The 62,971-nt window shown below is 44.0% G+C and overlaps 1 protein-coding gene across 6 annotated transcripts; it reads right to left on the bottom strand.

Moving 5' to 3' along the window:
- Positions 1-3,981: 3,981 nt before the first annotated feature.
- On the bottom strand, positions 3,982-55,266 carry LOC311028221 (protein FAM131B-like). 6 transcript variants are annotated; one of them, XM_084032615.1, is made up of 11 exons: positions 55,133-55,266; positions 31,796-31,833; positions 20,765-20,800; positions 17,969-18,074; positions 14,259-14,477; positions 13,737-13,877; positions 11,844-11,999; positions 11,597-11,772; positions 7,195-7,329; positions 5,054-5,179; positions 3,982-4,946 (listed from the first exon to the last, which is right to left on the bottom strand). In XM_084032615.1, exons 1-11 carry the CDS (start codon positions 55,158-55,160, stop codon positions 4,767-4,769), a joined length of 1,341 nt encoding a protein of 446 aa, XP_083888741.1. In that variant the 5' UTR covers positions 55,161-55,266; the 3' UTR covers positions 3,982-4,766. The 6 variants fall into 6 exon arrangements, with proteins under 6 accessions (XP_083888741.1, XP_083888742.1, XP_083888743.1 ...); XM_084032616.1 differs by having other exon boundaries at positions 17,978-18,074; XM_084032617.1 differs by lacking the exon at positions 20,765-20,800.
- Between the last annotated feature and the right edge of the window lie 7,705 nt (positions 55,267-62,971).

Here is a 62,971-nt window from a genome sequence, read left to right as displayed (position 1 = left end):
CAAGAAAGGAACTCGGTCATGGTCATGCAGAAATCTATATTTTTGATTTAGAAATAGACTGGTTACCTGTCTGTCTCTACATGTCGGCCCTGTGATAGACTGGTTACCTGTCTGTCTCTACATGTCAGCCCTGTGATAGACTGGTTACCTGTCTGTCTCTACATGTCAGCCCTGTGATAGACTGGTTACCTGTCTGTCTCTACATGTCAGCCCTGTGATAGACTGGTTACCTGTCTGTCTCTACATGTCAGCCCTGTGATAGACTGGTTACCTGTCTGTCTCTACATGTCAGCCGTGTGATAGACTGGTTACCTGTCTGTCTCTACATGTCAGCCCTGTGATAGACTGGTTACCTGTCTGTCTGTCAGCCCTGTGATAGACTGGTTACCTGTCTGTCTCTACATGTCAGCCCTGTGATATTCTAGTTACCTGTCTGTCTCTACATGTCAGCCCTGTGATAGACTGGTTACCTGTCTGTCTCTACATGTCTCCCTGTGATAGACTGGTTACCTGTCTGTCTCTACATATCAGCCCTGTGATAGTCTAGTTACCTGTCTGTCTCTACATGTCTCCCTGTGATAGACTGGTTACCTGTCTGTCTCTACATGTCTCCCTGTGATAGACTGGTTACCTGTCTGTCTCTTCATGTCAGCCCTGTGATAGACTGGTTACCTGTCTGTCTACATGTCAGCCCTGTGATAAACTGGTTACCTGTCTGTCTACATGTCAGCCCTGTGATAAACTGGTTACCTGTCTGTCTCTACATGTCAGCCCTGTGATAGACTGGTTACCTGTCTGTCTCTACGTGTCGGCCCTGTGATAGACTGGTGACCTGTCTGTCTCTACATGTCAGCCCTGTGATAGACTGGTTACCTGTCTGTCTACATGTCAGCCCTGTGATAAACTGGTTACCTGTCTGTCTACATGTCAGCCCTGTGATAAACTGGTTACCTGTATGTCTCTACATGTCAGCCCTGTGATAGACTGGTTACCTGTCTGTCTCTACATGTCAGCCCTGTGATAGACTGGTTACCTGTCTGTCTGTCTGTCAGCCCTGTGATAGACTGGTTACCTGTCTGTCTCTACATGTCAGCCCTGTGATAGAGGGTTGATGATGGATTGATTGGCTGTTGTTAAAGGGATGGTTCTGTATGTTTTGCAGTGGGGTTGTGTGAGGTACTTTATTTATTTACTTATACTTATTTGTGTATTCCCTACAGTGGGTGGCGGTGGCACATTCCCAGTTTAAAGAAACAACAAAGCAATGTGTTGCTGTGTCTGAGGCAGCAGCGAAACGCATATTCCACACCTAAAAACAGAAATATCAGTTCACATGTACTCTATATTAAGAATATTTTCAGTGCTTTACCATGCTGTCGGACGTCCCTTTTCTGAACTGGTCCAGATAACATCCTGATTAACACAATCTGATTTTAACCAGCCAGGTCCTCAAAACACGGGTTTTATTGACAATTTTAATCTGAGGGGCAGATTTCACCAAAACAAGCTGTGCTCAGGAATGCTAACCGCTCACAGAACGCAGGCAGCGGTGCCTCCGACACCGGGATGCTCTTCCTGTCAATTTTCCATCCTAACCTAAAAAGCAGCTGACCCACTTATTTAAAACTGTCACATTGTGTGTGTGTTTTGTCGCATGTTTAACGCAAACAAATGAACCGATCAAGCCAGCCGTAGACCAGCACCATTAAAATAACTGTTTTTGTCAGAAAAAAACATTTTCCAGTCCACAGAAGTACGTTGATCTGCTCCAGTGCTGCTTTCATGTTCTGTTTATCCAAACTGGAGGAGAGCCATCTGCCATCCACTGCAGGTTTTACACCGACTATGGATCCTCAAACAACCTCCACTTAAACAAATCTCCTATACTTTGTAAAATGAGATGTAATTTCTTCCAGGGAGGGATTTAAAATGATGATCATCTCATACTTTTCTATTACCTGTTTGACATGGACTCTGCAGAAGCAAAATGTTTCCCCTAGCAGTCAAAAAGCCCTTGTTTCCGAGCGTCTGGTGTCACTTTTGTTTTTCCCAATCTTCAGATGTGATCTGATTGCGCTTCGTGCGCCCGAACTCTGAATGATTTACAGCCCGACATCTCTGAGCAACAAGAGGACAAACAGAGGACAGATGATTATCGCAGCGGTCAGGCCAGGTGCATCGTGGGTCTCGATCACTGGAGCGTAAGAGTGAATTGACCTTCCCAGCAGCTGTAGGTAGAGTCCTTTTAGAAGAGATTATGTTAAAACAATGTCACAGTCACGCTTGGTTGCTTTTTTTGTTTTTGTTTCTGTAGACAAAAATACACCATGCTGTGGCTTTCAGGGTTGTTTTTTTGCAGCCACACACAACCCCTTTAATCATCCATATGATGATCAGTCACGAAAGCATGTTGCTTTCAAGGAGCATTTCTCTATTTATGGCATTTTGATGTTTTTGAAATGGCATCAACAAAAAAAACACACCACTAGCCAAAGACAAACGTGCGGCGAAATCCTCCGAAAGGATAATAGCGCAGGAACGGTAATAAACGAGGCTGTTCTGCTGATAAGAGCAGTTCAAGTGTTTTTAGTGGAATTGATGACTACAAGAGAGCTACCGCAGCCTTGAGAAGAAAACCCTCTGACCTTCAACAATGTCTGGAACAATGGCCACTGAAATATATACTTCAGGGTGTTTCAGTCCAGTACATTTACATTTCTTTGTCTGTGTTTTTACTGTATATGTGTGGATGTCAGAGAGCATTGAAGAACATTCTGCATGTTTTCTTATTCTTTTTCAGGATCGTTTCATCTTTTTGGACTGTCAGTATTCAATAGATTAAATAGGATGAATGTGGAGTTAAAGGCCCAATGAGTAGGATTTATTCTAAATCAGGGCTCCCACGTGTCCTGGCAAACCTGGAAAACGGCTGACCAATTTTCCAGTGATTAACAACGCATGAAAAATGAGAGCAAAAGTCAAATGTACAGGGACATTATTTTATCAATCTGTGGTCCTGAGGGTGAGATTGAGAATTAACTGCAGGCCATCTAGTAGAGCTCCCCAAAACGTCGCCATCTGAAAGGTTCAGGATCATATCAATGTTCAAATGGAAGCTCGTGGACAGTATTTTGAACAGGCTGCTCTCGTTTCAAACTGTTGAATAAATTGCTTGCAGCTTGTTTCGCTTACGTCCGCTGGTACGTTTACGTTATTCTATGATCAATTTGTCGTAAATGCTCAGGACGTAAGAAATGATTCATCGATGTTAAGTCAGTCGTTTAGATCAGACTTCCACAGAGAGGAACATACTTGTGTACGTTGCCATCCCTATCAGTCAAACCAGCTTGATCCTCGCTGAAAAACATCCTTTAAAAAGTCCTGGGAAACAATCTCTGGAAAAGATCGGAACCCCGAGAAAACAATGTTAATACTTGTACAGAAATCAACCCTGTTAATCATCACTTGCGATGTGCTACGAATGTGTGGAGTAGCGAGCAGGTGCCAGACAGCGAGGAAGCATCCAAGAGGAAGGAAGCGAGGGATCAACGCCAAGCAGACAAGGTTCGTTTCCAAAACCAGAGTGACTCTGGAGTTGGCTTTCGCTGGCTGGCCGGCAGCGTAACCTTTTGTTGAGCCGGGGAGGAGGTGGCTCACTTTGGATGTTTATGACTGCAGCGGTCAGACCATTGTGCCTTTTAAATCTGGGCATTCAGTACGCAGGGAAATGTGCCAAGAGGTAAAGCATGTTGGTTGTGTTTGCTCTCATAGTTCTATCTCTATGAGGGGCCAATAGGGGACCGAAGTTTGAGGGCATTTTTATCTGGCCCTTCACTTCTGAAGGGTTAAAGCTGCTGTTAGGGGTTGATTAGGTACAACATATTCAGCAATACATGACTGTAGTGATCGCAAAAGTGCAACACATGGTGGAGCAGAACAGCACCAAGAGTCTGTTTTCCAGAATATATATATTTACACACAAAGCTACATTCATACATACTATACATACAGTCTTACATTCATACAAATACATATCATTTTATTGGATTTTTTTTCTTCTTTTATTATAAAAAGCAATTTGATATATTATTACTTTGTATACTGTGTTATACTGTTAGGGCTAGGTCACTGTTTAAAAAGCATGCACTTTCTTTTGGTTGTGTTCGGATCTTGTGTTTGCAAATAACTGTGAGTGTTTGCCACGGGGGAAGTCGTGAGTACCGGACGGGTTTTTATCTGAACGAGGACTCAGACGAAGCAAAGTCAGTACTGAGTGACTCCAGCGGCGCTTGGTGACCAGGTGAAGGTTCTGGTCCTGCAGCATTTTTCAGATGTGACGTACAACTTCACCTGAACCAAACCCCTTAGAATTATTTGCAAATACTGTTTGACCTTGTTGTGTCCATGTTTGTTGTATTGCACTGATACAGATTTTTTTTTTCATCTAGGCCCTTCCTCTTCTTGTCCTACCTTTTTCTTCTTCTTGTTTCCCTCCCCCTTTGAGGATTCCACATTTCCCACGGTAACCTCAGGGGGCTTCTTGGCATTTAGTTTGTGTACATTACATCCCACGTTTTTTGTCTGAAAAAGTCTTGTATTTCCTTTGACTCAAAGTGGATAAATAGTTGGGTGGCGGTTGGGGTTTGGATAGAATAGCTTCAGTTGATTATCGACGTATTTATTTCCTGTTTTTGTCAGTTCTTTCCTGGCGCGATGATTCAGTTGGTCGCAGCAGTAACAAAGGAGCCATTCTCCGCCTCCTCGTCCTATTCTAGTGATTGGACGACACAGGGCGTGACTTCAAACGGTTTTCTCCCCGGGACCGATTCGGCAATCTGTGCTGGCAGTCCTGGGCTTGAGCCCCTGGTCGACGGGACCTCCTCCCTCAGCGGGGACGGGGTCAAAGAGCACAGCTCCGGCTCCAAGGTAAAAGTTACCTCTTCTATCTGTAAAGACGGGACACGGAGCATTTCAAAGACAGTGACTTATCTAAATGTAATCTCATCAGGTTTAGGACTCTGGGTTTGGGACTGTTCCAGTTGAAAGAACTCACTTTTGTCAGATCCTCCTCTCCCTCTTCATGCTGCTCGGTGATGCCTCCGGACTCGGGCTCTGGCTCCTCTCCAACTGTCTCCACCACTCCTCCAACCATGTCGCCAATCTGCCCGGCGCTATCCACCTGCAAACCAGTTAAGTTTACCGTTTTATTTGCTTGTTTGTTTCCGTTGCACCTCCTTTTAAACTGGAAGAGGATTCAACAGGTTACTGGCATTTTAACGTCACACAGCCTGACATCAACCCTTCAATGTTAGTCCCTGGTACCAGTCACAGGAAGGAAGAAAGAAATAGAGAAAGGAAGGAAGTTGGAAAAGCAGAATATGAGCTCCCATCTCCTGACCCCGGGTTATGACTAGAAAGGATCAGTCTTGTGTAAATCTTGTGTCAGCGAGAGGTTTGATTTGTGTGTTTATGTTCAGCAGGCAGCCTTGCAGTCACTGAGTAATCCTGCATCTCTACAGTTGTAGGGACGTTGCATTTGCAGTTCTGTGTGACATGTTCACACATGAACACAGTGTGTCTCTTACTTGAGATTAGTTTCTAGTCATGATAAGAGTCCTGAATCAAGTTTAAGGTTAATATTATTTTTTATTATCTTAAAGTTAGGAACTCATTTGTTTTGATTTCAACTGACCCTGTGGACAACATCGGTAGTGTGTCCGAGCACCAGAGTCCTTTAAGAAAACCTCTCATTCTACAGTAGTCTGTCTGACGCAGTCATGGTCCTGGTTCTCCCGAGCCTCCCTTCCCTTCAGAGCAGTGAGGCACAGCTCTGCTCCTGGCCAGAGTGTCTGCCTCGTTGGAGGCCCTGCTGGAGGCCCCATTGGAGGCCCTCCTGGAGGCCCTGCTGGAGGCCCAGTTGGAGGTCCCATTGGAGGCCCTGCTGGAGGCCCCACTGGAGGTCCCATTGGAGGCCCTGCTGGATGCCCCGCTGGATGTTCCGTTGGAGGCCCTGCTGGAGGCCCCGTTGGAGGCCCTGCTGGAGGCCCCGTTGGAGGCCCGCCTGGAGGCCCTGCTGGAGGCCCCGTTGGAGGCCCTGCTGGAGGCCCTGCTGGAGGCCCGCCTGGAGGCCCCGTTGGAGGCCCCGTGGGAGGCCCTGCTGGAGGCCTGCCTGGAGGCCCCGTTGGAGGCCCTGCTGGAGGCCCCGTTGGAGGCCCTGCTTGATGCCCCAATGGAGGCCCAGCTGGAGAAGTAGAATCTCAGCTGGAGTTTCTAGTTAACTCTCTGATTTCACCAGAATCCGACCTGGTGGCACCGATGAAAAGCATTAAGAGTAATTATTTGTATATAGAATATATAGCCAATCTTTTTTTTTCTCCCCGAGTCGCTCGGATAACAACGATGTGGCGTCATCTTTACACAAGAGAGATTCCTTCTAGCCATAGCCTGACCCTAGCTTAATTTGCCTATGCAGGAAATCAGAGAGACAAGACAGATACTTCGGTAGGTACAACACAAACAGATGCTGAATCCAAATGCCTGGAGTTGTAAACTTGCGGACTTGCAGCATGCTTCTCTGAAGACCAGGCGCATTTAAGGATGTCCTTTGTCAAAATTCCCGCTAAAGACTGTCATGCAGACTTTTTGGCAGTGCTCCATGCAGACATTCCGCCTGTCTCCTACCTTGCCGACTTCCCTGGCAGTTTGTCCCATCATTCACTGCACTACAGGTGTGTGTGCTAAATATGCCTGCTGATATAAACAAATCCGGATCCAGAAAACAAAAAACAAAATTAGCCAAGGAGTTTCAGACATGATGGAGACTGACTAAAAGGGCTGTTCCTGTGCAGAATGTTAACATCAACTTGAGAATACACTATGATTAGAACGCTGTTTTCACCTTTTTGAACACACGTGCCTGAGAAATGACATCAAAGAAGATAAATCTGGGCTTCCTACAATAACAAGAGAGTATTAAATGCACACAAATATAGCATGCTGTCATTGTTAAGATGATTGTTCTCTTGCTTATTCTGTAACAATGACTCAAAGGAGATGCTTCTCCTGTTTGCCTACGACTGTATACACAGCCACACACCCCTGTGCCCTTGCGGACTCCGTCAGAATATATTAAACCACCATCTAGTCCGCAAAGTCTGTAATCCGACCATTTGGATTCAGCAGGGGAGTGCCTACGTGGTGTGCCTCGACCTGCGCAGCTCCCCACAGGTCAGCTAGCCGAGGGTGGGTGGGTGGGCCGAGACTGTGGATGGTGCTGTTGGGAGTGGCTTGGAGGGAATGGGAGGCACTATGTAGCCTGTGCTCCATAGACTGTAGTCAGAGATAGGACAGGAAGGAAAGAGAATTAATGAGAATTTACTGAAAAATAAGCTCAATATAGTTTCAAAGGGTTGAAACCAACCAATGTCTCAACAGTGATTTTTAAACTTTTGTTTGTCTTTCAGGATAAAAATATCGCCTACCACTAAATATTTCAAATGAAATGAAAGCCCAGCGGCGACATTTTTCAGCTTTTTCAATGGACAACAATGCTCACAACCTATTTCTGCTAGGAATGTTTAAAAGTCTTGATGCGCCAAAATAAATGACAACGTATTTATATTCTTGTGTAGATGGACGCGTTGTCAGTGTTTTCCTCTCCCTTCTAGTCACTAATAATGGTCTGTATCTACGGCTAATAGCCCTTTAAATGATGAGTTGGGGAGGCTGCTGCAGGGAACGGTGGGGGAATGTCTCAGGCTCTCATGCTCAGAAAATTGAGCGACTGATTGAAAAGCTTTATTATAAAATGTAATGTAATATATTCAATAGTCTCCTTCAGAAGGGAACCCATCATAACACTCACAGGAAAGCTAACAAGCTCATTTCTATTGTGGTCTCGGATCAGTACACCTTTTCTAAGACACAGTCCCTGACCTTTCCCAAGTTATTATTTCATAAACCTCAGTCACTTAATGAGCTCTGAGATGTACCGATGCTGAAGCGGCTTGCGAAGCCGGAAAAAGTCCTCGGGTGCCACAGTTCATCATGACTCACTACATTTGCAGAAAAACCTTCCAGCAGCTTGAGAGCTGGAAGTCAGCAGCTGATACGCACCAATAAAAGCCGCACAGGATCCAGCTAGTTTCCAGGAAATGATGCCTGCCAATTAAACGTGGTGGTGTTCAACCTTTTGATTGAATTGTTTCAACCAGTCTGATCAATAAAGAAGCATGTTTAATGCTGTATACACACCTTGTGCGTATACAGCATGTTAGAGAGTCCCAGTAACCCGCTGGTCTAGAATGACTTTATATACTGAATAACAAAGGAGCATTGTGAAAGGTTGCAGATTCCAACCCAATGAATACCTCTCCGCTCACCAAGGCTGGACTGGCGTTTTCGTTTCTGCGGTGACTGGGAGGGACGACAGGCGCTCGGCTATCTACTGCTAATGTCTACAGGGTGATTTGAGGTGAGTAACTCCATGCAAAACACACATATTTATGTCGTTTTGCCACACTATTTGAGCTAAACGAGCGCCGTGGTGTCTCGTATGGACCCAACATGTGTTGCATAGGTCTTGGAATTGTTTTCAGAGGCCCAGGAAAGCAGATAAAAGTTGCCCCAATGGGTTAGCATTGGAGCGAGTCTGGAAGGCTGCCAGGCAGGTACAGATCTCGGGCTAGGCAACGTCAATTTTTGTCGGGTTTTTTGCTTCTAATAAGTCGGGATGACCCTGGGGACAACGGAAATGGGGTCAAAAATGACCGGATTTCTCCTTTAAGTCCACTGTTATACAATATTTTTTTCCTCTTGAGCACCACTTGCTGTAGTGCTGTTGTTTTTTGTTGTTGATCAAAATATTCTGCAGGGGCATTCAAATAAATAAATCGTTGATATTGGACTTATTTTCTTTCAAGTGTACATTTTTTATCTGTCCCTCAACACAGGCTATGACTACTACTAGCCTACTACTATCTGCTACTACAACCAACTACCACTGGTAGTACTAATCATTACAATCATAATACTTCAAATAATAGCAGCAACAATAATAACATTTGCACATAAAACAATGTTTAGTGGTCCAATAAAAAAAACAGACAATTTGGCCCTCGACTTGGCAACCTGGACATAATTTGGCCCTCAGTGAAAACTAATTGGGGAACCCCGGAAGGCTCACCACTGTGTTTTAGTCATTTTTGTCTTGAATGCTTAAACTCCTCAACCCCATTTAGTATGTCAACATTTTGTATTAGTATCAGCAGTTTGTAAGAAATTGATCAGTAATTAATGTCATATTTTGGTTCCCAAATGTATGCATTAAAATGAAATCTATTAAAACATTTCTCACGGGGGGGCATGCCCCCGGACCCCCTTACAAGATCGCAAAGCCCCCCCACGATAGAATCCTGTGCAGTGACGGCGCGAGACCCTCCTGTCAAAGGTTGATGCATAGCGGCTAGTTAGCGTTTGTGTCAACAGAGAGAAATGGACCGATTTGTGATAGCCAAAAAGCGAATAAGAGTGGACGATTGTGGTGGTGATTTACGGACGCAGGACAGAGTGATGACGGACTTGGAGGATGAGGATGAAAGCGAGGATGACGAAGGGGCGGTAGTAGATGAGGAGAACAGAGAAAGGAGGAGGAGTTTAGAGGACAAGAAGGGAGACAGGAGTGGAGAGTGAAGGAGAGGAGAACAGAAGGAGAGAGAAAACATATTTAGTGAGTTAAGAGACAGTTGTAAGAGTATACTGTATACACCTATACACTGTGCTACAATTCTCAGTTACACTCTTGTAAATCCACAGATGTTCTCTGTGGTGGATTTGTATTGTTTTTTGTGCTTGTTGTTTGGCACTTCATTTCATTAAAAGTAGTTAAATATGCTTGTGTTTGGTTTATGATAAACGTTTAGTAACATGCATTCGACAATATGTAGTGTATCAGCACGGCCACGGGAACAGTACATCTATATCTATTATAGTATTATTTGTTGGTGTCAGAATTCACTAGCACCTCCTATAAACAATCAGACCCCCTCATTGCCCCCCCAATAATAATTTTCTGGTGCCGCCGCTGATCCTGTGGGAAACATTGCTATTGGTACACAAAACTGGTAGATCGGCCCCTTAGTCATGATTGATTCTGGGCTGGACCAATTACAGCCGAGGGACAGTGCCCGACAGTGTACAAGCATTGTCACAAAAAAGTTTGTTTTCATTCATAGGCTTCATTGTCTTTTCATCGATACCTGGTGGGCCGGTCTCGGCTGAAAATGCCCGGGACGATTTTTGGTCCCAGTCCAGCCCCGCCGCTCACCCCTCCCTTTCCAAGCGTATCAGAGAAGTATGGTAGCATTCAGGTACAGTAAAAAAAAAACGTGAAAAGCTCTTTCCTTTCGAGAACTAGCATTTGGTTTGTTCGTTCTGGTCCATTGTAGAAACCTGCCTGGAAAAATGGTCCGACCCAGCTTACTAGCCAGCTGTGCACTAGTTAGTTAGCTACCTCGCTAATTCCTCCATGCTAAAATGCTACAATCATTACAGAACATGACCTGAACAAAGGCGTCACTCATCCAGTCTAAAGCAATACACTTTCCTAGGCGGCGACGATGAAGCTTTATATTTAACCCTCTTAGCTCTCTACGCTTCGTAACATTACTACTCCATTGCTCTTTTTAGTTATTAGCCTGCTAATCTCAACGCCACTCTGACCATCCTGCTACACTGATTGGATGGGAATGTCAATTTTATTTTTTTTTTATTTTATCGATTATACGTGAATGAAAACACAGGTGGCCATATATATATATATTAATAATGCATTAGTTGCATCATCAGTCAGTCAATTTTCTGAGCATGAGACACTTCCCTCTCTGACTCATCATTTAAAGGCGTATTAGATGTATATACGGACCATCATCAGTGACTAGAAGGTAGTCTCTGACAAAGATTCTACTTAAGTACTTGGCCTCCCCAGCTGATGATGTGTTGTGACGCAGTAGCATTGATGTCCATTACTGAAGAAGATGAGAAAGCACAGCGGTGTGTTCGGCTAAATGTTAACATGAAGTTTATTATGTCCACCTAGCATGTTAACACGCCGTTTGTGAAAAGTCACATTTCAACAATTCATTGGAGGAAGGTATCCAGTGTACCAGATTGAATGGGCATTTAACTAAATGCCACTACTGTCATTCTCATGGTGATGAAAAGTCAAGTTCATCATCTGGCTCTCAGATGACGAGAAGAAAATGTGACGATATTTCATTGGATAATCCAAACCACGGATGTCGGCCCATATAATATTTGCTGTGATTCTTAAATCTGGACTGACGGACTGATGGACATAAAAACAATAAAACATAAGTTGCGTGGCGTTTATTTTACGATGCGTTCGCTGACATCAATGAGTTGAGAGTCCATACTGGAACATTCTATGGATAGAGTCCAGTAGCAGAACTGCTAACCTCCAAGTAAACGTTAAGTTCTCACTGTAGGTATGTTTGCTCAAGTTAAATTCCCAGCTGTTGTTGCTGGTGGACCTAACGAGGAACTAGCAACATGCTGCATCAGTCTTCGTGCTACAGACCTGTTGTTGCTGTTGGTACTGCAGAAGCTGGTGCTGCTGGTACTGGTGGAGCTGTTGGAGCTGTTGGAGCTGGCTCTGCTGCTGCAGGGCGAGATGAGCGTGGTGCTGCTGAAGGTAGCCGCCTACCGTCCCCTCGAAGCCCTCGCCGGGGGTTCCCGCTGCTCCGCTGCCGCCACCTGGAACAGCCGTGAAATCACTTAGACTCAGTGTCGTGTTTAGAGGCAGAGACGTCGGGTTTCATCCTCACCGGACGCCATGATGTAGGAGCCTGCAGCAGGCGAGGCCACGCCCGAGGGCTGGCTGGTGATTGGGTCCCAGGCGTCAGAGGACGACAGGCAGTAGAGGCCTTGTGAGACGTAGGTGTGAGGCCAGACGTCCGCCGAGGAGTGGTGGAGCACCTGGTCTGTACGAGGGAAACACAGACAGGTGGAATGAGTGAGACAAATGAGGACAGGTTAACAGCAATAGGAAACAAAGAACAACAAAATAGCCGGAACAGATGGATGAATATTTCACTGTAGAGGGGTGGAAGCAGGACTGCACTGGGACATATGTCAAAGCTACAACAAACACTATCACAGAATACCACAAAATCGATTTTTATGAAACCCCTTGCTCACTTTCAGATTCAATTTAAATACTTTTCAGTCATTTTATTCCTGTTCGGTCGGCTTTCAAGGATTCAAAATTGGCGTTTATTTATTTTATTTCAGACAACAAACATACTTGCAGGCTTCAGCCTTGACACAAATGAAAACATTTGAGTATATAATTTTACTTTTAGAAAATGATGGACGTATTCCAGGATGTAAAATATACTATAACAGAGCGAAATAGAAACTTGCATGAGCAGGTTTGAGAGAAAAGCATAAGACACTATAAAGAAGAAACTGACCCAGGAGCTAAGATGCTCTTATGAGGAATACACAGGGATGACCCTGCCCTTGTTCAAAAGCAACAGTAAACAGTAAAAACTTTAATGGGAGTGTGATTAGCCAATCAGCAAGCAGCGTTCTTATCATAGAGGACGCTCAAGCAGTCTGAGAACTCTGACTGTGGAGGGGAAACATCCCCTCAGTCCAAATGCTGCTGTTTTAATCGCCTGTCTGTGTGTGTGTGTGTGTGTGTGTGTGGTTGCTGTACATGTGTTGCATGCTAGATAAAGCACAGAGCCCTTATGGTGTTGTTAATGAGGGCGGGGCTATACCTTGTGCTGACCTACAGGGTCACTCAGGGTTTGGACAGCGCTCCACTTCAAAAAGAAACTGTTTACGGTGTCCAGTTTCAGATTAATTTTGTCTTATTTTTTAACGTGAACAACCAGAGGAAAAGAAACCAAATAATTGCTTGTTTTGTTTAGATCTTTATGAAAGTTACATGGCCGTTCTTGTGAGGTCAGACAGAGTTTCCTAATCTCGAGCAAATTGCTCTCTTCCCTTCCTTTCGCTCTGTTTTTTTTCATCCTATGTGCAACTAAGCTGAACAGACATCGCACCACCTCAGGCTCCAAACCACAAATCAGGATATGACTTTGTTTCCCCAAAACTGTTTTTGTTTTACTCAACCAAGTGTAAATTGAAATCCTCACAAACTCACGTTTAGATTTCGGGTGAATTCCGTTACTCCGGCGCTCACGACTCTCCCTCAGAATGTGTCGTGATGTTTCACAAATGACAGGCTGTCATCTGAATTTGTCGTTTGGAAGTTTTTTTTGACTAAGTGCCCGGTAGCAGTGAAAGGCAGCAATGTGCAGCTGTGCGCCCGCCCTCCAAAAGTCCTTTACAGCTGGTCGGCAGAATGACTGTTTTGAGAATGACTGTTTTGAGTCTCCAATGGTGCTCTAATTTTCCCCAAACTGTGCCTCGCTGCACAATACGAATGCTAATGGTTTACTGTGTGGTCCAAAGACATGAAGTCTACAGCGAGAATGCAATATCTGTAATTATGCTGCAGCTGTGTTAATGATTTTTGGTGTATGGGCTTCAATGTGTTAAAATTCACTTTGTGTACATAATGCAGCTACATAAATAACTCAATTCCCCTCCTGAATGTTTAACCTCTCACTGTAGGTTTGCAATACCAGATCCTTGCAGTGATTCCACACTACTGTAGGTGCCATCAACTCTTTAACCCGCAGTACCTCTGCTGGTGATGCTCTCCTGGTTGACCTCACTGAGGTGAGCGACGCTGCCCTGGTTGGAGCCGGCTCCCATGCTCTCCCCGTCCATGGAGGTCCAGCCGAACAGGGTCGCCTCGGAGATCGCAAACTGCTGCATGATGCCTGAAGGGGGTAAGAGAGTGATAACAGCTGAAAGACATTCAGAGATACAGTACATAAGACAAATCCCAGCTTTGCTAACACATACAGGGAATCTGTAAATGTTGCAGACAAATATGTGTATAAATGACAAATCACAAATGATTAATTTAACTTTGGTAGATGCCAGGTAGGCCGGAACCAATTAGACAATGTTCACATATAACGGGGTTTCCAGAAGCATACAGAGCTGCCATGTTGTTCCAATGACTGGGTTGCATTTTGGGACACCCTCAAATGTATTTTTGTTTTTTTATTATTTGAAATCTCAACGATGCTTTAAACGATCGGATAAACATGATCGGGACTAGTTCTCTGCTGGTGTTATGTGTTGTATCTCTTCACCTGCAGCGAAGCGGGCCTCCTTCTCGCCATCGCTGAGGTCGCTGTAAGCGTCGTTCTCCATCCTCCTCTCCTTTTCCCTCTGCAGGTTGTTGTGTACCGTGCCCCCCATCGGCCCCGCGGTTGGTTTGCCCCAGCTCTGCCACTCGATCATGTGGGCGACGCGACCCTGGGCCATGGCAGTGGGCTTGGTCACTTTGTCCTTCATGGAGCGAGACACACCTACAACAGGTATCACACACCAGACACACACACACACACACACACACACACACACACACACACACACACACACACACAAAGAGTGTCAGAAGAACTTCTGGACTCTGTGGTTGACACCCTCGGGGGAGGGGGGGGGGGGGGGGAGTAGAATGGTGATGAGAAACTGTGTAATGTTGTAAGGGAAACTGTTTAATACATGAAACTATCCTCAATAATGCATCTGCTGGAATGGATGTGTTCGCAGAGTGACTGGGTATGAGGGCATGGCAACGACCTTGCAGCTACTTTGCATTCATAGTATATTTTTAAAAACACTCTATAAAGATTGTCAAAATTCATTTGCACTTTGAGTTCCATTCGTTTTCCTCCCTGGTAGGTTCGTTGAGCACTGAGTTTGACAATTTTTTTAAGCAAGACTAAACACATTCACATCTGCTCAGTACATCCTCTGAAAAAAGCTGGAGAGGTGGGGGTTAAATGCCTAAATGCCTCAGAAACGAACCTGCCTCTAACCTTTAAGCCACTGCAGCTTTCAAACTTCCATCACATCCTTTCAAATGAGTCACTTTTCAGATTTTAGTTGCATCATCAAAATGAGTCCGACAGTCTCATAGTCCGCCGTTTTAAATGATGATGATGCATGTGACTGATAGTGATGAGAAGAGAATGATCACACAGGGGTGAACTCAGTAAGTTCAAGAGGCAAAGAGCCACTTGTTGCTGTATGATATTTCATCTTAAAAATAAAAGCAGTTTATCAGGATCAATCAAAACTAAGTAGACTACAGAAGGTGAGCCCACTCTTCAGTTCCTCTTGAGTGTTGGAACTCAACAAATTTAACATAAAAATGAATAATTACGAGGATCGTCTGTCGACTACTTGGCATTCAAATAAAGATGACTCTTTGAGTTCAACATATCAAACAATCTGGGATTTGATGAAATAAAAGTGTAAAATATGTAGATAACGATATGACTGAAGATTCCATCACCCTAATCTTGAATAATCACATAAATTAACTGCTGAATCTGCCACGTAACCATGTCCATGCAGAACAGGTCAGAGGTCAGCTGACATCCGCTAACCAACGTGACAAATTGGACAGGGATGCCTGTGTGCTCGTTGGAGTTTGTTCATTTGAACTCGCAGTTCAAATGAACGAACAAGTGTGACGACGGAGACACCAAAAAAAAATCCACATTAATAATTAATTAATACTCATCTCTGGGTAAACAGAATAAATGAGATCCATTAGACTTTCTGTAATTAAAAAACGTGTTACACAGACTGAGGGAGCAGAGGAAAGTAATCCTTGGGTGTAAACAGAACATTGAGAAGGCTCTGCTGGCAAATCTCTGCCCAATTAAGATGCAAATACAGGATTCAAGCTGGGGACGAATACTCCGAGTCAAATGCTTGCAGAGAAGTGGATCGATTAAAAACATTTAATACAGAAAGTCAAACAGACATGAATAAACGGAACTTTAGTAGTCGCTCCCCCTGGTCCAAGGGGCAAGTTGCAGGCGTAGTGAGTTATAAATAGAAACCGTTTTACCCCCTGGGACAAAGAGAGCCAATCTCATTTGAAAATCAAACACTCCCTGCAGAGTGTAATTGCAGATGGAAATAGGAACGGAAAGATTGGTGGATGAAGGGTTGGTGTTGGGGGTCTTGTCTATTCAAAAGCCAGAAAAATATTGTTAAATTAAATGGACATAGTCATTTAAAACACTTGTCTTGTTTTGACACAGAGGTGCTAGACGTAGACACCACAAAGCACAGAGCACTACAGTTTGAAGCACAAAGCACACAAGAGGCAGCGGCCACTTGGAGTCACGACACTGCACAAAAGAGTCACAGATATACCGGCCCACACCAGCACCAGCACCGCCACGTGACAAATACACTACATTTCCCAACACACCTGTGGAGATGCCTCAGTCAGTAATTAAAGTAAGTAATCTCACTTACTTTAGTTTCTTTGAAATCAAAGATCTGATTGGATTTCCATCAATGACTCTGCGAAATGTGTCTGTCATTGACGTCTGCTGTTGATAGCAATGGAAGAGAAAGGAAAGTAGGGAGTGATATAGGAAGGGGGCACCCACAGGGGTGGCCATGTTGGTTCCAAGCTCCTCCTCCTTCCTCCTGCTCTCGGGGTGAAGTTGTCTGTTGAGGCAACGTTTGATTTACAAAATCTGCCGTTGATGGCAAAGGTGAAAAGATCATTCCTGCTTTTGCCAAGTGTGTCAGAGGATTCGCTGGCCTGTGAGGAGTTTATGTTGTGTAATAGGTTGAGTTGAGCTTAAGTGGAGCCTTTGGTAGCTGATAGCTTATGTTGACTGTTTAGAGTTTGGCCAGCGAACGAACACCTCTCTCAAACTCTTGACGAGTGCGTGAAACTGTCCTGATATACGACGAGCAACGACAGCTGCGTCTGAAACGGAACTAGTTTGACATCTATACGGGCATGGATGGTAAATGAACCCTGATAATATTAACGGTTTTTACATTCTTTATCAGGCGGCTCAGTTGGTGTTCACCAGACATCCAAAAACTGTTGTGGGCGTCTCGGTTTCCAGCCTGTTCTGTTATAAGAAACTGCATTGTCAGTTAGGTTTCGAGGGAACGATATTACGATATTATGTTTTTGGGGGGGTTGCCACAAATACACATGCACATAGGGAAGGTCGCTGTTGGTGTCCTGTGTCACGTACATAACATACTGAACTTAAGAAGTTAGATAACTAACTTATTTGAACACAAACCATGGTAATTTACTCAACCTAACCAAGTCATTTTGTTTAAATCCACAACACTATCTACATTTTTAAGACCGCAGCAGTAATCTGCTGAAATGTAACTGAAAATGTTTTGTTGTTGGGAATGTCATTTTTAAGGAGACAGGGTTGTGCTTTGCTGCTCACTATTAACCATTAACTAGGGACGGTTTCAGTCACTGATCAGTGAGTTTAAAGGTGTATAAGGGGGCAAAACTCTTCACAACGCAGATCACTTAATACTGCGAGGAAGGAATTTACCACAAAGAGAGGTAACCAGTCAAACTATATTACTGTTTTACTTTGAAATGCCATTCTGCCATGTGGGATGAAAGGTTTGATTGTTTACAGCCACACAGGCCTTAATATAGCTAAGCTAATGCTAAATGAGACTTTCACTCATAATCAGTACTAATTAGTTGAAGTTGGTTTGCATGCCCATTTACTCTGTATGCTAAAGTTGCAAAAAATGCTGATTCTGTTTGGCGACCGCCATCGAACCGAACCGCACGTTGATCATTTGGCGGCTGCACCACTGTGTGTGTGTCGCATGAAGAGAAACCAAAGAAAATGATCTTTTCCACAACATGGGAGGAGGAAGGGAACTTAACCCCCGTCACTTCTCAACAACAACTTCACCCCGGATCCTCTGCGGAGCTCGTGGAGGCAACATGGGGGCTGTTTTACCATCTAGCAGCACAGACACACACCTGACACACCTGTCAGAGAGGACTTAGCCAAGGCACCGATCCCATAGGCCTGGGGGGGCTTCCTCTTGAGGCGAGGCAGAATAGAAGTAGTGTCCTCCATGGACAACTAAAGAGAGAGAGGGAGGTGTGGTGGGAACAGAGAGGTTGGACAGGATGAAGAGAGACGGGAGGATGAAAGAGGAGGGAGGATGGTGTTGGGAAAAACGTCAAAATAAGATACATGGAATAAAAGAAAGTAATGATTGAAGATTTAGAAAACAGTTTGAGGGAGACAAAGAGAAGGGAGGTTAATCAAACACCTTGTAAACATCTTACAGTGATCATTGCTTGAAAAGAAGAGAATCATAGAAAGCAGTGGGGATTCAGAAGCAATTTAAATGGACAACAGAGAGTATTTAGTGAGCAGAGCAGCTGATAATTGGTTGGTTGATGATATGGAACAGTTACTGCTTTCACTCGTCACGTTTCTTACATGGAGAGCAAAGATGAGATCGATTAGATAGCTGAGATGTATTTGTTTAAACAGGTTCGTCTGAGCAGGAGATGTTCATGTGATGCTCGTCGACCCTTTCTTCCGGGCGGAGACGGAGGCGGAAACCTTCTCCAGTTTAACAGTGAAACCCCGTTTGACCCTGACTCAGCTCGTTGTGTTGTCTTGAATGCCCTTTAGTTATCTTACTGTTGGTGGGAAAAGGAGCTCACGTAAAAAATATCAGTATCTGATGAGGTAAGAAAGGATTTTTGAAGCCAGAAAGTGGACTCTTTGTGCAGAACGGCAGCTAGAAATTGCTCATATGCTTGTTTGATTCCTGCTGTACTTCCTGGCGCCAGCGCTCATGGCAACCCGACCAGCAACCTAATGAACACAGAGACAGAGCCCGGCTCTTAATGAGGTCCTCCCAGCAGCCAATTAAAGTGGGATATAGTAGGAAGGAACTGGTGGGGGGATTGTGTGCTAGATGTATTGAGTTAAAGTGCAGTCATTACTCTATAAAGGCAAACCAATAGTACCTGGTCCCTGGTGTGCGAGTGGGAAATCACCATCCTATCTGCTGCTCCCAGCGCATGTAACAATGACATTGTTTGGTGTGAAACTACAGCGAGTTAGTCTGCAGGAATTCAGATGTAGTTGCGATAGCGACATGTGATCATGCACTTTTCCTCACACAACAGAGTTCTGGAGAAATGTGAGGCAGCAGCGTGGCCTCCCATCCGAATTCAAACCAGTTAAATACAAGACGCTATTTTCAGAACACATTCTCACTCTCAGTTCTACAATTACCAACGCTTGCTCACTGGCCCGACACTTCAAACTGTGATGCTTTATATACCCCTCTACTTTGAATTTATTTCATTCTACCTTTCTTTATCCAGGATAATCCCGTGAGATTGACAATCTCTTTAAACAAGGGTTCTCTGACCAAGATGGCAGCATTCTTGTCACCACATAAAACACACACAGCATTTAAAACAAATCACATAAAAGAGAAAATAGCCTCAAAACAAACCAGCAAGTTCAATCAATCAATCAATCGTCAGTTTGTGTTTGTCACATTTCTGCCATATGGATCCCTCCTCCTAACCCTCCCTGAGGTTTCTGCCTTTTTTCACCCATTAATAAAATACCTCTATGCGATGGAGGGTCCCAGGGCAGAGGATGTTGTACATTTTAAAACCCTCTAAGGCAAATGTGTGACTTGTGGGATTTAAATCAAATCAAATTGAAAAACGTCTTTTCAAAATAATAAATAAACATCGGCATTCACAGTTTCACTACATTTCACTCAGTTTTTATGTTGACTCAGTTTAGGCAACAAAGGTACTTGGTTAGGGTTAGGCAGAGATCCTAGTTTGGCTTAAAATAAGTATGTTTGTAATAAGTGGGGAACTGCTGGTGTCCCTGTTGAAAGTCTGTTAGTTTGACTCAACCATCCACTGGAGTCTCCCTAAGTGGACTCTCTCTCTAGACTACGTCAGTCTGATAGCGACTCGGTTGGGTTTACATCGGAGCCAGTTGAAAGCCCGGGGCATCTTATACAGACGTCAGTATCAGACTCTGAAGGGCAGTATAATAATAATAATAATAATAATAATAATAATAATAATAATAATAATAATAATAATAATAATAATTACAGGAGCATATTTCATGCTGAGCGTTTGATGTATAACACAGTTCAGGCTGCTGGAATATTAAAACCTACTTTTTACTTTAAACTAACAATGCAGACTTGAAGTATAAAAACAAAAACAAGTACAAGAATTCAAAGTCGATCTCAAAGTCAAACAACGCTCCCTTTGGGTCAGCGAGGTCCTTGTGTACACGAACATTTCTCCAGACTCGTTGCTCGAAGTAGAACCGCGTCGACGTGAGTTTATTTGCCTCCGGGCGTATTTGAGTCCACAATATTCAGCAAATAAATTGTGCTGAAGGTAGAGAAACAGTTGATGCACCTCGTCGTGCAGCGCTTTCAGCAGAAACCGGGACTTGAAGGAAAGCTTGGGCTGTGGATGAGATAAGCTTATTACAGCCTGTTATCTGTGGCTCTGTATGTGTACAGTGTATGAGGCTTGTAGATTAGCAGAGGGCCGGGAGAGGAGACGGGTGGGAGGGGGAGGAAAAGAAAAAAAACTGGGGGATAAAGAGAGAGGTAGTGGGGGAGAGAGAGTGGAAGGATAAATGAGAAGGATGTCAACTTATGTACTCAAAGAGCAGACTCAGTTGGTGGGTGAGTGATGGGGGGGGCAAGAAGAGGGGGGAGGGAGGGGAAGAAAGATTTTAACAAGGAGACTTACATTGATTCCTTCCCAGGAAAACTCTGTTTGGCCATGCTGGGGGGTGGGTGGAGGGGGGAGGGGAGGGGGAGGGAGGAGAGGGAGAAGGGGAGGACAAAAAGCACAGGTATAGCAAAGGTGGGAGGAGAGGAGAGAGCTTTAAAAGAGTGACGAGGAGATTCGGGACATAAAACTGCTCTCAGCCTCAGACAGGAATCTCTACCATGTGGATGTTCGTGTGTCAGGAAAACGTTCTTTGCTACGAATCTCTTTCGTACATCATACGTTGGTAAGAGTGGTCTGGAGCACTCTTAGAGCCTTCTTAGCTCTACCGTAGCGATGTTTCAGCTCCTGACGCTAGTCGCCGCCACTGTACGGTAATCCAGAAATCCCCGTTGCGCATGGAACTGCACATTGCCAGTGTTGTGTTTCACCAGTGGTTTTAAGTCATTCATGAAGAAAATAAAAATACAATGTGCATGCATTTCATCACAAGGCTAAGCTTTACCGCAACCTCAGAAGTAGCCTAGGTATATTACAGTGTCATTTAATTAGCCCATTATGCCTAGTCAATGTCAAGGCATGTCATAAATGGATGCCGGTGATGGTTGTGAACGGTGGAAAACTATGGCAGCGACACAACGCATCCTTGTGCTGAACCAAAGACGCCGCCGTCCTCGGAGCCGTTTAGTTGGAATACCTAATTTCATAAGGATCAACTTCAATCCCATGGATATATTGACCGACGCGGCTATATTGCATAAGCTTCGACTACAACGGCAATAAATACGCATGTAATTAAGGATGTAATTGGCTTAATCTCCCCCGCTGTTTCTATATTTTCTATATCTTTTTTTAAATCAGTATATGGTAGTATGGTCGACCATGGTTAAATAAATGTTTAGGCCTAGAAGGATTTCTAGCATCGGCCCGGGTTCCGTCTGTGTGGAGTTTGCATGTTCTCCCCGTGTAAGCGTGGGTTCTCTCCGGGTTCTCCGGCTTCCTCCCACAGTCCAAAGACATGCAGGATGGGGATAGGTTCATTGATGACTCTAAATTGCCCGTAGGTGTGAATGTGAGTGTGAATGGTTGTTTGTCTCTACGTGTCAGCCCTGTGATAGACTGGCGTCCTGTCCAGGGTGTACCCTACCTTCGCCCAATGACAGCTGGGATCGGCTCCAGCCCCCCCGCGACCCTGAATACAGGATAAGCGGTAGAAAATGGATGGATGGATAGATGGATGGATTTCTAGCAATGTTTTATTCGCAAACACTGCAATAGCCTACATTTTATAATATAATGTTGTCATGCACCTGCGCATGAAATGGAAAGTCGAACTCTGAGCAATCGATTTAAGCACTTTCTTTCTGGACAGCGCCGTGTACGAACGACGTAAGGAGTGTTTCTTAAGAAGACTCCTAAGAGACCGTTCGGGAACCACGACTATAGAGGTAAACAACTTTGGTAAGTCATAACGTAGGAGTCTTCGTAGCGCGCTAAGAGTGCACGCTATCGGTAAACCGGGCCCAGAACAATAAGAACAATTTTATTTTTTTATTCGAAATAGTCAAAAACCCTCAAATTATGGAGCTGAAGGAGCTAGGGGGTACGTTTATAATGAACATAGCTTCTGAGATTAAAATCACACATTTCAGAGAAAAAAAATTATGTTGAGGAAACACATCGCTTCACTTTGAAAGGCTGGATAAATCACAACAAGGCACCAATCCTTGCTGTGTGTCATCAGATCCTATACACTTCGATCAGATTTAGCAAGAAGGAAATAATCTGTGATTGCAGCCCAGAATCACCTTATTATCATTAGTTTCTTTCTCTTATTTGCCACTTTAATCCTGGATATTCTGGGTTTTCTTTCTCACTATTTTACCCCCCAAGGATTTAACAGTAAAAGTGCTTTCATTTAAACCATCTATCCATTGTCTACCGCTTATCCTGTATTCAGGGTCGCGGGGGGGCTGGAGCCGATCCCAGCTGTCATTGGGCGAAGGCAGGGTTCACCTGGACAGGTAACCAGTCTATCACAGGGCTGACATGTAGAGACAGACAACCATTCACACTCACATTCACACCTACGGGCAATTTAGAGTCACCAATGAACCTATCCCTATCCTGCATGTCTTTGGACTGTGGGAGGAAGCCGGAGAACCCGGAGAGAACCCACGCTTACACAGGGAGAACATGCAAACTCCACAAGGAACCCGGGGTGACAGTGCTACCCACTACACCACCGTGTAGCCCTCATTTAAACCAGCTGAGTCAAAGTGTAGCAAGACAGGATTGGGATTGGAGGGAAATTATAGAAATGGTGTTATTGTTTGTGTGCCGTCAGCTGCACCATCCCTCTTTGTCCATCCACACCGGCCAGAATGTTTAGGTAACCAATGGATTCCATTTAGCAGTGACCCTGTTGCCTGGGGCAACAGCAAATCTGACGGGTGTCAACAGGTGGACACCATTTATCGCGTGTCCTCATATTCATGTAGGCTACATACATGCATATGCACAGGCCATCGTGCAAATTCATCATCCTGTACAGCCGGCACGAAGGCAGAGGGGAACACTTTGCAAGCTGTGGTCGTTCCTGAGAATTTAAAAAATAAATTGCTGTCAGAAGTGTTTATTTTTGTTTTTGTTATTGTTTTTTTTTTTACATTACATGCCCTGAAGAGTTTCTCCAGCGGCACAGCGAAGCATTTGGTCAAAGTAAAGTCCAAACTCAGTCCCGTCCTCACGAGGCCGCTGCTGCTGCAGTTTGATGCACGCCTGACTGAACGTGAAGTGAGTCTTTGAGTCTTGTTTATGGTGCAGAGTGGAGTCTACTTCCTCTGCTTCTGTGTGACATTTCATCAAGCTCACCCTGTAATGCAGACCCCTCCCGCCATTATGGGACATTAGTTCATGGAAAGTCTGTTTGTGTGACAAAGGATTATATTTGATCTCATTTTGCACATTGTGTCAACCTGACTAACTAAAAGTTTAGATGTTTTCTCTCTTAACTAGAAGAATCTGTCCGTCTGCCTGTCCTCCGAGAACCGTGTTTCTCTGGGAACCCATGGGAGTGCTGTGTTGGATTTGGACACACGGAACATTTTAATGATTTTAACAAACTTCACAGAAACAAAGGAATGGCGCTCAGTTGAGCAGAGGGGGGAGGGGCTCTGTGGACTGAGAGATTCATTATAAGCTATCAGTGCAGCATCATAGAGAAAAAAAGGTATCGCCTGCATACTACTCCATGTCACAATTTAATAACTGACGGCGTTTGGATTCCTGCTTGGAGCAGGATTGGGTTTTTACCTGACAAAGATCCAAGCAGGATCGAACCATAATCAATTATTAATCAGGCATGGAGTAATGAGTTTGGTTGGAACGTTCCAACAAAACTCTTCCTCACTTCCCCGGCGTCGATGAGGGAAGAGCAAGCAGCATTAACTTTGCACTGGTGAGAAAAAGCGAGCGTTAAGAGAGTGCCTGGTGTCACCTAGACCCACTAATGGGTTTAAAGTGTTCCCCGGCTGTAGGGAGGGCGTGGCTTAAAAAAAAAAAATCAGATTTCCGGCACTCAAGTGGATGGTTAAGAATGAAAAGCCTTTTATCGTGCCAGCTTTTACACCAACCATCCTGGCACACTTTACTTTGTTAGGGGGTCTCGTCTCTGCTGCTGCTTTCGTACTGGCTGCTTTCAACCGTAACCATAGCAACGATTTAAACCAGCACTTGGGAATCTGGATTTTTGATTGACCTCGAGCTCTCTTCGCTCTGATGTCTTGATTTGTTAGTTTCTGTCAGCAGAGAAGTCACCAACAGTAATAACACGGGTAGATATGTTGAGTCAACAGCATTTCATTGGGAAGGAACGTGTTCTTTGTGTGTTGCATGAATAAAAGATGGATTTTTCACGTGAAAATCTCATCTTGTGCAGCTGTAAAGGTGCAATATTCATTCCCATAAGGCCCTCTAGAGACACAAGACCAAATAATAATAATAATAATAAAAATGCTAATGCAGTGATAGCATGGCCAGTGGAAGATGGACAACCACAGTTGGATCTGGCAATAAAAGAAATGAGTTGAGAAAAGCAAGCAGTGTAGCAGAGTGGTGATGAAACATAAAGATGGAGCCGGGCCTCTGTCTTCGTATTCATGCTTTAATCAGCAGCTGCCGGGCTCACAGATGCAATGACTAGAATATCCCAATGAATGAATATGAAATTTGGGTCTGACTCGGTTTACGGCCTCATTGTCCTGATTAACATTTTTCCTCTGGTGTCAAATACAGGAAACGGTTAGCGGATTGAAACCGTGGCTGAGGCTGAAAAAACGAAAGCCGAAATTAATTCCGTCTTCCTGCAGGCCCCAGTTCGCTTTCTGGGAAGCATCGATGTAATATTCATGTCAGAAGATGTTTATTTTCACGACCAGTGAATGAGGAATAAGAATAATCCCCTTGAACAGAGCGACCGCTGAGATGGCAGAAGGGATTTAGCGAAGCCCTGCACAAGTCACCAGCAGCCTCTTCAAGGTATTTTTGTGTCGGATCCACAATAACGAGAGCCGTGAATTATTCATACGGAGGCAGTAACATGCACACCTGGGTCACAACTAGACCAGCGGGCTGAGAAATAACGTCAGTGTTTCCAGGTTACCAGCTGTTAATCACCAACAATCACCATGTAAAACTCACACAGCTTGACAGTGGAACTGAACTAATTGAATAATGGTTTATTTAATCTCAAAAAGCTAATGAACACGCTCAGCGGTGGGGCTCGGACTGATGCAAATTAATCTTTTCAACAGCCAGAATAAATCCACTCGGAGCTCCAAGGTAGCGTTTGATTATCAGTCGCAAGAGAAAACATGCTCAATAACGGCAAAACGTTAGTTTTTGCTTCAGAATATTTTGTTATTGTTAATATATTCCATGTTAAAGGGACATTGAACCATGTGTGACCTCTCCGGACCTCTGCTGGTGTCTTGTGGAAGGTCAAACAAATTTAATATTATAATGATTGCCCTTCTAACATAATGTTTGCTGTTTTCTTATTAGCACAAAACAAAAAGTAGATTTGAACTAAATTAATAAAATCCAATCAGTCAGGGGAGTCCCTCAAGTTGTCAAGTTGTGTGTGACTGTGTGGACCATATTTCATGCCAATCCATCCATAGATGTCAAGACATTCCACTCAGAAACCAAATTGTCAGCCTGAGAAAGATCCATCTTCTGGAGAGCATGACTATCAAAATGCCACGGCGATCCATCCAGTCGTTGTTGTAGATATTTCTGTCTGGACGTGATCGAGTGAGTGTCCAACTTTGTTTTTTAATCAGTCAGCCTTCGGTATTGATCAATGACCCTGTCGCCCTGTGGAGATACATTATTAAAAAGTTGTGCTGTTAAGAAGAAAAATCATATGCATCAGCCCTTTAAGTTATTCAGGAAATGCAAAAAAATCAGAGATCGGAGTGTAGCGCTACGTGTGTGAGGTTAAATCGGGTGTTACGGTGGAAGGTGTGGGGAGTTGGTAAGAGTGGTGTCATCTGTGTCCTTAGACTCTGTGTGTGTGTGTGTGTGTGTGTGTGTGTGTGTGTGTGTCATTATTAACACAGCTTGCATCAGAGGTCGCAGGGTTGTATGAATGTTCAGCTCTCCTGGTCAACCGAAAACCAAAAAATAGCAAAAAGATCAGAAGTCATCAGGTGTCTTTATGATGTGTGTATGTGGTCATATATTTTGTATTCAAATAGACTCCCTGAAGTATACAACGGCTGAGCTCTCACCAACAGTGTATTTTCCTGAATGGATTCGAGTCGAAGCTGGAATCCATTCAGCCACGTTGACGTCGACGGTCTCTCAAGTAAACTTACCTTCACAGCGTGACATTTAAACCGCTTTCAGGTGTAACTTCCTGCAGCATAAAGAGCTCATTCAACCAGCCGGGGCACGGAGTTTAACAATAATAACTACCTCTCCATCTTCTGCTCCTATTCATCCTTCTCGGGGTCACATGGTGCTTAAACGTAGGCCAAATGCTGGTTACATACCTACTTTCTATGTGGTTGTTTTCTCCTTTCTTATATGTAAGGCACACAGTCATAGTATAACTTTATACAAGTAAAATGTGAAGAAGAAATATACTTTCAATTTGTGAAGGGTGAGTTCTGGTCTGCTTATTTCATATTTTCTTTCTTTTACCATGTTATAAGTTTGGAGGTTTAAAGTCTATCAGTGACTCGGTGGGACAATAAGTCACATAAAGAACACAATAGTGCAATAATAAAAAACATTTATAGGATTTTGTACTACATGCAAGATAAGCAAGTAATTTAAATCTCAAGCTTTAAAGAGCTGCTAATCTTTACAGAGTTTCATAAGCCTTACTCTCACGTGATGTGGAAATGCAGTTTTAGAAGCTATTACACTTTTAAAACATTAAAAATCCTGATGGGAAACATTACGGGTTTGACATTAATGGGGAAATCGTTAAAAGAAATCAAACAGTATCTAGCAGCGGGTTTGGAGGAAATGTCTCTGTGGCTTCATCTTTTAGAGAAACGTCCAGAAAAACACATTGTGGTGATACATTAAGTCTGCAGCTCGATCTGTTTGAGTACATACACACACCTTCCAAATTCTCCCAAGGCTGACTAAAAGGAAACCCAGGAGGAGATCTGATAGCAGCGCTCTGTATTGACTTTTAGTGGAACCACAAACAGGCTGATGTTTCAGCTAATGTGCCTGATACTGCAGCCATGTTTCTCTGCTTAAGTTGTCACGTGTGAATGTGAGACCAGCATGACGAGCCTTTAGCTTACCGTGGTTTCCTGTGTTCGTTAGCAAAAGATGACCTGTCCTTTATGACTGTGAGGCTGTGTTTACCTGTTTATTTCAGATTAAAAAACTCCACATTATCCGTTGGGTGTCAATCTGTCAGCCGGGCCACTTCAGTCCTGACTGAAATATCTCAACCATTGGATGGATTGCTGTGGTATTTGGTACAGACTTTCATGGTGCCCAGAGGATGAATCCTACTGACTTTCTTTTTGGATGGGTTGCTGTTAATTTAGTTCATGTTCATGGTGTTCGCGTTCATCCCATCAGGACTTAACTTTTCATCCAGCGCCCTATCTACTGTAGTCAATGGTGAGAGACTCAAATAATTTCTTTATCCCGTTTGAATCGTACCCTGAATTCCATATGTGACGTTTGTCAATGTAACAGGTCATTTTTCAAGTCAAGAAAGTCGCACTTTGTGGTAGGTTTATAGCACAAAGCCATTACCGTGGCTAGCTAGTTAGTTATGTAACTTAGGTGCTTTCCATCACTAATGTAACATTATCTTACCAGATGTGTTTTATGCAGCAACTTTTTTCAGAGAAAAAAAAAACAAGTCAGACTGAAACAAAATGTGTAATTCTTACAGAATCTCAAAAATATTTGTCTCTTGCCACTGACTGCCATACAATTTTTCTTACAAAATACGGTCCCAACAGTTTTAAATGTTTTAATCGCCCATTACTTTTCACCAAATACCTCCTAAAATTGTGCTAACTAACAATTGTGCTAATTAACAATAAAATAAATACAATCAATAAAATTAGCATGCTAAAATGCTAAACTAAGATGAGGAATGTGGTCAGACTGTTTGCTGACCACTGAAATGTAATGCCACTGCACTTCGTACATAATCCACTTAATCTTGAGACAGGAAGTGCAGGTCGGGATGCACAGTATAAAAAGCTGATACGGAACTTTCAATCAGGTAACTGCTGTTCATGTCCAATGCGAAAGCAAGACAACGTTATCGTTGCTGGACCTTCGTAGGAGAAAGCGCTAAAAATGCAAAATTACTCTAAAGAAAGTTCGTATGAGGGTATGTTATGTACGTGGGTAACATCGTACATGCTAAACATAAGCAGGTTAACATGATGACATGTTAACGTAGCCTGTAGCATTAAGCCCAAAGCCTCCTAGCATGGCTGAACACAGAACACAACAGCTTTGTCCTTCAGCTTTTACAATTGTGTGTTTGTGTTTGTGACTCTGGCGGCATCATTTTTGTAAACCATTTCCTGTCAGTCTGGAGTGTTTCCTTTGTCACACTTGGTCCAGAGCCCCCTGTTTGTGAGTGTGAATAATCTCTTTGAGCTCCCGTGTTATAGACTCTCTTAAATCCCTCTCCACCTGCTCTGCAGGTCTATAAATTACGGAGAGGAGTCGGTAAACATCTCTGATGGCTGCCGTGGCATCATTGTTCAACGGAAGCGACTCTTAATCAAAGACGAATTCCGCTTCATCAAACGCTGGACCAAAAATGTGTGCATAGAAATCACACAAATGTATTCTCTCTATGCAGGAGGACAGATCTCGCTCTTTCACTTGTAAGCTGTAATTAACTTTGCGTTAATGTTAATAAATGCACCTTTAACATGTTTATACAGTAATAAAACTATTAGTGCATGTCGGCCTTCCAACCCATGTGCAGGAGGAGGACCCACGACGCTAAAGCAAAGAAAGCAGCAGCCAGTGATGGAAAAACAGTAAGATGGATGTCTGTGTTTTTGTGTTGGTCTCTCTCTCTCACCCTTTTCGACTGCTGTCTCTCTCCCCAGGGTGCACAGCTGACGAGTGATACATGGCTCAGTAATAGTCTGGGCCCCTGGGAGAGCGACTCCGTGGCCTCGGTAAGAGACCATCAACGCACACACCTTCACAGTCACGCACAGCCAGTCACGAGAGTGCAGCCATACACACATGGGTACACACTAATGTAAGCTTTTAGAGGTCTATTTTTCTATCTTTCTCACCACATAGGGAAAATATTATTATAATTTAGCAAGATGTCATTAATATATTTTTTTTGTCTGGTGAGAAAAGCCTTTGAAAAAGCAATTTGTTTATCGGAGACAGTGAAAAAGGACTAGTGCACTTCTTTAAGGATCTTTAAGGCAGGTTGATCTGCTCAGTATTAAAAGAAACTTATGATATATAACAATATATCATATATGATACATTGTTTTTCCATTTAAGAAATGGATTAATTCAATGGACAGTAAATATTCAGAAAGTTTTAAAACTGTGACATTTGTTGTGTTATCTGTACTGCATGTTGCATTTAATATAACAGTAAAGTTAAAGTGCTGATTTTTGATCTTAAATTTGAAGGTGTTCCGGCTGACTCTTCTGAACCAAAACCCAATCAGACATCCATTGGTCTATGCCTGCTTTCCCTTCTCACAATGGGTGAGAGAGACAGGTTGCACCCTGGCCGAACTATCGCATGGCTGACACACACAGTCGCACCCGCGGCCACTAATTTATCTGGATTATGGACTGTAGCGGTCTCGGGACAAGCGTGGAAACCCCAAACAAAGAGCAAACTCCAGCCGATTCACACCCACGAGGGTCCGCTGTGAGGCAGCCGAGCAGAGCAAATCTCAGACAAATAAAGATCAAATTTGTCTTCATGTAGTGTAGTAATAATCATTTTATGGGAATTATTGGCTTTATTGGAGAGTTGGTAGTGTGAAGACACCAAGGGACTTGGCCACCAGGACTCCCCGTCCTATTTAATATTTCAGTGACTGTCTGAAGTCTACGACTCACTGACAGCCCTCGTGATGCTCCGCCAGAGAAGAAGAACATCCTGTTGTTTGGGCTATGGCTGCCTTGTCCTGGTGCGTTGAGTTAAACTACGTATAAACAGCTATGAGTGTCCTGAACGCCCGCAAAAGTTGAATTTTAGCCATTAAAGACGGACGCACAAAAGGACAGTTAAAAGCAGCAATTGCAAAGTTAATTAGAATAAATATCTGTTAACTCACTATTAAATCACTTTTTTTATCCCATGCATCCTCTTTCCTTACTTTTCCTACACTATGACAGTGGGGTCAGCCCTATGTACCCATAGCCCAATGGGCCCACGGCCCTATGTTCCCATATTTCTACGATTTTTCTCGTAAGGGTTTTCTCATTTCTTTATTTAAAAGGACAATGTGCACTTACATTAAATGTTTGCAATAAACAAAGAGATGGGCGCACCAGATTTAGCTAAAATAAGTATTGCTACTGGATAAAAGGTTGGGTGTAAATGGCTACCAAATTGGTAGAAAGGGGAATACAATCTGATACAAATGTATGAAAAAGGAACTGTGGGAACATGGGGCCTAATGATTTGAAATTCTTTTAATCAGGTGCGTTCTGATTGTAGCCCAGCGTGGTAATAAGAAGTGGGCAGCAGCTCCTCTGTAAAAGAGACTCTGACGATGTCACATAAGATATTTGATGCACGGAGGTTCTACGTTTAAAAAACGTTCCTCGAGCCGAGAAAAGCGATTTTATAAATAAGCGACATCATCGCAGTGTGACGTACTACTGCACTTCTCTTTGGGGTAAATAGGCGCCGTCTTGGGGTCCGGCATCCGGTTCTTAAGTGTACACACATGCACAAACCTCGGAGCAGGTTACAGCTGTGGTAAACTCACTCTTACAAACTACACGCTTACGGCACCTTTGTTTTCCTTCAGAACAGACTTTGATATGTCAAATTGGTGGAGTCCCCTTTTAATTCAACTAAACGCCTTCATGCTGGAGTACAGAGGCAAAACAACAAAGTATGTGACATTCTCCGAACACTTTTTCTGATTGTACTGTAGACAAAAGACGGCCGTGAAAAGAAGAAAAAACTCTGCACGTAGTGAATCATTTATCCTCTTTACGGTGTTTAGATGTGGGCAACCTTTCTAAAGGCGAGGCCTGGCCCTCCGACAGCAGGAGGCAGTTCTGGGTGAGTAACAGCGCTTCTTTTTCACACCTCTAATAGATTTGAGGAGACAAGAAAACGACAGTCGCAACCACACACACACACAACACACTTTTCTGACCGCTCAGATCTAAGAGGCAATCTGAGGACACCGGCGCTGGTGTATTTTGTATTCTGTCACAGTGGCTTTCAGCAAAATGTGAAAAATGGATTGAGGTGTGCAGCAACGATGGAAGCATTCAAAGAAAGATAATAAAAAAATAGCGTTTTACCTGATCCCCATCTTTCTGTACCGGCACCGCATCCACTGCTGGAGAGGCAAAGAGAGAAAGAATTAAAGATAATCTCATTATCACAGGTAGCTACAGGTATCAGACCACGGCAGGAAGCAGGAAAAACACCCGTCCGGAATACACGATGGCTTCATCTCAGACATCCACGATAGGAGAGGGGGGGGGGCTAGTGGAGTAGGAACAGGAAGACGGAGGTGTGAGCGAGGAACACTGACAGCGAGAGGGAGATAACACTATGTCAAACTGATGCAGCCTCAACATGCTCGCCGAGGGAAAATGACAACGCTGCCCACTATTTCTCTTTCTCTTTCTGTCTCTCTCTCTCCATTACCCACGCCAAGCTTTGGCACACAGAAGGGCACGGCCAGTGTGAGTCACGAGGGCCAGAGATGATTCTGAAATAGCTGAGGGTGATGAAAGGGGTAAGCCATTCTGTTCGTTATTATCATAAGTAATGGAGAGCTACTTTAATCATTCAGCGGTGGTAAAATAGAAAACAGGGTCTCGCCCAGCTGCAACCTGAAGTATTTTCGACGATCGCCGGCTTAACTTTCCATTACACGCTGACCTTGAGCGCTATCGGCGAGGTCGTCCGGTGCGACCTGTTGAGAGCACATGTGTGGAGGGCATGAATGCGTTGTTGGGAAACCGAGGTCTTCAGTGTCCATGTTAACAGAGTTAAGTGGCGGTATCGTAATTGGAGGCATTTGTCTGGCACCGTCTTTTTGTGGTATGGAGTGACGCAGGGGCCTCGTCCACTTGGTTGCCAGGCGACACAGATGCCGATGCGGTTGCCAGGAACAGTTAATTGAACGTTTGTCGCGTTGATTGGAGATATATTTTCCCCCGCAAGTCGACTTCCATCAACCCGTGCAGCGGTGTGTCGGCCCCATCCGAGCTCTTCACAGGTCTTTAGCTTTCCATTTTCTGTCTTTTCTTGCACGGAGAGATGAACCATCGTTAATCCACCTCATTGTCTCCGTTGTTCCTCCATCTTTTTTAAGGGCGCCACACCAGACCGACAGTAGCTGGATCTCTGAAATCATCTAGAGGTGTGGACGGTGATTCACACGCTTGCGTTGTGTGAAAGTAGTCCAGGAAATAGATCTTTTTTTCGTCCTATTAGTTGTTGTTGCTGGTGCTGCAGAATCACACATTTAAACAATGAAATGATGAAATGAGCTGCATTGATCCCTTCCACGATGATAAAAAATACATTTCTCCTGAACTCAGCCGGTGTGACTCATACATTTTCAATGATCTCTACAGTGAATGCCAGACTTTTTGTAGCAGTAACAGGTTGTCAGCTGTGTTTTAAAGTGGAGCTGCATCTCCAGAGCATCCATCTTCCGTATGCTGACATATTTCCGAGTGAAACGGGATCGGCAGGCGGGCGGAACGTCGGGAGAGTTTGATCAGCTCACAACCCTCTCCGGCTCTGTGCATGGCCCAAGATGCAGATTGATCGATGTGTTTTCCAGGAAGAATAAAACATCTGATTTTGACAGAAAAATATGAAGAAATAGATCATGTTTTCGGCATATGTTGTTAAACACGACCAGGGATGTGATGTAAAAGAGTTTAAAAATGTTCATTCTATTAAGTTTTCTATTGTCAAGTTGTTTCCGTTTGTCCTTGGTCCCATTTGTTTCTCGTTCTCGTGCAGCTTCGATGCTTCGTTGGCGGTTGTTTCCATTTTTTACTATTCACACACATGCTGCTGTGTGAAGCACCGCAAACAGTGAAAGATGTGATGGACGAACCAAACGGGTCAGCTGGGTTATATAGAGATATATGATATATATAATATATACCGTATAGAGATACGTGGATGTACTTTGACTTCCTTTCCAAGTTGATTGTGGCATGACAGACATTCGCTGTTCTTTGTGAAAAGTTTCAGCCACATACTTTTCTAAGTACGCTTCTGTCAAATGTGAAGACATTGTTGTTTTTTTTATCTGTCACAAAGCTTCCGGCGACGGAGCAGCACTCCTGTGAGAGATGGTGCAGACAGATGGTAATTCTTCTCGGTCTGGAGAAATGACACCGGGATTAGTGTGGCATGTTCGCGGTGGGGAGATAATTAGTCGTGGCTCGACGCGGCGCTTTGGATATTCAGTCGAAGTTCTCAAAGCAAGCAGGAACAGTCGGAGGAGGAAGTGGAGTACAGGGGGTCAGAAAGGTAATGAAGGAGTATGTTTATGTGCACTAGTCATCCTGTTTTCTGTTTGCATGTGGAAACATCAAACCCACATGAGTCATCAGTTTGATAAAACCTGGATATGTGGGAAAAACACAACATAAAAGCAGGAATACTTTAGTTTAAGATTACATACTGTAAATCCTCTAATATTGGCCTCTATTCCATTACCGGCTGGTCTCTAACATTGGCCGGTCTCACTGTCGGTGGAGGTAAATAAAGGCCGGTCTCTAATGGAGGCCGGGGCTATTATTAGAACCAACGTTTTTCTGGGCAGGCCTCAACATTATGCTTGTGATAGTAACATGCAAGTACCACAGGGGCGCAATGTTTGCTAACGAATCCAAGCCATACGGCAGGGCTCTCAAGTTTTTAACTTAGTTCAGTGTGAGATTTTGGCTGAAGGTACGTGTCCACAGGCAGCATTATTTCCACGCTTCCCATTCATTGTCTATGAAAGAAGCCGTGTAATGCCTGCTTGTGTCGAGAGACGGGGCACCGCCGCCCCCCGCAAGCTTTCGAAGATCTTTTAAAACTGGACCGATCTAAAATAAAGACAGATTCAGCAACTGCATAGCTTATTTCTAGCATAAAATGTTCTCAGAAACACATTTCGCTGAACTATTGTCATAAAATGAGAGAAAGTTTCCAAACGAGCCGCCATGTTGGTGTGTTTGAAATCGTCCAATCAGGTGCAGCCATGTGTACGCGTGATTGTATGAAGGAGAGCGCCTGTCAATCATCCTCCTCGTGGCAGCCCACCAAGCGTGTAATACTGGCAAGCGGTAAACGTTGTTTACCGTAATATGGCAGCTGCGGAGCACCTAGTATTTTATAGGTTCAAATAGACACAAAATCTGTTTTTATTCATTCTACTGGTAGTCCGTTTTGCTCAAACAGAAATAGAGGCCTGTCTCTAATTCTGGCCTCCTTCCAATAAAGGCCTGAGCCACGTTGCACTTGAGTAAATAAAGGCCCGGGCCTATATTACAGGATTTACGGTAAGCATATACTGGAATGGAGCCACATAAAGAAGAGTAGTGTTAGTCAGAAACACAAATAGTACGATTAATGATAATAATACTAAAGCAAAGTGAAGGAATGGCTTCTGTTGCACCAGAATCTCAGCTCTAGACCCGTTAAAAACATCTTGGTATATTTACTTGAACATCTGCAAATCGAGAAGCAAAAATTCTGGCTCTGACCCTCTATTGACCATCATTATGAGGATTTTACATGAAAGTGAAGGTCTGATGCCAGTTGTGTGTAGAATACTCTACTAGTATTAAATAATACTAAATAAATACTCTGCTGTGATGTGAGTGTCAGCCCTCCCAGTTTGCTTTCCCATTGCCCATTATTGATTCAATACAATTGTTTCAACATGTTATTAGAAATGCAAAACCAACAGCAAATCCTCACACGTGAGAATCTGGAGTTCTGCATTAATGAGATGGATTATCGAAATAATCGTTAATTTCATTTTAGTTCCTCCTGCTGCTGAATTAGCTCATTTTCACACTTGAACTTAGTCATTTTGATTCGTTTAATTGTTTCTGAGTCACAATCTCTGGCCTTGTTCGGGACATTGTGTTTGACGGAAGGATTATGTCCCAAATATAAAACCGAAACAGGATGTGACTCACAGCGAGAACAGTAGTGTGGAAGCTCCGTTCCTCCCGAGCAGCTCGTAAAGATTCTCGGAAGCTCCATCTTTCATCGCGTCATTAAAGCCGAGCGAACATGAAATGTCTGTCCAGTGCAACGCCGGCGGTGCTGAAATGAGATTAATTATCCACAGCGTTCTTTGGCACGGGGGGGGCATGACCCGTGTGAGTCAGTGAGGCCGGATGGTGACGGATATTAGATTTAAGTGGCGTTGAAAGGAGAGGCGTCCCCTGTGTTAACACAAATTATAACCTACATCTCTGATATCTTGTGGTGAGATAAAACGCCGCTTCTCCTCCTCCTGCGGGATCCTGAACCCTGCAGCAGACACTGATAACTTCAAATCAAGTGCTATGAAATTAGTCCAACATCAGCGACAAATGGCAGAAGTCAAGATAAGGGTGCTTATGTCTTTTTTTTAATATCACTCCAGGATTGTTTTCAAGAGGGAGTAATCTTGAGCTTTCGATGCTCGCGTTGGGAGAACGCTTCATTGTTCAAAGCTTAAAAATCCTCCTTTAGTCCACCTCCTCTCTTACGTCTCCTTTCAGATGAAAGTCTGAGTGAAGTGGATTTACCAGCCGAAATCAATGAGGCAGCCTGGACTCACTTAACAGTCCACTTTCGCACCCACAGCCGACATTTCTTAAGTATTGTATTCTCAACATATAGACCCGACATCCTCATGGAAGCCGTCCGCATCGATCTAGTGCTCTCTCTCATGTCCCGCCCACGCAGAAGGGAGCAGCACCGATCGACGGCACCTAAAAATAACCTCCATACTCACTTCAATGGAGACTTAAGCTTTCCATCCAAATCAATATTGATAAATCCCTTCTGGGCAGAGGGTGGAGGTGGTGTGGGGGGTGTCACTGTTTGGAGATGCTGTACTTCGTCTTGAGGGACGAGACACGAGCACCCCGTACCAAAGTCCATTTGTCAATTGATTTGTTTAGTGGAAGAACCAACTGTTGAGCTGCATCAAGGCTTGGTTTCAAAATGCTTTACCTCCAGTTGGAAAGAGAGAAAAAATACTGCAACTAATAGCTTTTATTCAAACAGTTAAAGGGCCAGCTTGGAACTTTCCACGGGAGCTGTTAACAGTGATGGAATATAATATCCTGAAATATGTTTTCACTTGTTTATAATCACCTGAAACTAAGAGTGGTTTGGCTTCGAATGATCCGTATCTACATGGGGACCAGGTCCTCTTCAAGTCTACAGGGTTGCACCGCCACGTTTCTACAGTAGCCCAGAATAGACCAACCAAACACTGGCTCCAGCAAGAGCCTTTCATGTTTTTACATGACCCTGGCACTGCCGTCTGAAGGAGTGTTATTATGGTATGGACGGCCTCTGAGAGAGGCGGGCAGCGTTGCCATGGTTTGCACTTGGCGGCTCATGTTTCCACAGTCTTGAAGAGGGTGAAAGCACCACCAAATCCTACACATTGAGCCTTAGTGAAGATGTATCTTTGCATTTCTGGCTCCAGGTGGCTGCTAAGGGGAATATTTTTTTTCCTCTAGCTGATAATTATAGAAAAGAAGGATATAACTTCTTCCATCAGTTAGCACCAACGTTAATACCCGAGAAATCCACCAGAACAGGCGATGAACACAAACAGAAAGCAGCTACAAGACATGCTGATCCTTCTTAAACTATAGATATCGTTTAATAATTGTTAAGTTGATATAGGGAACTTGTTGGCAAACGGTAGCTTATTTACACATCCAGCAGCAATGCAGAGATTCATTTGGAGAAGTTCGGCCTGTTCGTTTACGATGGACGTGAGGGAATTCATCCTCTCAAACTCACCAGCAACTCACTAGCGTGTCAGCTTCATGCAAACAACGGCAGAATTGGTCTGAAAACTGCAGTGATTTGGCAAAAAAGTGATGCAGCTGTGGAAGTTTAATCTTGATCTATTATTGTAGTTGTTGTGTGTGAATGAATTCATGATCTTTTTTTGTGTGTCTTGCCTTCAACATTATAATTAGTAAGTTGTTTAAATTGGAGGTTGGAGTTAGCAAGCTACTCTCTAGTTTACGACCACTGTTAGCACATTGTGTTGATCTGACCCGCCAGATGTTTTGTCATTAGAAACTGTTTGTTAAAGGGCAGGCACTTTAAAAATAGATATAATTGCTACTTAAACCATCAATCAATCCAGTCAGCAGAAAGCAAATGTATTTCCATGGAGCAACACCTCTGTAGAGAACCTGCCTACATTTTTTAATTTTAATTTTTTGAGGTGTCAACCTTTTAAAAAAAGAAACGTAGGGACCAAGTGCCAGATCGGAAGAAATGGTTAAAAAGGACTGCATAATATCGAATCCTATCTTTGATACACTATCTGTAACACACTGTGAGTATAGTTACAGATACAATTCATACAATTCAAGAAAAAGATATTGTTCCACTTATCACTAGTCAGTGTTTCCCATACATAGACCAATGTGTGATGCAATGCCACAGAATCAACACCGAGCGCCACAAATAGCACTCCGCATAGCGCTCTTTCTCCCACTCAGTCTCGTTCACACACACACACACACTCCCATACATTGATTTATTTGGGGCGGCCCGTCAGAATATCAACATTGACCATATTTAATCGTAGAGGTGCGGACAGTGCATCAGCCCCTCCCCCCGCTTTCTCTCTGTCTCGCTGTCTCTCGGACCCGTCTGTGAATAGCCCCTCCTCTCTGTGCACACTCAATGTTCATGGACAGGAAGGATTGTTTCCCCCGCAGAGAAGACGGCTGGCTGAATTCCCCAATCAAATCAAACTTTGCTGCAAGTAGGCTGTGGAGCCGTCACTTAAAGTGTAGCAATGGAGCACTCACTGGATATGTTTTTCACTTATGACACAAATGAAGCAATGTCGCTATATTGTTCAATTATTTGTTACAAAGTACTTGCTAATTAAAATGTACAGTGGAGCACCTTATATACAGTGGTATTATTTAATAATTGATTTAAGAAAGCGTGTGTTGGTTGATCTGTTTACTGACGTGTTAATACAACTTAACCTGTTTAGTTTTAGCTTGTGGTTTAGGGCAACGGGTTTCCATGCAACGTTCTAGTAACTCTAACTCAATTAATTCGGGATAAGAGTGCAGGAGAGGTGGAAACTGAGTTCATGCAGCAGGGGGAAAACGGTGTAGGAATCTGCATTTATTTGACTGTGTATGCTGTTTATTAGTTTTGTCAGATTTTAGAAACAAAACAAAGTACATTTCAGAGCTGTTGATTCCTGATGTTAACTTAAGCCAAACTAGGATACACCTGTACGCCTCAGCCTCTCTCTCTCTCTCTCTCTCTCTCTCTCTCTCTCTCTCTCTCTCTCTCTCTCTCTGTTAATGAAAGGCATGCAGTCTTAGTCATGACTCTGCTCTCTGTGAGTACATTTGAGATGTGACCCAGGGGATCCAGGAGGCCATTTACTCCTCACAACACACTCACACACATGGGGGCACATACAAACTCACACAGGCACACACACACACACACACACCGGAGACCTCAGGAGTTGAAGGAGCTCGAGGAAGGAGACGGCGAGAGAGACAAAGAGGGAAGCTGAAGTCTTTCAAGAAAATAAAGAGAAAGAGAGAAGGGTAACGGGAATATATGGAAGAGGGGAACAAAGGGGAAGAACGTGAGCGAGGGATTGATCAAAGCTTAAAAACCGCACGTTGCAGAGACGGCGGCGAGGGCGGTTGGGAAAATAAGATACAGCCAAAAAGGCAGAGAGATAATGAAAGCAGGAGGAGGGAACGGCAGGTTTGTAGTGAACAGAAAGAATCCAGCTGGTGATCATGGTGATGCAAAACGAGGAGAAACATGTTGCGTTTCGGTCGGAAAGAAGCCTGATCACATCATTCTTAATGGGAAAAAAGTATCTTGGCAAATCAAAGAAATGTATTTCCTTGAATATTGCCTCTAATGTTTTATCCCACGATAAGAAAAGAGAAGAAAAAAGCCCATCAGTACACAGACTTTATGGAAAATGACACAGCGTCTTGTCAAACAGCAACAGCTGTTTAGACTAATAAGTGTAACTGCAAACAGCCAGCAGCGTCACTGATCACTCGGTTGCCATTTTGATGGACGTTTACCCAGAGTTCCCTGCAGCACCTGGAAGAAAACGCTGCTTTCTTCACAGTCATTACTGTCACTCAGTACCAGACCTAATGACCATTAACACGGTGGATGACTTCTCTTTATTCATCCTTCGTGTTTGACGTGGTTTTGACCCTTTTTACGATCTCACTGCACTTCACCTCCCACCGGTCTGCTGTCAATCAAACGCTTCTCCTCGCTCGCTGGCGTGGCAAGAAGACAGGAGGATCCTTGTTTGAGTTGATCTTGATCCATCTAGAGAGACTCTTCATGTGAGCTAAAACGTGAATACCGTAAATCCTCTAATACTGGCCTCTATTCTATTACCGGCTGGTCTCTAACATTGGCCGGTCTCACTGTCGGTGGAGGTAAATAAAGGCCGGTCTCTAATGGAGGCCGGGGCTATTATTAGAACCAACGTTTTTCTGGGCAGGCCTCAACATTATGCTTGTGATAGTAACATGCAAGTACCACAGGGGCGCAATGTTTGCTAATGAATCCAAGCCATACAGCAGGGCTCTCAAGTTTTTAACTTAGTTCAGTGTGTGATTTTGGCTGAAGGTACGTGTCCACAGGCAGCATTATTTCCACGCTTCCCATTCATTGTCTATGAAAGAAGCCTTGTAATGCCTTCGCGTCGCGGCAAGTTTCGAGAGACGGTGCGCCGCCGCCCCCCGCAAGCTCTCGAAAATCTTTTAAACTGACTGTTGTCGATCTAAAATAAAGACAGATTCAGCAACTGCATAGCTTATTTCTCGCATAAAATGTTTTCAGAAACACATTTCGGTGAACTATTGTCGTAAAATAAGAGAAAGTTTCCAAACGTGCTGCCATGTTGATCGGTTTGAAATCCGGGAGCAGACAGGACAGCTGTGAAAGCGATCGTCCAATCAGGTGCAGCCATGAAGTGTGGGTGTGGTTGTATGAAGGAGAGCGCCTGTCAATCATCCTCCTAGTGGCAGCCCACCAAGCGTGCAATACTGGGAAGCGGTGAACGTTGTTTACCGTAATATGGCAGCTGCGGAGCACCTAATATTTTATAGGTTCAAATAGACACAAAATCTGTTTTTTATTAATTCTACTGGTAGTCCGTTTTGCTCAAATAGAATAGAATTCTGGCCTCCTTCCAATAAAGGCCTGAGCCGCGATGCGCTTGAGTAAATAAAGGCCTGGGCCTATATTAGAGGATTTACAGTACAACGTCTGTGGAAACCGTGTCACACAGTCCAGGTTTCTGGACCATCAGGACCCGTATCGGCAAACACCACATAACAAGCTTACAGGTTCAAGCACCTCCGACATCGGTCTATCAGCTGATGGATTAAAGAAAATCTATTGCTCATCTCACGCTTTCAACATTTCGAAGTCTGCGACTACAATTATTTTTTATGTTCTGCTCTTTGTTTTTTTAAATTCAGTTTACTGTCACTTAAGACAAAGAAAGGCAGCAGATCCTCACAATACAGATCCTGGAATTAGATGATGTTTGGCATTTTTCCTTGAAAACGATTCAAGGATTTTCCAAGTTCTTTCTGATTAATAATCAAACCAATACATGATTGCACAGCAGAAGATGTGTGTGCCCCCCCCCCGTAAACAAGTGTTAATGTTTCAGGTGTTATTACGTGACCGGACTTACGACTACGACATTCCGATGTGAAAGATGCTAATTGCTGCCTTTTGCTCGTCCCCGGTAATTATTGTGAGTGTGATTATGAATCGTGTGTTGTGAGGCTGCAGCGTGATGTTCGCTTGTTAGGCTGTGGTTTGGTCCAGTGTGTCTGAGGCGACCGACCTTTCAGGGAAACAGTTGTTTTGAGTGTGCATGTTACTAAAGAACCGTGAGATAAGGGGAAGGCCTTCATGTTCATCATCCTAAACGCTGTGTAGTTTATGTAGAGATTTCCATTATTGTATTAGTTGAAATTGGTCATGAGTTATAATCAATTCTGTTATTATTAGAAAAACGGTGTCTGTAAATTGCCTAATGATATGATATCGTGTGGTCCATTTATGGCTCAGTGATAATTCGCAAGTTTTTTGCAATGTATACGTATGTATGTAGGTATATGTATATGCATTGTGTGTATATATACTGTATATCTCATAATCATTATTTTTGTATTTATTTATTTTTACTCTATTATTATTATTTTTACTTTGTTATGTTTGTTTATTATTTATTATTAATTTCATTTTTCACTTCATTTTAGTGATTAATTTTTTTCAGTTTCTGTTGGTTTCTGTCAGGGTATGTCCTGTTATATTTAAAAAATGAAACTAAATAAAAAGTAAATAAAAAAATAAGACTCCAAATAATGTACATTTCATGTCATCTCAAACAAACAAAACCAACTTTAAAACGACTCTGAACGCAGCTAAACTTCACCTGAAAAGGAGCGGGTCGGTATTCTGTTTGTGACGTTTCCAATGCATGGAAGCGCTGCAGTTTTTACCTTAGAAAGCCTCTGGTCCGTCCCCCAGACCGTTCCTCTGTACTCTGCGGATTAGCAGGCCAATCAGTGTACATGCTGGTGGTGCCTCACGCTCTAATCTGTTTGGCATCGAGGCAGAGGGTCTCGGGGAAAACCAATCTGAGGCATCAAAGAATGACGGAGAAGTTCTGTCTGCCAGACGGCCGGCTGCAGCCGCACGCCTCATTTGGCCAAGAACACACTTTGGTTTGAAGGTTTTAGGAGAGCGTCTCTGCAACCTTGTTGTCAGTTTCCTGTCACATCTTTGGTTAAGAGCTGCCACGGATCGTAAATATCACAGCATCAGTTCTTTGTGTGGAACCGGGTTTCACTCGAGGACAATGGTGGACATGTGAGTTAGAGAGCGTCGTGTTTGCTAAAAGATCTCCAAGGTCACGGCTGAATAATTATCTGATTTCCACAACGTGGGTGTGACTCAGGATTTCCGAGCGAGACGAACGAGGGTTACATGGCAGCTCGTTAGGCGGCTGCCGCTCACTTTCTGCACAAAATATAACAATGGTTGTCTCGTTAGTCACTTAGACATAAACACGCAGAAATAGAGGGTCCAGGTTGAAGAATACCAGTTAATGTTGGTTTCTATTAAACCTGAGAGCCCAAAGAGATGTTAGTTTAACCAGCAGTCAAAAGTACGGGGACATGAAGATACAACATTAACATGGTACTTGGAGTGTTTTTACTGTTAACAACCTTATGAATCTAGTTGTTCATTCTCCGCCAAAGATGAATCAACTCATTGACACTTTGCTAAGTCCTGCCTTTCAAATGCAGACTGGCCAATTGTCTTTAGCTTCGAACCTTATCTTTTACCCTTTTCATTTCTTCCTGTTTTCTGAATCCGTTTGACCTCTTGGATGTTTCCCTCAAACACATGCTGGACAAACGTGACACCAAGTAAACATTTTGTCTCGGGATTCCTTCCATCCATAAAGATGCAACGTCCATACAAAGTGCTCTTTTAGGTTGAACTCTGTGTTTGCTTGTCTGTGTTGTAATTTGCCACTTTTGGCAACAGAATTGGAGCAAACGAGACAAACCGGTCTCCTTGAGCTTGAATAAACGCAGTATTTGTCTGTCCGCTCTGCTCTGAAGGCTTCCCTGAGTTAAGAGAACACCATATTTTGCCTCCGTCTGCGTCCTTCTCTACGTTGCAACCTACAGAGTATATGCAGCACACAGGACCCAGACGGCTCTATGGGCTGATTCATAGTCTCTTATGTCAAACTACGCCACTACTGCCGCTCGGTGACCCCTGATGTCAGGTCTCTCTGAAATCCCCTTTTTACTCCTTCCAAAAACAATTACAATATAAGATACAAGAAAGTTGTGCATCAATTGGTTTCCTTTGAGTGCAACGCAGGGCGATTATTTCGGTGGACATCAATGTCCTCGCTGTCATTTGGTTTGCAGGATTGTTAAGAGCAGCTCACACACAAGAGGAGGGTGAAAGACATCAGGGGAGGACGCGATGAAGAGTGGTGGATTTGTACCAGGAAATGTGTTACATTTAAAGTCCTGCCTTGCTTTAAGTGCTCCTCGAGGACTCATGCAGCTGCATTACTGCACCACAGGGACACAGGGGGGATGAAGGGAGGATGAATTGATTACTTAAGAAACAAAAAAAGAAGAGAACATGGATGGAGGGAGAACAAGGTTGAGTATGACAGGAAACGGAGGGAGAAAGAAGGGGGAAAGGCTGAAAGAGGAGGAAAGGTGAGAGGAACTTAAAGGTGATCAGCTGGATGGGAAAAGAGCAAGCTGGAAGCCATTTCTACAACATGCTACGCACGGACGCAGACTCATGCACCTGCATGTGCACGCCGACACGCACTCGCATAGACACGGCCGCACGTCTGAGGGAGGGTGGTGTCGTGGTGCACTGCAACAATAGGACCTGACAGCTCGCTCTGGCAGACCCTCGCCTGTCTGCTGCCATCGCTCCGGGCACCGGGCACTCCTGTGTGTGTGTGTGTGTGTGCGAGGTGACACACGGCCTGTGACAGTGATCCCAAGTGAAGTCTGGAGTCTGACTCACCTCCGCTTCAGCAGCGGACGCTCTGAGCCGACACAAAACACTGAGGGAGTCCTGCTCACTACGGCTTGTCAGGTTAATGCCTCCATCCATCCATCCGTCTGTCCATTCTCCTGTCTCACTGGCTCTGTATGTGTGTGTGTGTGTGTGTGTGTGTGTGTGTGTATGTATGTGTGTGTGTGAGTATGTGGCAACCCCACATTCACCTCCAGCGTCTGGAGGTTTCTGTTCGGGACTGAACCAGCGGTTCCAAGTCAGACGTCTTCCTAATTTTTGATAACAGGTAAAAAAAAAAAAACCTTTAAGCCGAAAAAAAACAGCTAAAACATGTTCCTGGGTTTGGTATGAACACCACCTGACTTAAACAACTTTCTGATCTTCAGCGCCCACGAATGTGCTTTTTCGTGTATTTGTCTGATACAAAAATCAAGTTTCTCCATTTTCTGATTCCTGGTCAGTCGAGGTTGTTGCAATCGGAGCTGGAAACGCTGCATGTGTGTGTGTTGGCTTCCAGTCAAACCTCCTGTCATTTCATTTAGTCTTTTCCAGCCATAGTAGCGTGAGGTCCCGAGAAGACATTTTTCACACCCAGGCTGGAGAAATATTAGTACATTTGTCTTTCCACATTTACGTGACAAGTCTGCTGTTCAGCCTCCCTTGAGGAAAACTGCAATTCTGTTTTTTAAACTCCCCTCCAAAAAAAAAACACAGCAAGGCTTTATCAGCTTAAGAAGTCTCTCTACACTGATGGAGGAGCAATGGGGGGGTTTCTACAAACAAAAACTGCTTCCCAACTTCCCCCGTTCATTCACTGTTCATCCCTCAACCTCCTCCAGCACCTTTACTTGTTCGTGTCACCACCCGACTTCAGGGACGAACCTCACTAATTATTTGAGCAAGTCCCTGCAGCCGGACTCAAGCCAGAAGAGTGGCAGCAATTACATCATATGGAGTGCAGGGCCGGCCCAAGCCTTTTGGAGGCCCTAAGCAGAATTTGATTTGGGGCCCCCTCCCACCACCGCAGAGTCACCTGTGCTTGATGATTATTGACACAAATGTCGCACTATAATGTTACATTATAAATTGTATTATTAATTATATCACAAATCTTGTGATATTTATCTGAGGGACCCCATTGAGACAGCATTTACACAATCAGAATTATCTTTCTTTTGCGTACTTTGATGAAAAAAAACACAATTGGGGGCCAGGGGGCCGTAAGCAGCCGCTTAGCTCGGGCAGGCCCTGTGGAGTGTCTACTATAGTCTGGTCACAATTATTTCTTAAATAAGATAATATATATATATATATATATATATATATATATATATATATATATATATATATGTTTTGTTTTTTTGTTTTTTTCATTCTGAAACTGTTGGATATTGAACTGTTTTTTTTTCTTCTCTGCCCTTCAGGTCAGATTATTGACTGGTTGTCTCACTCCACACAACCCGTCTCCAGAAGTGTGTGTTCGGTACACGGAGCGTCCGTCAGTCAGTCCGTCTGCAGAGGTAACAGTCAATATTGAGGAGTCTGATACCTCAAACACACCTGACGGAGAAAAACAAACACACTTATGGGGCAAATAGTTTAACTAGAAGGCAGCTTTAATGGAATAATTAAATCCTGCCAGACAATATTATTATTATAAATTGGCCAATTCATGACTTATGGCCAATTCGTCCTGGTGCTATAGCGCCAACTTTATGTAAAACACCATGAGGAGTTCATATATATGTCATCTAAATGTGTAAATACACTATATTTCCAACCGTTATTGCAGTGTATGTAAATGAGGACACATTTACAGCAATGTGCAACGATTGAAGGTTAATATAACGGATACTTGTTGTAAAAGTATTTTTTATTATTGACAACAAATCCCATGAAAATATCAAAACCAACAGCGTATGTGTCTGCTAATAATTATTGTGTGCAGTAGACCTCCATTAAAAACACACCAATGAGCCGTGAACACCATCCTGCTGCCAGGATTGCATTTTAATTGAAATATATATTTGTGTTTTTAGCTTTGAGCTCACAGTAGAGATTAACTTACTGTCGTTTATGGTGTAACACTAACTTTATCCTTTTAATATCAAAGGCAAATTAAAACTTGGGTCATTAAAATATCTTATGATACCTAGAAAAAAAACATATCTCTGAAAAGATCCATCAAGAACTAATGAGTCCAGGAGAAGGGAGTTGTGAGAAATAAACCCACGGGTTTCTGGGACAGCGTCTCCTTGTCGGAGCCAATAAGTGACGACCCAAGTGAAACTAGAGCCAATAGATGAGCTTCGGTGCTCGTGTTGATAAAGCTTTTTATAAAAGGCCCACATGTCCCCCCGTGACCTTGGAGACAGTAAGTGGGTTGAGACAATTAACAAACATGTGAGGACAGTTTTGGTTGCCGGAGCCAAATGCCCATTTAGATGTACAAATGGATGTGCAGCTCTGTAAACACCCTAGAAATAGAAGAGGATAAGAATGCACGTTCCCCATTAAAATGGACGTATTGGTCAGAGCTGTGGCCATTTTCAGGTGTACTGTTGCCATAGCGACCGTCGTAGTGGAATAACTTCCGTATAAACGAACACCACTGACATTTATGATTAACTGAGTACAATTTCAGCTCATTTTCTGATACCAGTGCAGCATTAAAGCATGGTGGAGTGAGTACACTGATTAGCGTTCAGCTAGCTAGCTTGCTAATACCCCCATGCTTTAATGCTACACTGGTTACAGACAACAAGGTGAATGGCAGCAGCTCTGTGTCCCTCTGCCTCACTCCCCCACCTCCGGAGAATGACACGCTACTGAGCTAAGCTAACTAGCTAACTTCACAGACTCACTCTCATGTGATGTCACCATGACAACAATCAGCATTTTCTTTTGTATCAGTCACATGAAAACCACAAACATTCCACTAATACGATAGAAACACTAAGCTTAAATCACAAATCGCTGCTTCAGCGAAGTCATAGAGAAGTGAAAGCTCGGAGTACAAGCCGTCTCCTGTTTCATTCGTATGCAGCAACAGACCAAACATGAGCTGTGTGCCTTTCACTGACAACCCCTTTCAGGATTTTTTGGAGTATTCAAAATTCAAGTAGTTGCCTCTGAGTGCCATTTAGAAAATTGTGAGTTTGCAGCTCGTAGTTAGTTTCCGAGCTGCTTGTTGCATCTCTACAAAAAAGGGGGAAAAGCTTCAGGCTTCGTTGAGAACCTGGACGCGACCACGGAGCCGCTGTGATGTAAATTTAGAAGCGAAGCCGAGAAACAAGACACTCTGAGAAGAAAAGACCAGCCTGAAGGAAGCGTTTTTTTTTTTCCATTACTGGCCCGAATTGATTCGTTTAAAAATAAAAACAAGGCAGGACTCTCACTCCGATCGAGTCCTGTTCACAGATGACCGCGTGGGCCAAGTGTCAGATGAGAGTTGCATCATCTGACCTGCGTTTATTTACGTGGAAACGGAGCTGCTGTCTGCCGGACTGGGAGTCCGTTCGCTGTTTCCTGCCAACACAGAAGCCGAAAACCAGACTACAGACGAACAGATAGGATTACAATCATTGCACTAACAAACATTGACAAACAAAACGTATGTGTAATGTATAGATTTCATTATTATCCTTTGTAATGTGGATATTTGATAACAGTAACTCTGTACAGCTGAGGCAACTTGTGAGAGAGCAACATCATAGGTTTCATATTGAAGTGTTTTTTGTCTGTTCAGCACTACGAGCATGTAGATTGCGGGTGAGCAGCTGACCTCCGTGGCAATATTGCTGCTTATTGAGCCATCCAGTGCTGTATAATGACCATCCCCAAGCAGGAAATCTGTTAATTAAAGGCTTCGGGGTGGAAACGTGAACAAAATATTCATGATTTCCACTGAGAGGTGACTAAATACCTGACTTCATATTTATTCTTTCAGATAGCTATTTTTAAAAATAAAGGTAAAATAGGACAAACTGTTTAAATGTTTCCAAACGTTCCACATAACGATGAGCGTCTTTGTTTGTCCCCTTTATTTATGATCTGTTTCAGAACATAACATGATGGATATCGTTAACTGAATCATACCTGTCAGCCTAACAGCTATAAATACAAACCAACATGACACTGACGGATGGTTCCTGTGTTGCAGTGTGTTGAGTCTCAGCCTTCAACCAACTCTCAGACTGTCTCAGGCCGCATCTGGACTAGAAGTTCAGTCTTATCTAGTCCTCCACTGCACTCAGGCACGACATGTGACCAACAGGCTGAACTCACAAACCTTGACAAAATCACCACAAGACATTTTAATGTCGATATTTCACTTTCCACGACTATTCTGACTATTACAGAGACGATACGAGAATGAACGATTATCCAGCAGACCGGGGATGAATGAACTACAACAAAAGCCAATCAGATTCAACTAATTAAATTTGTCGTCTGGGACAACCGTACTCTTTCGTTACTTAACATATGCAAAGAAACAAATGTTTTAATGTCCATTTGATGAATGATGTCAGTCAAATATTCTCTTCCCAGCTTTAACTCAGCCTGCTTTTTCCTGCCGAAGGAAACAACATCGTCGCTACAGGCAACTCACTTCACATCTGTTGGATTGTTACTGAGGATGTGGAGCGGCTTTAGGTTGAAAATACGCTTCGCTCAACTATGTGAGTGACTAACTAACTAATGTGCTGTCCACACGAAGCAAAACAAACTGTTTTTCTCCGTTTTGCCTTGGCGTCGTTTCAAGAAAATCCGCGTCCAGACGAATCCACTGAAAACGACTCAGCGCGCTGTAGTACATATTCTTTCTTCTGCTACAAAAATGCAGAAGAAGAGACGGAGCTTGACCGGATGTTTGCCGTTGCTATGGCAACACGTGAGAGTTACAGCTAATCTCCACCCGACCACTCGATCAATAAACACCCATAAGATGACAATTTGGCCCGTATAAACAATAAACATCAACAGCCGTCACCCTAAGGACCGTGACGAGGCGTTGTCACACGGTGGGATGGATTCATTAGACAAATAAATGCCTACATTCATGGAAAGTTAGCTAGCGGTTGTTTGTTAGCATCGTAATAAAGTAGCATATCTGCGACTTTTTTCCCGGAATATCGCCCCCCTCTCTCGGCTCCGTTTTTTTTACATACAGTGGCCCTGATACGCCGTCGTACAGACGAGCAGAATATCTGCTACGAGCACGGAGGCCGCCATTGTTGTTGTTGTTAGGAGACGTCGCGGGGGAAGAAGTCAAGGTCGAGGGGCGGGCCGATGACGTCAGCGTATTTGTTTTCACCGTCTACACGGAAACGATCACGAAACGGAGGGGGAGCGTTTTTTTCTTTTCCACCCTGAGAGCTGGTTTAAAAAAAGTGCGTTTTCAGGCGCGAAAACGCCGGATTCGTATGGACGGCAGGTGGAAACGCACAAGACTTCTGCGTTTACGCACTAAAAACGTTTTCATGTGGACAGGCGCTAAGTGTGAAGTGATATCAGCTCAGTGAGAAACTTATGCTTCACTTTATGTCCTTTTTACAGTATATTTTTCATAGAGGTCTTTTTGATGTTGAATGAAACTGTCTTCATGTGTGAGTCTCGGTTTTGCAGCATCCAACTCCAGCTGCACTTAATCGGCACAATTATGTCGGAGGGAAGGCTGCTGCAGCGAGAGCGCTAGCTGTGAGCTGTGAAACCGAAAAAAATCACCTCCAACACGTCAATTCTCCTCAGTGAGTCAGCTGTTCCCAGTTCTCTCCCACGACCGACTTGCCGTCCACTTTTGCTTCTCAAATATGTTTTTAATGTGTGTTGCTAGTTGCAGCTGGAAATGAGAGCCGTGCCCAAATATGTTTTTCTGTGTTGAGTTTCAGCGCTCCGTCTAGTCGATAACCGTAAAAAAAGTGAACTTTCGACAGCGTCTCAGACGTACTCAGTCGATGGCGTTTGCTCATTTATCAAGGCGGCGGTGAAGTCCACCTGTTACCACCAAACTCTGCCTGCTGAGGGAGAGGTGCTGCTGAAAGCTGCAGAAAAAGCATCTTTTTTTATACCAAACTACTTTATCTGAGGTCAAAACTGAACTCAAGTTAATTCTGTTGCAAAAAAGAGTCATGCGAGTCTTCCTGTGGAAGAGCGCGCCGGCGCTTGTTTTTATGGGCGGTTGTTTCTGTGTGGCGATGCGACTGCAGCGAGACGCCTCTCTCTGTGACCAGCCTGCTGTCTGAGTGACAACTGCTCCACAGCAGCTCCACTGCAACTGGAGGATAATTGAGTGTAGTGGCAGGCGGCGATGCTTTGGTTAAATGGCACTCGGCAGGAAAGGCACAGCTGCTGAAATCATCCAGCAAACCGCCATGGTGCTGCCGAGTCACCGAGGGAACGGAGAGAAGCGTTTCCTTAATCCTTTTGTTGTAATGTGGAGGTGAGATGTGAACGAGGGAAGACGAAGAAACACAAGGAGAGGAAGCTGTTGACCCATATTTACTGTAACGTTTTCCCCTCCTCCCTCCGTCTCTCATTGACCTCCATCTTTTACCCCCGGATCTATTTTTAGCAGCAGCCGCTCTGGGCCAAATATAAGAATAGATGCTTGTCACAAGAAGCGGCAGTGTTCTGTAAGTTGGAGGGATGATTTTATAAACTCTCGATGCGCTGCGACGCTTTCATTCAATCACATTTTTCGGGGCATCCTGGTCCTTTAACTGTGTAGGATTCATTGAACTATAAAACATTATTGATTTTGGTAAAAACCCTTAACGAGTCCCTGTTACTGAAGGGAATTCCGCTTTGTTTCCTTCTCTTCTTCTTCCATGCTTCCGTCTTTTTATGTTTTGCGGCATCACTTTTTTTTGGGGCTGCATAATGAAATGACTCTACTCCTTCAAGCAGTTTGTTTTCTGAATATAAATCATTAGGTTCACTCCCAATGAAGTAGAAAGTATGTGCAACCCAGTTAAATCGTTAAACCCACAAACAAACTAAATGGTCTTTTGTCAGGTATCTGATGGAGCTCTGCTCTCCGAGGTACGTGGGGAAACGATCATCGTCATTTTCTCTACATTCATATATGAATATTAAATGCAGACACCTGTCTTATTTTAGGGGTAATTTTATGATCTTCCAAGGACAAGTTCCTTGTTTTATTGCCAATCTTAGAGTTTTAGCATATTTTAACGTGTGACATGAGTTGACATGTCTTTTTTATTATTGTTTGGCTCTGAATTCCAACACATTAAAGCTGATTCTGAGATTGATGGAGCAAATTGCAAGCAACCTCTATGGGTGGATTTGATGTGACCTTGGTCAGGGACACAGTGGCAGCGTTGGTGACTCTGAGCACCTTTTTTAATTTCTTGAGGTTCTACTAGGAACGAGACACGTGTAAACGGCATGACATCAGATCATGTTCACATTCTCCTTGAGGTCTGGCTAAACGTGACCGATGCACGAGGAGGGGGATAACTCCGATAAATGGAGATCACAAGTTTCTGAAGTGTGGTGTTAAAGTGAATCGGAGGTCAGGTTGGATACTTGGGCTTTATACCAAAACACAATGTTGTTGTCTTAATTTACCCATAATGCTGCTTTTTTCTCCTCAACCAAACCAAGTAGATCCCTCGTCTTCCCTGATCCAAAGAGGCAGCAGATATCAGAGATAGGAGAGGTTCCTCTAAGGAATATGATGACAACGTTGCCCGTGGTTTTATCCTGAAGGCGGCGGCGGCGTTCCCTTCCTGTCTTTGATGTCCTCCATGCCTGTCAGCGACCGTCTCACTACACATGCGTTTCCCTTCAGTCCTTCGATGCTCTGGTCTGCTGCCACTGCGTCCCTGATAACGGTCACATCAAATCCACCCATCAGTTGTTTCCTGCCTTCATCCCTGTTGCTAAGTGCTTCGTGAGCGATCATAACGGAACAGCTCGGGTGAGACTGTGATTTGATTTCCTCCACTTCCTATTCTTCTATTCGCACCAAAAAAACACGGAGGACGCTGGAACCCGACTGAATCACGTCATTAACTTCCAGATGCCGCTGGAGCGGAACGGCGGCGATACTGTGACCTGCAATGTTTTTCTACTTTGCCGACCTTGAACGCCACACTTTTATTGCTCCGCCTCCCCCGTGCTTAGTCCTGATTTATAAGGGAAGCCGGAGCGCCGCCGTGGAGCCGGGCGACCTCGCTCCTCGCGGAGCACACGTTTGCAAATATGAGAATATCAACCGGAGTGAGATAACGTGCCCCGGCGCACAGCTAGCATAATGTGCTTTGATCTACTTCTGACACGAGCAAATAATGGAGAGAGAAGGAGAGGAAGGGAGAGGGGGAGAGACAGCCAGAGGAGATAAGATGAGAGACACAAGGGGGAACACACCCTCTTATGAAACCAACAAAAAAAACATTCATCCTCCCCCTCATCCTTCCCCACCAACCACCTCCCTGTTTCCTCTCCAGCCCGCCGCGCGCCCGGCTCAATGACAACCAAAGGTCAAATGTTCCCTGTCTTTATTTAACCCCCCCACCAGCAGTCTCTCATTTGTTCTCATAAAGGAGTTGATGAGGCTTTGATATGATATATGTGAGAGCATGTGAAGGCGAAACCATGACACAAACACACAGGAGGCGGAGTGACCATGCTTTCCTATTAAACAGACAGCAGAGCAGTTTGAAGTGTGTCTCTCGGGTCTTAGTGTCTGTAGTCGAGAGTCTTCTGTGAGGAGATTTAAAGCTCTGTGTGTGTGTGTGTGTGTGTGTGTGTGTGTGTGTGTGTGTGTGTGTGTGTGTGTGTGTGTGTGTGTGTGTGTGTGTGTGTGTGTGCGTGCTGTGCTTCCATCCTTGTGAGGACCAGTTTTAGACCTTGAGAGTTCAGGACATTGTTGGAAAGTGAGGACATTTTGTGCCGCTGCTCACTTCTTCAAAGATTGTGGGTAATTTTCCAGTTTTCGATATAGGATGGAACAGTTTTTGGCAGAAACATCGTCTCGACTAATGGGCGGCAGTGGTTAACTGACGTTGCCACGAGATAGAACACCAACGCTGATGTTCTTGACTGGCATATCGTAGCTATGGCAGTTCTGAGGACCCTTTGTAGGTGGAGTTTGTATCTGATGTTTTTCCAACCATAGACGATAGAAGAAGGGGCGTCACCCATTGGTTTGTGAACTAAAGTGTTGAAGGCCATCCAGAGTTTTTTTGCAGTTTAACATGAGTTCAAACGCTGAAAAAGATATTTTAGGCAAAATGTTAGTTAACTTTCATAAACTGAAAACGCGGGGAAAGGGCTTAAGTTGTGAGACGAAAAAACAGACAACACCAAGACCGTCGGACCTGTCCATCATGAGGTAGCCCCGCCCCTAAGGCATCCCCTGCTTAATGGTCTGTTTGACTTTAAATGCACTATCAATTACAATTACTACAAGGCGGTACATTTCTCATAGACTTCCATACAATTAGAGTGGAGTCGCCCCCTGATGGCCAACGGAGAGAATGCAAGTTTAAGGCACTTAAGCGTTGACTTTTCACTTTTCAGACCCGGAGGTTTGCCACCTGATTTCAACACCCGGCTGCTCCTGCACACTCGCCGCTGTGTTTGTCCCAGATTGATAAATGGACTGCATTTATATATAGTGCTTCTATCCAAAGAGCTTCACTATTTCCGTCTCGTTCACACAGATGGCAGCGAGCTACTGAGACGCCGGCCAAACCGTTGGGAAGCAATACTGGTGCTCGGTGTCTAGCTCAAGGACACTTGGGCATGTGGAGATGCTGGTTCTCTGCCCCGCGTGGAACTTAACAGGTAGTGTGAATCATATGGGCTCCCCTTCACTCTGATATTGGATCAATCAATCAGGCTGGAGTCAGTTGGAGTCCCACAAGTGAACTCATGTAGGTTAGTGCACCATGTCAACGATTGTCCTTACACGTACAGCAGTGTGTGTGCGTGTGCGCGCTCGTGCGTGTGGCTGCCGGCACCGTTGACTTTGCAGAATTGACCTACATGTGAGGAGCGTTCAGACTCGCACCGGAGTTTACCCGAGCCCGGTTCTGACTCATCCTGCACGAGAGCTTCCTATGTGTATGTGCGCGTGCACGCTTGCGCGAGAGAAACCCGGCGTGCACAGGGTCCTGCGTCTTCAATGTATTACGTCGCCGCGTGACGCACGGCAGCGAGAGAAAAGAGAGAGGAGAGGTGAGGATGGAGGGGAGGGGAATTTTCTCAGACACCCAGCATGCAATGACCTTAGTTTTATGTCAAGGCGGAGGTCTCTCTCTCTCTCTCTCTCTCTCTCTCTCTCTCTCTCTCTCTCTCTCTCACTCGCTCTTTCTCACTCTCTCACACACACACACACACACAGACTTCCCGGTGTCATCCATGTGGACACGAGGACGTCAAGCCGCATCTTATTCCGCTCACATCCCCGCCGTCTGTCCCGCCTCTCCCCTTCCGCATACACACACACATACACACACACACACACACGCACACACACACACATTGAGATGTAATCCCCGTAGTAAACTATACCGACACACACAACCCAATGAAAAAACCACACTCCATATGGTACCGAGACAGCCGACCGTCGCGTCTGACGCAACTCCCCGCAGCTTTGTGCTAAAAGTATGTTCAGGTCTATTTCAGCCTCGTTGCTCCAGCTTCACCTCTTTCTCTGACCCTTCTCTGAACATCTCCTCTGTGTTTAATGCTCCGCATCCCTCCACCCTCCCTCCATCCCTCCACCCCTCCACATGGCAGAATACAACGCGGGGAGCTCTTACCGATGGTCCGGGATCCGATGCAGCCCATGTTGTTTTACAGAGGCTCGTGCAGCTCGGGGAAAATAAAATCCATCCGTCCAGCGGGCATTTCTCCCCGGATCTCTTCCTCCCTCTCTCTCTTTCTCTCTCTCTCTCTCTCTCTCTCTCTCTTTCTCTCTCTCTCTGTCTCTCTCTCTCTCCCTCTCTCTCTGCGCTTCCCCTTCTCTTCTTCCTCTTCTTCTTCTTCTCCTCCTCCTCTCTGCTTCTTCACCGTCCTCCTCTCCTCCGAATGTGTGTGTGAGAGAGAGAGAGAGAAAGAGAGGGTGTGTATGTGCGTGTCATCCGCCTCGCTTCCTCTCACTCGCTCTCTCTCTCTCTCTCGCTGCCCACCGTCACACACCGTCCTGTTTCCCCCAGTCATTGTCAATGTCTCTCTGTCTCTCTCTCGCTGACTCGCGCGCGCTCACGCAGTCATCAACACGCGCATCCAAACCCTGTCAGTAATCGAACCCACTAGTTGAGTTTTGTTTGCTCATTAAGAAGATATGTACCTAGTTTAGACCAATGCGTTCAGTGTTTGTGGAGGTGTTAGTTCAACAGGCTGCTGTTAAATCGTGTAGCGTGACAGGTGTCTCTGTTATTTTGTCCAGCCCATTTCTATCAACAAGGATCAGCTAAATAGCATCACACTAAACAACGCAGCCCAGACCCGCCTGCTCGAAAGGTGCTTCAGAAAAGTACAAAATCAATAAAAAAAACATCATAAAGCGCGTTGAAAAGACTTATTCAGCATACTGTAGCTGCTAGAGCAAGTTTTAACGAGTTCACCACTCTCAGCCATCGCTTAAAAGTTCAGGTCCAGGTGTGTAAAGGTGTCTAGCACTTTCTCCTGGTCCACATGGTAAATATCAGATATTGTTTGTTTGTGAGGATTTAGCATCAGCTGCTAATGTGTTACATATTTATCTGCCGGAAACGTCTGGATGTGTGTCGAGACTTAACTGCTGACTGTTGCAACGAGATATTTGGTGTTCTTCCGAGGTTCCCCCCTCATCGCCATGCCAACAGCATCCTCACGCATCGGTCGCCCCCCCAATGAACTATCCAGTGTATGATCTTTACATCCCTCGCTGGAGGATTTCATTCTGCCGGAGTTAAGGCGAGCAAGTGTTGATGCTAGCGCTATGTGACGCGTGTACGATGCCCGTTGGAGTTCTGCAGCTGGGCTTTCCTCCCTCCCCTCTCGCCTCCTCGTCTCACCCTCACACTATGTGAATATTAAAACACACAGTGATTCAGCTCCGAGGAGTGCAGGCGAGGAAGGACGGCGCTCCCCCGACTCTATTAACTCGATATCCATCTCGGATGGAGAACAGAAGTACGGCCCCCCCGAATCAACCGCGCAATCCATAAATATGCAGACAACTCGACTGCGGATACACGCTGATGACTGGAGCGACTGTGGTCAAGAAGAAATGAGAAGCAAACAGTGGTCAAGGAAACACAGGAGTTACTACCAGACTTGTGTTTGAGACTGGTGGCCCAAAAAGGGCTTTTTAAATTTGATTTTAAGCTCAACCGTGATGTTTTCTCTCAAACAAACTATGTGGTCTTGTTGCCTAAATCCTAACAGCAGCCGCTTCATGGTAACGATGTGACGACTTCTGTGAAAAGCCTAAAAATCCAAATAATGACACAGTGAAATATTTGTTTGTCTTCCCATGAGATAGCTCTCTAACTTATTCAGCAGGGAGAGACTTACATAATGCATGAGGCCTTTGTCACGCTAGAAAACCATTAAATTATCATTTAAAAAAGAAATGTAATTACTTTGAAGATTGAATTCAGCATAATTCTGTCTGAAAGTAGTCCACGTCTTCCTCTAAGAGTCGAACTGTAAAAAGCTGCATCATCCCCTCAGGTTTTATTAAAAGTGGCCTGTTGCCGTGGCAGCTCTTCATCTTGACTTTTAATTACAGCCGCCCCGTCAGACCGCAGTATAATTCCCCTAAACGCCGGCACATGGTGCCAAAGTGTGTCATCCTTCCTCCGTCCTCACAAATGTACCAGGACAGTCTGAGATGTTTGACAGATTTACAGTTTCCGCCGCGATGCTGACGTCATCCAGCGGAAAGAAAAAAAACAGTCGTCTTGCTCCACTGACTCATCAGCAGCCAAATCTCTGCTTCACTTAAAACAGTATAATAAATTATAAGTAACAATAATCCGATTTTTGAAGTTCAGTATTCGGTATTCGGCATCCGTCCTCTTTATTTCTGCGTCTCTGTCTTTAGTTTGAGCTTCTCAGCTCAACTCAATGGATTCTCAGCCTTGTGGCGCCTCCGCTTCCCCCCGCCGGCTCATTGTGATGGCTGAGATGTTGGCAACAGGGCACCGTAATGAAAACCGCCTCCTCCCCTCAGACCGCATGCTCATGTAGTCCTTTTAAATGAAAGGTAGTTTCCTCGTAGTAGCGCCCACAATGAAACACATCAAGAAACACCAAAATATATCAAAGCGAGGATGGGACCACAGTTGAGCTAATCAACACATTAATAAGCGATTTCAGCGTTTATGGTGCTTTCACAACACACAGCAATCACACAAAATCAAAATCACATCAGAAATCATCACATAGACGTTCTGGACGACCTTTGTTCCTTGTTACAACTTGTTACACTAAACACTTAATGTATATGAAATGAAAACTTAAATATTATTTTTACGGTTTAAATAGTCGATTATTTCTCTGGAGAATGATAACACGATGTGATTGTATCATCGTATACATTTACTGAATAGTTAATATGCAAAAGTCGCATTTTACCCCCTAAAAACAAGTCGCTTGTGAATTCAGAGCGCTTTCTGGAATTGTTGGTTTTCAGAAATGACCATTCAAAATGGATTCAACATGTTCAGCTTTCATCCAATTGCCAAGAATCGAAGGCGTCTCGAACAGTGTTTGAGTTGAGGCTTGAACGCGATCAGCCGGTTAAAGAGTTAGTCAGTTGTCCAAGAAGACATTCGCCATTTCACTTTTAGCATACGATTTAAGAGGCAATAATAAAGGAATTGGGTAAAAAGACGTTTATGGGAAGTGGATGAAGTCACCGTGACGTCACCCATTGGTTTGTGACCTGCGGTCAGTTTTTCATTTTTGCCATTGTCACATTTTTAGTCCAACACAATGTTTCATGAACTGAAAACAAAACGACAACACCGACAAAACCCAGACACCGCCGTGGTAGTGACCTGTCAATCAGCAGGTAGCCCCGCCCCTAAAGCATCCCCTGCTTTCTGGTCTGTTGGACTCAAAATTGACCATAGTTTATTAAATGAACATCATGCTGGATTGAAGAAGACTTGAAACTAGAGATTGAGACCATAAACTCATGTTTACAATGTTTACTGAGATAATAAATACGTGACAAGTAGGCTCATTTTCTCATAGACTCCCATACAATCTGACTTCTTTTTGCAACCAGAGGAGTCGCCCCCTGATGGCCAGCAGAGAGAATGCAGGTTTTTCAGTGTTGGCTCCACTGATTGAATATTGGTGAAATAAATGTATTTGCATTATTTGTCTGGAGTACAGTATCTTGTCTGATATAGTTTTTTTAAATCAAAATGTTCAGGACATTGCAGGTAAAAACGTCATGTGATGAGTCAGCAAACACACATTTTAAATTCACGGACAGACATCACCATCACCATGACAACACAGTGTCCTGCATGTACAGTGATGCGACAGAAATCCCACTGTTCACCTCTCCCAAGAACATTTGCAGCACTTTTACTTGAATCGCAGTGAAAATGGCAATTCAGATCTAGTCATTTAAACTTTGCCAAGCAACCATGGCTGCAAATAAAACTTGCCTGAGAGAGTGGTGGGATGGAGGGATGAAGAGGAGGAGGAGGAGAGTAAAGACTGTGAGTCACGCTGAGAGATGAGGACAACGAATTCAAGCTGAGAAAATTTATGGGAAATGTGAGCTTCTGTAGGAATAAAAAAAACTTGAGAGGGAGAGAAAGAGGGAGACAGGGGAGGAGGAGGTTTATTAGTATTCTGGCTGAGAGCGGAGGGGAAAAGACAGGAAGGAGAGGAGGGGAGTTGGAGGAGGAGAGGCGGGTGAGGAAAGGTGAGACCGAGGGAGAGATAAGAAGCTAGTGAAAAAATAGAGGGGAGCTGACAAGAAGCAGAAACATTATGCATCTGCATATGGAGACAAACACGTAGATTCCTATTTATAGCTGAGAGTGTGTTTCTGTTCATGTTACTGTTGGTGTGCATGAATGCGTGGTTGTACAGCTGGTGGCTTGTGTGTTTGTGAGGGGACGTGTGAGGACAAAGGGACATGGTGAAAGGCTCCTTAGTGGACGCAAAGTTGCTTATTAGTTGCAAAACGAACCCAATCAGCAAAGTGAAAACCTTCGATACAAACGTCCATGGCACGTCTGTATCAGTATTTCTATTCCACCTTCCTAATCATTCAAACCGTGTTTAAACATGAGATCTTTACATTGAACAGCAGGTGTTCAGTTTTATTCTTTTCTTTGAAAGAAGAGATTTTCATTTAAATGTCTGGAAGATATAAAAGTGTCAACTTATATTTGAGTTGCCCTTGAGGGAGGTGACTTTGAGACAGCAGCAAATATCTTCCGCATCATCGACATATCGTGATGAAACGTGTGATTTATAGCCCTACAGTTGGTCAGCAGCAATTATCACCAACTCTGCAGCTTTATGGAGCTTTTAGCTTCTTTTAGCTTGCAGTTTTGGTTTTCCAGAAAATGCACTGATTCAATCTCAGAGTTTCCAGCAAGTCCACATAAAGAATTTGAGGTCCATCTTGGACCCACTGTCCATTTACATTTGTTGTCCTTTTTTTGTTGTGCAGGCCAGATGTCCTCACAAAGATGGAAATCACTCCTCATTCAGATTATTAGTGGTTCCTGCTGAGGACGTCAATCTTTCAGCTGCTCACTAAAGGGTTAGCTCGTCCCCACCGCTGCATCTGTGTTTGTGGCAGCCGGTCGGTGTACCTGTGTGACTGAGTCAAAATAAACCTCAGTGTTTGTGTTCACGGTGACGAAGGAACGTGTCCAAAGTGTGGATTTGTATTTGATTTGCTCTTCTCTATGAGCTCATTGTTTTGTTTGAGTCTTATCGGCCCCGTTGCCACGTTCAAATGTTGACGTTTTGCATTCGGTCAGAGCACTGTTACTGAAGGTCGTGGGTGATGATTGGATCAAACAAACGCAGGACTTTCACCGCGCAGACTGGCATTCGTGCCCCGTTAGAAACCAAAGTAAAGGCCGATGTAAGTATGTCACGTAAGCTGTTATGTATAAAGACAGCTGTTATTTATTTGCAAGAGTTGCGTCGTTATGTTTGTTACATTAATACTTTCACACAAACCAAGATGTTTGCTTTGTGATACCCACGTTCCCGATGGCTTCACAACTTTAACCCAGTGGCGTTGTACGTTTCTGCAAGCGTGATACGAGGCTGATATGAAAGGTATTTATTAAATGTGTTTTTGGGTTCAGAAGACGTTTTTCTAGCGACTAGGTGTTAATATATTAATTATGTTACTAATAATAATGCTTTATTTATGTAGCACCTTTGAAAACAGAGTTGTATGACAGACAAAGAAGCACAGTACAAAACTAAGATAATATCACAAATGTATACGCTGATAAAACAAAAAAAGGGGGTAAAACAATAAAAAAACAAATGAGTACAAAAATAGAAAGAAAAAGAAAATGCAATAAAGTAAAATAACAAGCAGTAAAAAGATGACATCACGTGAAAGCCAAACTGTAAAAATGGGTTTTAAGAAGTGATTTAAGAGACGTTACTGATTCTGGGAGTCTTATCTCCTCAGCCAAGATCAGGGTGATGGGAAGTCGTCCGGTAAAAGCAGTTTTCAGTCAGTAACTATTTAAAACCTGCTGCCCACTACCTGAACGCTGCAGAGACTCGGAGACTTGCAGGTGAACAGAGTGGAGCGTGAAGAGACAGGTATTTTTCTCAGGAGGAGACCAAAAGAAGAGCAAAAAGAGAGAGAATATTGAACAGGCCACAGACTAATCCTCTCCAAATGAATGATAATGTTGGTGTCATAACTTGACATACTAATGGTATAATCAGGCCACTTTACTGTGTGTGTATTTTGAAATATGTCTGCCCTCTAGTGGTAAAACATTCATATTTATCCTCCGTTTCCTTCCACTGATTTAAAAAAATGACAAATTAAACCTTGAGGACCATTTCCATCTTTCAAACAATGTATGTTTAACTTTTATACAAAACACTTTATTACTTGCTCTATTTGTGGAGACAGTACATTTACTCATATCACTTTTTATAAAAGCAACCCAGTGGAGTGCTTTTAACTTACAGTTAAGTCAAATAGGGAGAGAAATGAGTCCATGTGTGTTTGAGAATATAAATGTCCCCCCTAAAAAACCTAAAGGTGATCTGACTTGATGACCAAATTCCCTTTTTTATGTCATTTTTTTTCTCTCTCATCCTCATTTTGCTTTAAATCCTCACAGACTGAATTAGCAACACCCAAACTCAAACCGCCACCTCTGGCTGCCATCTGGAGGCTCTAAGCCTTAAAGGTTAGCTTCAGGATTAGTTTCAGGTTAGGGGGTGTTGAGTGAAAGGTGGCGTCCCCAGAAGTACCTCTGTGCAGGTGTGTGTGTGTGTGTGTGTGTGTGTGTGTGTGTGTGTGTGTGTGTGTGTGTGTGTGTGTGTGTGTGTGTGTGTGTGTGTGATGGCAGGTCAGGGCGAGGCGAAGGCAGCGGCGTGGCTGTCTGCTGGGTAATCCTGTCCTTGGCAGCCAGAGAGGAGGACTCACTTCTTAACTGCTCACTCTGACTGCTTAAAGAGGCCTCCAAACACAGGGTCTCCTCTGCAGGACAGCAGGGGCGGGGCAGAGGGACATTACATAATTCAACACACACACACACCATGTTACAGCGTCATCAGTGCAGGCAACACGCAGCATCCATGACTCTGTATACGTTTACTCACTTTGAAGAGCAGAAACTGAAAAAGCTTTTCTCAGCGTGCTGCAGTGATGTCGAAGTGTACTACGGTACGGCGTGACATCACGGTCGGGCGTGACGCACTGATGAACCACCGTGGTTAAATTAACTTTATTGATTCATTTCTGGTGCTTTAAGGTCAAAGGTGAAGGTCATTGTGACTTCACATCCATCCCGTTCCTTTTCAATTTCGTCCATCTGGACTCGAGTATAAGCTCGTCATGGTGACATCACCAGTTGGTTTGTGGACTACGGTTTTGAACCTTGAATTTGGCATTTTGGCCATCGCCATCTTGGATTTATTGCAACCAGTGAAGGAAGCGACCATATTTGGACTGTGGAGGAGTGTTGAGTGGAGAGTGGCATTCTGAGTGGCAACCTTACTGGATCTGGATCCATCTGGATCCATCTGGATTCTGGTGCAAGTTAGCTTCATAATTCAAGGTCAACTTTACAGGTAAGTGTTAAAGTCATCTTAGTAGTTAACCGTGGTGGTAGCAACCTGTCAATCACCAAGTAGCCTCGTCCTAAAACATACTCTGCTTTATGGTTTATGGACCAAAATGTACTAAATTAACATCATGCTGGATTGAAGAAGACTTGAAACTAGAGATTGAGACCATAAACTCATGTTTACTGAGATAATACATCAAGAGAGAAATATGACCATTTTCTCATAGACTTCTATACAATCAGGGAGGAGTCAATGGCCAGCAGAGAGAGGGACAGTTTTAGGCACTTCAGCATGGCTTCACTTTTCAGAACCGGAGGTTGCCGGCTGGAATAAATGACTAGATTTGT

Source organism: Eutrigla gurnardus, assembly GCF_963514095.1.
Source record: "Eutrigla gurnardus genome assembly, chromosome: 17".
NCBI classification, from domain to species: Eukaryota; Metazoa; Chordata; class Actinopteri; order Perciformes; family Triglidae; genus Eutrigla; species Eutrigla gurnardus.
The sequence above is the reverse complement of the archived record's forward strand: the minus strand, read 5'-3'. Positions and strand labels throughout refer to the sequence as shown.

Excerpts from the sequence above, each read along its gene's own strand:
- LOC311028221 (XM_084032615.1), bottom strand. The coding sequence starts at position 55,160 with ATGGGCTGCATCGGATCCCGGACCATCG. Across the intron at positions 12,000-13,736 it reads GGAGAGCATCACCAGCAGAG|ACCAGGTGCTCCACCACTCC; the intron begins GTACTGCGGGTT and ends TCCCTCGTACAG. Across the intron at positions 11,773-11,843 it reads CTCCTACATCATGGCGTCCG|GTGGCGGCAGCGGAGCAGCG; the intron begins GTGAGGATGAAA and ends CGGCTGTTCCAG.